The 72,089-nt window shown below is 38.4% G+C and overlaps 1 pseudogene; it reads left to right on the top strand.

Annotated features, from left to right (window-relative positions):
• Positions 1–12,995: 12,995 nt before the first annotated feature.
• Positions 12,996–56,131, top strand: LOC100462593 (ribosome-binding protein 1-like; annotated as a pseudogene).
• Positions 56,132–72,089: the final 15,958 nt, after the last annotated feature.

Raw genomic sequence — 72,089 nt, 5'->3', positions numbered from 1 at the left:
ATGTGTTCCTTCAAAGAAATGACATTAGAATGTCAAAAAGACATTTTTACTCCCAAGCTAATTGTAGCATTATTCACAATAGCTGAAATACAAAATCAATGTAAGTGTTCATCAAAGGATAAATGGACAAAAATGTGGTATACATACACAATGGAATACTATTCAGCCTTTAAAAAGAATAAAATCCTGTCATTTGCCACAACGTGAATGATCCTGGAAGACATTATGTTTAATGAAATAACACAGACATAGAAAGACAAATACCACATCCTCTCACTTAGATGTGGAAGGTAAAAAATGTCACACTCGTAGAAGCAGAGAGTAGAATGGTCATTACCAGCGGTTGAAGGTGTGGGTAACTGGCAAGGTTTTGGTCAAAGGATACAAAATCTGAGTTACATAGAAGTAAGTTCAAGAGATTGATTGTACAACATGGTGTCTATAGTATTGCATTCTTGAAGTTGCCAAGTGAGTAGATATTAAGTGTTCCCACTACAACAAAAAGAAAGAAAATTTAAAAAGGAAAAGGTTTTCAAGATATTGGCCCTAAACTAGAGAATAAAATGAGATGCAAATCACAAGGGTTGGCACTAGCTTTAGATAGAAGAGGAAAGGGTTTACGAGTTGTAATCAAAGGGAAAGAAAAAGAAAAAGTACACATAAAAACAAATAACTATATTGAATAAAAAGGTATGAAGTAAGAGGTACGACGTTGTTGATACGAGTAATGATGAGGACATGATTTGGTAATTTCAAAAGCGTGAAAACCATTTGAAAAAGTCATTTTGACATCTGGCTTCCAGTCCAAAATGTGAAGAGCTTGGAAGTCATGTCCTTTGATTCTCGCAACACTAAAAATGCTGAAATTCAATTCTCTTGAGATCCATCGGCTAATTGAGGTCTCATCACACTCTGCAGTCTCTAAAAAAAGCTGGAAAGACAGGAGGATAAGGAAAGTCACAGCTCATCAGGAGCACCAACCAGTCAGAAGCGCTGATGGAGCCAGCCCTGGGTGAGAATGCTGACAGGGTAATGGACAAATTGCTGAACTGGGGTGGGCTAGCTTGGGAGATTAAAATCTCTGGAGGCCCAGGCTAAATAAACATTAGAATTTTAGAGTTTTACCTCTAGGTGCCCTATCTTGTTCTCATTGTGAATCTTATAGAAAAATTCCCTTACATTTATGGCAGGGGAAGGAGAAAAATAGGCATTTTAAAATTAGACTGGAACATTATGTGTTCCTATAGAAAGGACTGCACTCAGTGGGAACTGTTTTAAGAATTAACTGATACTGGAGAGGGAATTATCCAACTCAAGGTTTCAAATATGGGGGCCTTCCCATTTCCATCCTTCCCATTTCACCTGAAAGTTGAAATAAACAAAACAAAACAAAATAAAAAACTCAGAAGTGCTTCTGAAGGTTGCAGTCCAGGGACATAAGTTCAATAAAATATTGAGACCTAATTACAATACTATAGAACACTTTTTCTACCCACCACGTTTTACTACTACGTGGATGGGCCCTATATAGTAATAGAGATTAGAGGAGAAAAAATCTGCAAAGCTTGGCCTCCTACTTCAAATGAAGCTCAAAGGAAACCAAAAACAGCAGGGGAGACAGCAGTAAGACTCCAGAGGGAATTTTAGTCTCTGACACTGATGGGTGCAGCAAACAGTCAACACAGCCTAACATCTAACCAGATAAAAATAAAAGAGTACTCGGAACACCTATTGAACTCAGCTCCCTTTACCAGATATATCATGTCTGTCAATTGACAAAAATTTACAAGGCACGTAAAAGGCAAAATACACAGTGTGAGAAGATGTAGACAAATCCACTACTATACTTGGAGACCTCAATACCCCTTTTGTATTAATTGACAGACCCAGCAGGCAGAAATTCAGTAAAGTTAGAGTGCAACTGACCAGAAACATCAATTAACTGGATATAATTTGCATTTATAGAATACTTCATCCAACAACAACTGAAAACAAACTCCTCCCAAGTTCACATGGAACATCCACCAAGAATCTCGGTCACAAGACACATCTTAACAATATAAAACAAGAGAAATCATGTAAAGAATGCTCTCAGCCGGGTGCAGTGGCTCATGCCTATAATCCTAGCACTTTGGGAGGTTGAGGCGGGCAGATCACCTGAGGTCAGGGCTTGGAGACCAGCCTGGCCAACATGATGAAACCCTGTCTCAACTAAAATACAAAAATTAGCCAGGCGTGGAGGTGGGCACCTGTAATCCCAGCTACTCACTAGGCTGAGGCAGGGAGAATCACTTGAACCTGGGAGGCAGAGGTTGCAGTGAGCCAAGATTGCACCACTGTACTCAAGCCTGGGTGACAAAGTGAGACTCCCTCTCAAAAAAAAAAGAAAAAAAAAAAAAAGAATGCTCTCAGACCACAGTGAAATTAAACTAGGTATCAATACATGAAAGATACCTAGAAAATGCCCAAATATTTGTCAATTAAACAATAGACTTCTACATAACACACGGATGAAAACTGACACAAGAGATTATACAAATATGTATTGAACTCAAGAAATAAATATACAACCTATAAAAGTATACAAGCTATAAATAATAAAATAAAAATAAGTATGCAATTTATAACAATTTGTGAGATGCAGTGAAGGCAGAGCTTAGCAGGAAATTGATAACATTGAATGCATATATGAGAAAACATTAATGTAAATATTCTGAGCTTTCACCTTAAAACATTAGAAAAAGAAGAGCAAAGTAAATTCCAAATAAGCAAAAGACAAGAAATAATAAAAATTTGGAACAGAAATCAATGAGGTAAAAAACAGCAAATTAACAGAAAAACAGAGAAATCAAAGTAATTGTAACCAAGAGCTCTTTCTTAGAAAAGATTAATAATATTGATAAATCTCTAGCCAGGAAAATTTAAGGGGGGAGGGAAAAAAAGGAAAGATGGAGATCTCTAATTTCAGAAATGAATGAAGAGCCATTCGAACTGATCTCATGGACTTTAAAAAATAATAAAGAAATACTATTAACAACTTGATACCTATAAATTTGATAACTGGAATGAAATAGACCAGTTACTTGAAGACTCAATATACTAAAACTCACACCAGGAGAACAGATAATCTAAATGGGTCTACATCCGTTAAAGAAATTATGTTAACAATCATTAACCTTCCAAAACAGAAAACAGTCACATAGATGGTTTCTTTTGTAAATTCTATAAAACGTTTAAGGAAGAAATTGTACTAATTCTGTATAATCTTTTCTAGGAAACAAAGAGGACACTTTCTAACTCATTCTGAGACCAGCATCACCATAATACCAAAACCAGAAAATAACACTACTAGGAAAGGGAATTATAGCTGATTACAGATCTGAGAGATTATCTCTCATGAATATAGAGGCAAAATACTCAACAAAATTTTAGCAAATCAAATCAATTCATGGATTAATAAATTAATGGATGAATGGGTTATTGTGGGAGTGGAACTGGTGGCTAAGAAGAGGAAGAGAGACCTGAGCAGTCACGCTCAGCCCCCTCGCCATGTGATACCCCATGTGTCTTCGAGACACTGCAGTCCCCACCAGTGAGAAGGCTCTCATCAGATGTGCCCCCTCAATGATGGACTTCCTAGTGTCTTAAGAAATAAATTCATTTTCTTTATAAATTACCCAGTTTCAAGTTTTCTGTTGTAAGCAACAGAAAAAGAAAAACAAACAAACAAAAAACTAAGACACACAAAATATCTAACTGGGATTTACTCGGGTATGTAAGCCTGGGTCAACACTTGAAGATTAATTAATTCATCACATCATCAGGCTAAAGAAGAAAATCATATGATCAGATTACATCAATCAGTGCAGAAAAATTATGTGACAAAATCTAGCACCTATTCATGATAAAAAAAAAAATTAGAATTAGAGGTGAACACCCACAACTTCATAAAGAACATCTACAAAAACCTCTAGCTAACATTATTCATAATAGTGAAAAACCATATTTGTTTCACTGTGAACCAAAAGCAAGCAAGAATGTCCCCTCTCACCAACCAGTCGTATTCGATTATTAAAAATACAAGCTAATACAATAAGTTAAAAAAGGAAATAAAAGATATGCAGATTGGAAAGGGAAAAATAAAATTATATCACAGAGGATATAATTGTATTAATTTAGAAAATACCAAAAGATGATCAAAAAGCCCTCCTGGAAATAAAAAGCAATTATAACAAGGTCATAGAATATAATGTTAATATGTAATATTTAATTGCTTTCCCATATACCAGAAATAGATTTTTAAAATAACACGATTTACATTAGCATAGAAAACATATAAGCCTAACATCATATCAATAGGATCCATATTCATAAAACTGCATAACTCTGATGAAAGAAATCAAGTGAGATCTAAATAAATGGATGTTTTATCATGTTCTTGGATAGATTTATTGGATTTATTATACAAAATGTCAATTCTCCTCTAATTGATCTATAAATTCAAGCTAATACTATTCAAAATCCTAGCAAGTTATTTTGTCAATATTAACAAATTGATCCTAAAGTTTATAAGGAAAGGTAAAAGACCCAGAATAGCCAACATAATACTTCAGAACAAAGTTGAGGAACTACCACCTTCAAGACTTACTATAAAGTTACAGCGATCAAAACAGTGTGTTGTTATCTAAGTACTAGACAAATTGTTCAATGGACAGAAGAGCAAGCTCAGAAATAAACCCACACAAATACAGTCAATGAATGTTTGACAAAAGAATACGTGATTCAGTGGAAAAAAAGAACATTCTTTTCAATATTTGGTGCTAGAACAATTGTACATCCACATGAATCTATAAACAGCTCTTACATTTTTCACAAAAATGGATCATAGACCTAAATGTAAAATGCCAAATTAGACAACTTCTAGAAGATATCATAAAAGAAAGTCTAGATGACATAGGGTTGGGTGATGACTTTTTAGATACAGCACCAAAAACATGATCTGTGGAAAAAAGGTTGATCATATGGATTTCATTAAAATTAAAAACTTATGCTCTTCAAAAGACACTGTAAAAATAATGAAAAGACAAATCACAGACTGAAATAAAATCTTTGCAAAAATATATACCTAATAAAAGATTGGTATAAAAGTACACAAAAACTATTTTAAATTAAGCAACAAAAAACAACACAATTACCAAATGGGCAAAAGATCTGAACAGACATCACATCAAAGAAGTTATATAGATGGCAAAGAAGCATATGAAAAGATGCACATAGCGTATGTCATCAGGGAATTGTAAACTCAAGTAACAGTGAGATGCCAGTACACTTATTAGAATGACTAAAATCCCAAACACTGACAACATCAAATGCTGATGAGGACAGAAAGCAATGGCAACTCCCATTTATGTTTCTAGGTATTTATTAAATGAAACGAAAGCTTAGGACCACAAAAAAGCCTGCTGACAATTTTTTTATAGCACTTCATTAATAACTGCCAAGAATTAGGTGCAAACAAGCTGCCCATCAATAGGTAAACTGATAAACAAACTGAAGTACATTTATACAATTGATTATCATTCAGTGATAAAGAGGAATACACTATCAAGCTACAAAATGACATAGAGAAATCTTAAATGCATTTTGCTAGGTGAAAAAAGCCAGCCCAAAAAGACTAAATGAGTGATTCTAACTACAGTTTATGCTTGAACAATATGGGTTTGAACAGGTTTGAAAAATACACGTATCTTTTACAAACAAACTTGGATGTAAAACACATTATTGTGAAATGCAAAACCCACATATACGGGAGCCAGCTTTTCATATACACAGGTTTGAAGGGGCTGACTGTGAGACCTGAGTATGCTTGGATTTTGTTATATACCAGGGTCCTGGAACCAATCTCTTGCATATACCAAGGGATGACTGTATATGACTTCTGAAAAAGGCACAACTCTGAAGGCAATAAAAAGATCAATCCATGCCAGAAGTTTAGGGAGAGGGATAAAAAAATGTGAATAGGTGAAGTACAGGGACTATTTTGGACACTGAAACTATTTTGTATAACACTGTTATGGTGAATACATGATAATATGCATTTGGCAAACCCATAGAACTGTACAACACTCTGTAAGCTATGGACCTTTGTTAATAATAATACATCAATATTCGTTCATCAATTGTAGCAAATTTACCACAGTAATGCAAGAAAGCAATAATAGAAATTCTGTGAGAGATGAAAGGGGAGATGATATGTGAAGTCTTCACATTTTTTATACAAGTTATTGTAAGCCTAAAATTTCTCTAAAAATACGTCTATTTGTTTTAAAATAGTGATTGCTTGGGTCAAATTAGAGTAACTTAGTAGGATTATTCACAAATTTTGACAGTCCATTTTTGTTTGGTAATAATTTGTGGCATTTTTCAGTATCTTCTTATATAATTCTTAATTTATTTGCTGTGAGTGAGGTTTAACACAATGAAAGAAGATAGAAATCATTTAGGCCTGTGACTATAACAGATAGAGGTAACACAAAAGATATATAGTAAGAGGAATTGAGATGCTTGTAAAAATTTAGTGAAGTAATGGACCATAGAATCTAAGCCAGAAAAGGGAGACAGCTTATAGATTAAAGACAAAAGTAAAAGATTCAACGGATTGGAAGGATCCATTATATTAAAGAATGGCAGTATTTGGCATAGTTAAAAATGTAGCTAAGAGGGTTATAGCCCTAAGTGTAAAAAATAATACATGGGTTTATAATGTCTATAATTTTATAAAAACATACATCATACACACATACATACAGAAATGGGGGAGTATAGACTAAAATTTCTTGCAAAAAATTTTAAATAATATGCAAAATACTCTACCCTACTAGAGGTGCTGCTGAATTTCACACCCGCTAAATGTGGACTGAATTTAGTTACTTAATCCCAAAGAATACAGTATGGGAAGGGAAAGACAATAACTTTGCAGTGCAGACAAATACTACTTTATGACCTTATGCCTGTAATAATTATTACCTTCACCAGTATTGTCATGTGGATGCCATGTACCTCCAGACATAATGTGGGAGAAGGGCATTTCAGCTCTACAATATTCTTTGCAGAATTCCACAAAACTTGTCTAATCATAAGAAAAATGTTTATACAACTCAAATGATGGAACATTCTACAAAATTCCTGGGTAGCACTCAAAATTGCTAAGATCATGAACAACAACAACAAAAATGAAAAACAAACAAAAAGACTGAAACAGTGTCACAGTCTCCTGGAGACTAAGGAAATGATGAGTAAATGCAATATGGTAAGTGGATTGCATCCTAGAACAGAAGATGGACATTAATGAAAAACTGGTGGAATCCAAAGATTGGAATTTAATTACTAACAAAGTGCCAGTGTGGGTTTCTTAGTTTTGACAGATTATCACAACGTCTTAAGATAATAACATTATATAAACCAAAATTGAGCGTAGCATATATGGAAATTTTCTGTAATACCTTTACCACATTTTTGTAAATGTAAAATTACCCCAAAATAAAAACTAGTTTGTATATTTTTAAATAAGAGCAAATGGGGAGAATACTGGCTGATTTTGGAATTCTGACTTGTAATGTGAATCGGTTGCTTAAGTAAAATGGATTCACTCATTTGGAGACAAGAAAGTTAAAGTAGTGAGAAGGGAGAAGATTGCTGTCTTCAGACAAAATGGTAGTAGGGCTGATGTGGAATGAAAGGCTGTATTGCAGATGACAGAAATTGATGAAAGATGGGGTGTGACTGACATGTCAGTTGATGACAAGAGCTAGAATAGCTTTGTTCTTTTTGTAAGGACATGAGAGAGGTAGGTGTCTGGAAGCAGAAATGAAGAGCAGGGACTTGTACCTACTAATCAACTTTGTAATTGGTGCAAGTTTTGAAAAAGGAATTAAAAATGGACTGGGAGTGGTGTCACCATTTGGAAAGGTTGCAATGGAGGTAATGGCTGTGGAAGAAATCAGGAAAGTTGGAGAAGTAATGGAAACATCTGGAAAACATGACTCAAATTATGGTTCCCAGATTCACAATAGCTCTGCAATTCTTGCCTGTTGGTATTCATGACTTTTTATGTAGTCTTCTCCCACAATAACTAGTGCTGACTTGTGTCACTGTAAAAGAAAACTAAATTTCTGGGCCCTCTAAATGTATTCAGAGGGAAGTTAACCTTGGCCACTGAGTCAGTAGCATATCTGCAATTTTGCTTCTCAAATTATAGCTTCACTCTCCTGCTCATTGCTCTAGCTCTGTGACTAGATGAAACCAGATACCAGACTTCCTTGCTTCCAATCACTGATCTTTGTTACAGACTAGCTGCCTCCTTTAATTGTCTTATACCGAACTAAGATGAGATGGCGCAAAATACCCCATGACAGTTACAACTTCAATGTGGAATTGAGACAGAGCAGGGACTCCCGTTTTTAGGGGCCTGCAGCCCCCAAGCATGAGAAATCCTGAGTTCCTTCAAGAGAAATTCTAGGCACCTAGCTAGTCCTGAAAAGTAACTAACCAACTTGTTAAATAAGAAATAGTAGCCTACAACAATTGTTAAATAAGTTAGAATCCCGGAGTTGTTTGCTTTCCCCTTAGAAACTAAAGATAACATCTTAATCTATGCCACTGAATTATCTGTCAGAAGCTCAGACCACCACTGAGGACCCCCTGAATCAATCCACTGGCACACAGACCCTGGATAAGGTGGAAATTAGGACTAAATTTTAAATATTGCCCTTTGTTCTGTTTCTTCCTAAGGAGCTTGGAGAAAGCCACCCCCCCCTAGAAGTTCACATTTTTCTACTGATCCCCAAATTTTTAAATAAAGCTTCTCTTCCTCAATCAATTGCAAATCAGATGATTTTTAAATCTGTCTACAACCTGTAAGCTCCCGTTTCAAGGATTGAGAGGAGGGACCAGCTGGGCTTCCTGGGTCGAGTAAGGGCTCAGAAAGCTGTGAAACTCACTCATTTCCTGCATCAGGACTTAGTTCGGTCCTGGATGAATAATATTGAAGATACATGCTTAAAATATTCGTACCACCAGGATTTGTGCATGTGTTTTCTTTCCCAAGGAAGCTATCAACAGAGAAAATTTTGCTGTAAGTTTTCCTGTGTTTTTGTCTCCCTCTCTCCCTTCCCCCTCCCCTGAAACTAAAGTAAAAGGAATGTTAACTGCCTGTTTTTCTGTAACCAGCGGAACTTATCTATACTCCCAATTCCAGTTCCTTGTAAACATATTTTGTAAAATCCTGTGAGCTCCTGTCTCCTTTGCCATGCAGCCTAAGTTGCAATTCCGGTTTTCCTCAAGATCTAAGACATGTCACAAACAGCTAATTGTCTTTGTTTCTCCCTCTGGTAACATCTTCCCGCAGCACGTATTTCCCGCCTTAAAGAGTTTAAAAGGCAATCGTGTAATCTAACTCTGTCTACCCATTCGGGACCCTTTCCAAGCTGTGGAAGCTTTGTACTTTCACTCTGCTCAATAAAGCCTACAGCTTTTTCTCACCCTCGGTCCACGTCTCTATCACTCGCCGTGGTCAGCTGCCACACCAATTCTTTGGCGTGGCTAGTCAAGAACCTTAGGCGTTACAGTATCCCATTCTTTTAGGCCAAAACCAACGTATTACTTCCATGTATCGATTTAAGATTTTACCTATAGCTTCCGCTTTGTGAAATTTACCCCACCTTTAAAAACCCTTCCTCGCAAGGCATCGGGGAGGTCAGGTTTTAGGCACAAGCTGCCCAACTCTTCTTGCTTGGCGCCCTGCAATAAATGCCTTTTTTTCTATTGTTGCAAAAACTCATTGTGGGTATCTGGTTTTACTATGCTGGGTGAACAGACCCCCGTTCGCCTTTATAACAGAATGTTAATTACATCTTTCCTGAAAGAAAAAGACTACCTCGACTAATAAGATTTTTGTACCTATCCATGAAGTCCTGCATAGAAAAATTCTGAAATTCTGTTAAACTTCCTTAAGCTTTGTCTGGATAAGCAATCCCAAGCCTCTACACTTTGTAATACTGATTTCCTTTCTTTGGAATCTGTGCTTCCTGGGTGGCTTGTCCTCGAAATTTGTGCTTAAATAACTCTCTTTAAACTAGATTCTGACCTTTTTGATTATTTTAGGTTCACAGTCACCAGTAAAGTATTATAGAAAAAATGTGTGACTTCTGCTAGGCCTAAAAGATTATGGCTTCTACCTCACTCTAGCTTGGGTCACTCACGACTGAGGCAGCCAGCTGACGGGCCAAGGGCCCTGTGGAAAGGCACCGTGGAGGAGTTGCTACTCCCTTCAGCAGCCACCACTGCTTCCTGGAATCAAAAGGAGCCACTGGGAAGCAGAGTCTGCACCTGGCCCAGCCTTCAGAGAACTGTAGCCTCCTGCAACTCACCCAGGGAAGCTGCTCCCTTAGTAACTGTGATGTACTAAATGATTATTCTTTATACAAGCCACTACATTTTCTGTGTAATACATGAAGATTCGCTGAAAAATTGACTGGCAAAAGGCAGTGAATAGGAGAAAAGATATGAAAATTTTTTAACTACCATAGTGCGGTCATAGAGTGACTACCCCATAACCCAATGGAAGTTTATACACCCCTTTTCATAAGGAAGTGGAGAGATGAAGAGTGTAGGCAACTTTTTGGAGGGGCAGGAGATGACTGATTGTTAGGGAGAATGAACGGGCCAGGGCGACAGAAATCAGCTTGTAATGATTCTCTCTGGAATTTCAATGAGCCCAAGAGGCAGACATTATCTTATGAAACAGTCCATTCAAGTTGGTTGTATTCTGGGTATAGACAAAAGGATTTCAGAGAGGAGATGAATGATGACTGGTGTTTTGGGGAAGATTTCTTGATCACCTCAGGAAATTCCAGAGAGAGTCCCTCCTGCTGGTGCTTTGAGAAAGAGGATCTGAGAGATAGGGAGGTGGGGAAACTTCAGAGACAGACCTTGGTTCCGAGGCTTATTTCTGAGACCTTCCCATTTTCAAAGCACTCAGCATGCTAAAGCCCGTAATTTGGGGCATTGTTTTCTGCACCCTAATAGTGCTATGTAGGCATAGAGAGCTCATGGCCAGTGTAAGGAATGCGTTTGTTATGGACTCAGGGCACAGTTGGAAGATTCCAGAGGTGGGGAGAGTTTGGAAATGGAGTTTCTTGAACTACAAAGTAAGGTGATTGTTTCAGTAACTTGAAATATTCCTTTCCACTCTAACACTTTGTGATTCGATTTGCTTTTATTCATGGGAAATGCACTCCCTCTGGGGTTTACTGTACAGAGAGTCGGCCTTTGATGCTGCAGGTTGATGCGATGACTGATGATAAAAGAGTCTTTGACTTAAGCTTTTGTTGTCAACAAACCTCATGGAATGTTTTTGTTTTTTTCCTTTTATTTAGGCCCCATTGTAATTTAAATCAGCTACTCATTCTGCGCTGCAGAAACATTGTTATATTGTATTTTTTGTGTGTCAGAACTAAACTTTGGTTTCATTGTACTGATAAGACCTACAAGTGTTATGAATATGTAACTCCCAGGCAGAATCTGGATGAGGTTCAGTGAGGGCAGAAAGATTAGGCCAGAAAGGCTTTTACAACTATGTGGTTAGAAAAACTATAAAATCAATAGTTTACTTTCTGACTTATTTTAATGCTAATAGCAAATAGAATCACAAGATTTTTAGGAGGTTGAGAGATCCTTTGTTCCATTTAGTTTTCCTTCTTCCAGCAAATTGGTGAGAATCTGACCTGTTTAAAAGCACCTTAAGTGGAAACCCTATCTGAGTTTAAGAACTGAAAAATATTACTGGACTGGCCAAGCTCGGGTCAGGCTCCTGAACCTTCTCCTAGGCCTATATGTGGACTTCCTTAAGAATTTAGTTTCAGCAAAGAACTTTGTGAGCCGATTCTTCCGGACAGAGGAATTGCAATAGAGAAAATTTAATACACATACAGCCAGCTAAATGGGAGACTGGAGTTTTATTACTCAAATCAGCTTCCCAAAAAGTATGAGAGTAGGGTTTTTTAAAGACAGTTAGGTGGGTACAGCCTAGGAAATGGGAATGCTGATTGGTTGGAGATAAAAATCATAGGGAGTTGAAGCTGTCCTCTTGCATTGAGTCATTTCCTGGGTGGGGGCCACAGGACCAGATGAGCCAGTTTACCAGTCTGGATGGTGACAGCTGATCCATTAGAAAGCAGGGTCTGAAAAATACCTAAAACACCAATCTTAGGTTGTATAACAGTGATGTTATCCATAGGAGCAACTGGGGAGATTTGTGATCTTGTGGCCTCTGGCTGCATGATTCCTAAACCATAATTTCTAATCTTGCGACTAACTCGTTAGTTTTACAAGGGAGGTCTGCTCCCCTCCTTGGGGCAAGGAGGGTGTTTGTTTCAGGAAAGGCTATTATAATTTTTGTTTTGAAATTAAACTATAACTAAATTCCTCCTACAATCAGCTCAGCCTATGCCCAGGAATGAAGGAGGGCAATTTGGAGGTTAAAGGCAAGATGGAGTCAGTTAGGTCAAATCTCTTTCACTGTCATAATTTTCTCACTGTTATAACTTTTGCAAAGGCAGTTTCAACACTGCTAAGTCAATTTGGCAAGAAGCCCTCACACTCAATATCTGATTACTCCCTTGAATATTTGATGGGCTTCCTCATCCTCCCCCAGGTGATGACTGATCACCCTGGCCTGCCTTCAGCAAGAGTCCTGCTAGGTCAGATAAGTAGAATCCTCCTTATCCCTTGTTCTGTATGGTGAAAACAAGGAGATGGTGAAAGTATGATTTCAAGAGACACAGTTTCTTTTCATCCAAAGAGAATTTTTCTTAGGTTTACAATGATTAAAGAGGGGGAGTAAAGCATGAACAAACTTCACAGGGAATACCTTTAGAGATGAGGTTCATTAACCACATAGGGAGTGAACTTCAAAGTCATTAAAATACAGTTGCTCAATGACGACACAAGCAGGTCTTTGTGCAAAGATTCCTGATGATGCGGAAGGCCCCTCATGCAAGACAGAGGTGCTGGTGCTGGCAGGCAGGCTCCCAGGCCTGCTGCTGTCTAAAGTCTGGGTATTCTGGAGGCAGCTGACAAAGGACAGCCTGCCTTACCTAAGCTCTCAGAGTGGCTGTCACTCTCTTAAGTTTATGTATATTTTTAAAATTTTGGATTGTATAAATTTATGGGGTACAAACGTAATTTTGCCACATGAATACATTGCATAGTGGTAAAGTTAGGGCTGTTAGTGTATTCATCACTAGAATAATGAGCATGGTACCCAGTAATTAACTTATCATCCCCCACCCCCATCCCCACCCCTCTGAGTCTCCAGCATCTGTAATCCCACACTATTTGCATGGGTACACATTATTTAGCTCCCACTTATGAGTTAGAACATGCAGCATTTGTCTTTCTGTGTCTGACTTGTTTTATTTAAGATAATGGTCTCCAGTTCCATCCATGTTGCTGCAACAAAAACCCATAATTTTATTCTTTTTTATAGTTGAATAGCATTCCATGGTGTGTGTGTGTGTGTGTATATATATATACTGCATTTTCTTTATCCGATCATCTGTTTATGAACACTTAGGTGCTGCTAAGTATATTTATAGTGCTGCTATAAATATACGAGTGCATATATCTTTTTGATACAACGATTTCTTTTCCTTTGAGTAGGTACCCAGTAGTGGAATGCTGAATCAATTGGTAGTTCTATTTTGGAGTCCAGTAGTTGAGGTCAGTATTTCACAAATAGAGTCTGATAAGGGGTGACATAACCTTCCTGAGGGAAGGGAGGGTTTGCTCGAAGTTCTTGCATACGGAATCTGATAAGACATCACATTCTCCAAGGGAGAGGGAATAAGTTCCAAGAACTTACTATAATAAGACATGTCATTCATGTAGCAAACTATGTGTCTGGAACTATTTCAAAGCTACGTAACACCCTGGCTGTTTCTTCTTAGTATTTTTCTGTCTATTGAGCCCACATCATGCTCCTTGGCTATGAATTTCCACTTGCCCTTGCTGCATTGTGAGTTGAACCCAATCCATTTCCCCTACTGCAAAACCCCACTGCACTGTCGCTGTACCTATTGCAATAGTCCTGAATAAAGCCTCCTCTATTGTACATAACCAGTATCATTGAATAATATTTTTCTTTAACAGAACCAACCCTGTCATGACCTGATAGCATAGGTTAGAGTGTAACTGTAAAATTAATTTTATTAATAATGTGCAACTAGGAGAGATTAAAAATAGTTGTATACTATTTTTAGTAGGAGCCTTTACAAATGTATAGTTTATGTAACACTTTTGTTAGTATTATTATTGTCAACATTACACCTCAACAGTCCTAGAGATAAATTTGATATTTTCAGTACCAGTTTATGAAGGAGGGACCTGAGGTTTGGAGAATTGAAGTAGAGATTATTTAAATAAGAAGAAATGAAAAATTCTCCCTTCAAATGCAGCACTTGCCTGTGTCAATCTGTAGGTATTTCTGGGTCCACAAAGTGACAACAACTGTTCAATCCACTGGCAATGCAAAGACATACAAGGCATGTCCTCTGCCCTCTAAGAATGTTGGGGAGATCCACCCACAATAAAAGCATAGAATTCTGAGTGAGAGGCACTTGCAAAGGGAGCACGTGAAAGCACTTAAGGAATCTCTCAATCAAAAATCTCCAATAAGAGGTAGTATTGGAGCTGAAGTTTGAAGGCTGTGTGTTAGTTACATAAATATAAAAGCAAGTTCATTTGGGGCAAGAGTATGCACATAGACACTCTGATTTAGGCTTATGTGCAGAGGCACAGATGTCTACATAGCATAGCATGCTCACAATTCACAAAGAAGAAAGTAAAGTGGCAGTTATAGAGTAAGGCTCAAGCCATCCAAGAGGGCAAATGCCAATTCATGAAAAGCTTTATGAGCCAAAACATGGACTTGGAATTTTACCCTAGAAGCTCTGAGAACCCAGTGAAGCATTTAAAAGTGGAGAATAAGCTGTCATGTAATGCCTCCTTGGAAGCAGTACAGAGGATAGATTTAGTGAGAATCATACTAGAGGTTTTGGAAAATAATTCCAGTGTCGGGATAAGAATTCAGGCCAGAGAAGAGACTGTGGGACTGAAAGGTCACAAACACTGAGTGCCAGTAGATGTGTTTGAAGCCATCAGTTCCCTGTGGGCAGTACTTCTCCCCCTGCGTTCCTCACAGACTCCACCTACGTCCAACTTGAGCTGGGTACATTGGAGGACTTAGACTTGTCAAGTGAAAAATCCCACAATTTATAAATTTGCAAAGGAGATTTTTATTTCCTAGAAAGGTGTACAGCCTGCAGGGAGGACATCCTGACAGGCTGAGAGGCTTAGCCTGTGGCACGGTGTGTTAGCAGGTGCTTCAAGGGAGGGGAGGGCAGAACAGGAATTTATGCTGAACTGGTTGCAAAACATACATATTCAACAGATGACAGGAGGAGCCATGAATACTCATGGAGGTGGCCCTGATACATGCATATTGAACAAACATGCATGCAATATGTGATTCATGTTCACCTGGCTGTGCAGGCTTAGTGTTTAAATGTATTGCAATCAGGCCCCATACATCAAAAGGGAAAGCGGGGACATGAAGGCACCCAATGTGCAGCCTCTGTAAACCATCCAGAACCAGTCCATGGTCAGTGGTCTCTTACCAAGAGAAAGTTACTTAAATCAGTTTTTTATCCAATCAAAGCTGTGGTAAGCCTGTGGAACAAGGGCTTGAAGTCAGTCAGTCAGTCAGCAGCTGGCAGTGGATGAACTGCAATTGTTTAAATAGCACTTATTTCAAGGCCACTGCTTGTTGTTTGGTTCCACAAGAAAAACAAAAACCTTGTGGCAGTTAGAACAGGGTTTATTCTTTTAAATGTAGAGGTGAGTGACTTAACCCTTGCCTGGCATGATCTTAGCTTCTGTTTATAATTTGGTATCTTATTGCCACAAAGAGTCTATCCTGTCAGCCTTATGACCTCTATTTTAACTCTAATGCTGGTCAGTTGTTGTGTCTGAACAGCAAAAGGGAAGCGGGTAGAATGAGGCGTATTCAACCTCCTGTCCTGTCATGGCTGGGAACTCAGTCTTTGATGTTTTTCTGGGATCTCCTGTGCCAAGTTAGGGTCCATTCAGTTGGTTGAGAGGCTTAGGATTTTGCTTTTCCTTCTCAGACTCTTACTCTAAATCTATGACAGGTCGTCCTTGACTGGGCAGTTGAGTGTTTCAAGAGATGCTCATGAATGGGGCTGTGTACTTCTATTCAGCAAGAGGTGTTTTCACAAGAGCTTGCACCAGCTCTTCCCGCAGGCCTGGGACCCACTGCCCTATTCTTGAGAGCTGCTGTTTGGCTCCCCTCGCTTGGTCCTTGTGAATGGAGAATTGCCTGGGATGCCCTCAGGATCAATTTGCACTCATTAAACTCAAACTTTCCCACACGATCTAATTTGCATGTAATTAGAGAAATTCAATTTAAGCTTTCTCTTTCCTCTTCTCTTCCTTATAGGATTATCTGAATTCGTTAATGATACTGTGGTGGACACTAGTGTCCTGTGGAATGTGTTCTCCTGTCTCCCACCTCAGAATCCCTGGCTGTGTCTACTTTCAAAACATGGTTCATTTATAAGGGGAAAATGTGGAATAACCTGCCAAGTTCAGGTGTCAGTCCTCTGAGATTCACCAGTAGAGTTAGAAAATAATGAGTGGATATACACTAAAAAACAGTGACAACAGGTAGGGCGTGGTGGCTCACGCTTGTAGTCCCAGCACTTTGGGAGGCCTAGGAGGGCAGATCACGAGGTCAGGGGATCGAGACCATCCTGGCAAATATGGTGAAACCCCCACTCTACTAAAAATACAAAAATTAGCTGGGAGTGGTAGTGGGCGCCTGTAGTCTCAGCTACCCCAGAGGCTGAGGCAGGAGAATCGCTTGAACCCAGGAGGTGGCAGTTGCAATGAGCCGAGATCACGCCACTACACTCCAACCTGGTGACAGAGCGAGACTCTGTCTCAAAACAAAAACAAACAAACAAACAAACAACAACAAAATAAAACAGTAATAGCAGACTGAATTTCAAGAATAAGAACAGAATGACCCGATACTGCAGTCAATAAAAATCAGTCAAGTCCACTGTGGTAGATAGAATAATGTCCCCCAGTGATGTCCACGTCCTACTTCTCAGAGCCTACAAATGTGTTATGTGGCAAGTGGGAATTAATGTTGTGACTTACCTAATCAGCCAACCTTAAGATAAGGCGAGGCCGCTGGACTTTCTCAGTAGGCCCAGTAAAATCACCAGCATCCTTAAATGAGGAAGGAGGTCCGAATCAGAGAAGGCCTCCTCTGGCCACTGCTGGCCTCCAAGATGGAAGAAGACCACAAGCCAAGGAATGCAGGCAGCCTCTCAGGGCTGGAAGAGGCAAGGCAAGGATCCTCCCAAGGCTCCACGAGGAGGGCAGCTCTGGCCAGTGGGGCCCGTGTCACACTTCTCACTTCCAGGATTGTAGGAAAGGAAATTGGTGTTGTCTTAAGCTAAGTTTGTGGTAATTTGGTAGCCATAGGAAACATGTTGGATTCTCTACTGATGTATTTGCTCATGTTCATTTATTTATTCATGTTGGGCACGAGAGATTACACATTTACTTGAGATTCAGAAATCACAGGATACAAATAATTTTTTCCCTGATAGTTATAAGGTTCAACAAATCCCAAAGCACAATATATTTTAGGTGATAGGATCTGTTGGGATTTAGGACATGCTACCCCAAAATATGGCACCCTGGCATTTGGGAAAACAGTAGGAGCAGGAGGCGACTTTCTTCTTTCCCTTGTCCTTCTCCCATGAAGTAGACCATACAACCCTCATTTGAGAGGTGCCCCCATCCCCGAAAGAAAGGGACTTCTTTATCTCTGAAGACACAGGGACACAGAGAAGAATATGAACATACAAGCCTTGCTGCCCCCTCCATATATCACCATTAGATCAGACCCTTTGTCCTGTAATTATATATCTCCAGGACTGTTCACTCTTCATCAAACCTGAGCATAATAATGTAAAAGTTTGCTGGTTTCTTTGGGTCTTCTTCACTCCTGAAGGCTCCCGTTTAACATAAAACTTTTAACTTCTGTTAAATAATTGTGTATGCTTTTCTCTTGTCAGTTTGTCTTTTGTTTTAGGGGCTTCAGCTCTGAACTTGGTGATGGGTGAAGAGAGAAGGTTTCTCCTTCCCTGTGCTCTTCAATCCCTAAACTTTCTTTCCCTATATTCCTATAATCCCATTCTTCTGGATTCTCTCATTTCTTTCTTGAGTGTCTCTTCATCTCACCTCCTCCCACAACAAAAACCTCCTACAAATACTAGCACACTCAGCATCTACTCAGGATAGCCAGATCTTTTAGAATACTCTGAGTAGTTCAGAATCAGATATTTTCTCAGTTCCTGAACTTGCTGCCATATTTGTTGAAAGCCACTTTTCCAGCTTATACAATATTCTTTTCTCTCTCTCTTTTTCTTTTCCTTCCTTACTTCCTTCCTTCCTCTCTCTCTTTCTTTCTGCCTTCCATTCTTTCTCTTCTCTTTTTTCTTTCTTTTTCTCTTTCTTTCTTTCTTTCTTTCTTTCTTTTTCTCTCTCTCTCCCCCTCCCTCCTTCCCTTCCTTCCTTCCTTCTTTCCTTTTTTCTTTCTTTCTTTCTTTTTTTTTTTGGACAGAGTCTAGATCTGTCACCCAGGCTGGAGTGCAGTAACCTGATCACAACTTGCTGCAGCCTCAACTTCCCTGGCCCAAGGAATCCTCCCATCTCAGCCTCCAGAGTAGCTGGGATTACAGGCTCACACCACCACTACCAGCTAATTTTTTAAAAATTACTTTTAGTAGAGGGAAGATCTTGCTACATTGCCCAGATTGGCCTCAAACTCCTGAGCTCAAGCAACGCTCCCACTTCAGTCTCCCAAAGTGCTCACATTGAAGATGTGAGCCACTCCACCCAGCCTATCTGAAAGACTTAATGATATTTCATCATTGCAATAATTCCATCTTATAGTAGAATCTCATAGAAAAAAACAGAGGTAATTTTAATGCAGGTATTACATTTTAGTATTATTTTAAAAATATTGTTTGTTTTCTCTTAGTGAGTTATAAATTCTTCCTTTGACACTGTTAGCTGCTCAGAAGAAATGAGCTAGAAATTGCTTGTATTAAAAAATACTTTAATATTTGCATAATAAATGAGTCAACAGTAATTGGTCCTGCAAATTCATTTTTGTCAGACCCTGTAAATGTTACAAATACCCACACATACATTGTAAGTTCTGTTATTGAACAATAATACTCGGCTGCTCATTATTCACTTTACTGATACAATAAAGCAACTGGATGTGAGACCTGAATGGAAACACATATAAAGAGAAAATAAGCAAGGTTGTTTAATGCCTGATTGTCCAGGGCAAGGAGATTCAGCAGAGACGGCAGAGAACAAGGAGAGAACAAGGACTGAAAAATGTCTCCTCAGGGACAGGGTGTGGCAGCTGATGCCTGTAATCCCAGCACTTTGGGAGGCCAAGGGTGGCGGATTAGTTGAGGTCAGGAGTTCAAGACCAGCCTGGCCAACGTGGAGAAACTCTGCCTCTACTAAAACTACAAAAATTAGCTGGGTGTGATGGTGGGCAGCTGTAGTACCAGCTACTTGGGAGGCTGAGGCAGGAGAATAGTGTGAACCGGGAGGCAGAGGCTGCAGTGAGCTGAGATCACTGTACTGCACTCCAGCCTGGGTGATAAGACTTCATCTCAAAAAACAAAAAAAAAAACATGCTCCACAAATGTGTCCTGCTCTACTTTATGGTGGCAGAGTTTAAGGGGGAAAAAAAGGTTTGTTAAGAGTATAAACTAACAGTTTTAGATAAAGTGTGTTTGAGTTTAAGTGATGTAACTTGCTATGAATGCTAGAAATATTGTTGTAAATGTGGAGCTAGAATACAGAAGGTAAGGGATGGATATATTTCAGAATTAAGAAAGGTCAACATCATTTTCTACAAAGAAAACAACAGGAAAGCAGGAAGAGAGAGTGTAAAAAGAAGCGACAAATGAAGGAATGGCAACATCTTCTAGAAAAAAAAATCTTTACCTTCCTCTTATAAAATTTATCTATGACCTTCTATCAAACACCCTCCCCCGCCACACACACACGCATCTGTATGTATGTATGTGTGAGTTGGCTAGGGTGGCCATCCCAAAATAACAGACTGGGGAGCTTAAGCGACAGAGATTTATTTTTATCTCAGACCTGGAGGCGGGAAGTTCAAGTCCAAGATGTCAGCAGGCTGAGTTCTTGTGTGCCTCTCTCCGTGGCTTGCCAACGCCGCCCTTCCCTGTATCCCCACATGGCCTTTCCTCCTTGCACGCATCACCCCAGCTTCTGCCTGGATAAGGATGACTAGTTCAGAATCAAATATGTGACTTATGGAGAGTCCATTGATTTCTTAGCCTAATTTTTCTGTCTACATTTTCAATTGAGACATAGAAGATAGGTACTTGGAGAAGATACTTGCTATTTCTATTTGACTTTGCCAGCTGAGGCTCTTATGATTTGAAGGGTGTTTGGGGCTTTGAGTGTTGATGAGCATGTTTGTGCAGAGATGCAGGGGAATGGCACAGAGAAACAGTGAAAACTGGCAGAATGAGCAGCTGTGTTACTTTTCAATTGTTCTTCAGGTCCTAGAAGACAAAGCCTTTCCCAGGGAACTTCAAGTGTAGCAAATGCTTTAAAATATTTTCTTACAGCTAGATGCAGTGGCTCACGTCTGTAATCCTAACACTTTGGAAGGTCAAGGCAGGCAGATCACTTGAGATCAGGAGTTCAAAACCAGCCTGGCCAACATGGCGAACCCCATTGCTACCAAAAATACAAAATTAGCCAGGTGTGGTGGTGGGTGCCTGTAATTCCAGCTACTGGGGAGGCTGAGGCAGAAGAATCACTTGAACCTGGGAGGTGGAGGCTGCAGAGAGCTAAGATCGCACCACTGTACTCCAGCCTGTGCCACAGAGCGAGACTCTCAATAAAAAAAAAATAAGTAAAAATAAAATATTTCTTCTTTTGCTTAAAGTCACTCCTGGGCGTTAGTTAATGTCAACCAACATAAATTTAGGTAAAAAATCAAGGATGGGAGAGGGAGGGAATATACACTTCTGGGGAAAGCACAGCAGAGTTTTCAGTTTCTCTTTCCTTCAATGGAAGAAACCTTTTTCTGCATACAATACCATCTTAGGTCACACAATATACATTTCTCTTCAGACACTAGGCATTGGCAGATTGCTGAAGATGCGATACCTATTTATTCATTATCTATTTTAATTACTTCATTCTCTCTATTTTCACTGGGAATAAAGACTAGGAAAGTGAACTAGGCAAACAAAATTCACTTTTAATATTCTTTAAACATTACTAATAGAGTAAAAAATTAGTTCATGGGGAAAATAAACTCAGTTTTCCACCTATTCTTCAAACCTATATAAGCCTTCAAAAAGCAACTAAGAAATTATATATATAAATATGTTTTTGTATATATATGTGTGTATATATGTGTTTTATATATACGTGTGTATATATGTGTTTTATATATATATGTGTGTATATATACACACACACCCACACACAGATGTTCTATACAGACAATGAAAAGTTAAAAACCAACCACCTAAAGTAAAAGTTCTTTAAAGTCTGTCATTCTTTAGGGAAAAGAAATGATGGACAACCTTGTTCAGTGGATTTGAATTAGGTACAATCACACCATTTATGAACACAGAACTGGCAGAGAAGAGGCGTATAAAATGCACAAGCTTGGACATTAGAAGATCCTCACTCTGACTCTGTACATGCTATGACCTTCATGCTTAGGGAAGACTTTCTGTCATGTAAGGATAATCAGTATTACTTCCTCACTGTGTCTGGAACATTAAGAATGCATTCCCCCTAAATGGTGGATACTATCATAACTATTGTATCATGTCTCTTAGTTTGATTGGAGACCCCTGCCAGATCCCCTCTACCCCAACTGGACATTTCAATGCTTATGTCCTGAAGTTTCTGCTCACTTAGGCTTTGGACAAAGAGCTAGACCCCGTGCATCCTAAGAAAACTCCTCTCTTCTATCACAAAGGGTGTAGACAACTCTTTGCTTGCTGCATCTGGTGTCCAGTGATAGATACATTTTTCTGGGTTTCCTGAATGTGATCTTAGATGCAGGACCCTGAATTAGAGTTGAAAATGGGGGCAGGAAAAGTGTCACAGTGAAGTTGAGACATCCTTAGGCTGATTCCAGCAGAATTGAAAGAATAAGCCAGAATAAAATGTACATTTCAATTAGCAAAGTTACACCATCAGTGAAACACAATCTTATGGGCTGCAGTGGGGAACTACAATAAATGCAGTATTGGGGAGCCTGGAGAAAAAGAGAAAGTAGGCCAAAGCAACTGAAGTTGGAGAGGTAAGCGGAGGTTTGATTACTTACGTCTTTGTACAAATTTGAAGAAGCTCTGACTACTCTGTAATTCTTACTATTTGGTGTTTTGTTTCCTCATTTGATAACCAGGCTATTTTTGAGCTAGGGAGAGGGTCTCCATGCAGGGTAACATATTTTCTCAAAGCAAAATATTACTTTTTTTTGTTGCAAACAAGGCACATATAATGGGAAATATTGGAGGTCAAAGCAAAGGTTGTATTATCCATTGAGAAAAGCCACTTGACTCTTTGTTTTAATTAAAATGTTTAAAATTTCTATCTCATTTGCAAATGTGTGACAAGCAATCTGCGCTGAAGGTTTACAGATCTCAGATGCATCTCTGAGCTGGGGGAGTATCCTATAGAATGACAAAGTGCCAAGTTTTTTCTATAAGGGAGTAAATTATCTTCTGATAATTGGGCTAATTGCCTAAAGTTAATTATTTTCTCTCTTGTTCCTATGGTCATTCAAGTATTGATCAAAGTTGTAAGTAAATCATAATATAGAATATTAGCTGGCCGGCACGGTGGCTTACACTTGTAATCCCAGCACTTTGGGAGACCAAGGCTGGTGGATTACCTGAGGTCAGGAGTTTGAGACCAGCCTGACCAACATGGCGAAACCCCATGTCTACCAAAAATACAAAAATTAGCCCGGCGTGGTGGCGGGTGCCTGTAATTCCAGTAACTTAGGAGGCTGAGACCGGAGAAAGGCTTGAACCCTGGAAGCGGAGGTTGCAGTGAGTCAAGACAGAGCCACCTCACTCCAGCCTGGGTGACAGCAAGACTCCGTTTCAAAAAAAAAAAAAAAAGAATGTTAGCTAATAGAATGATAGAATGCTCTATTTTATTTCTCCTGGAATTGGATTTTATGTGCTTGGACACAGTGTGACCTTTTGCTTCACATTGTGAAGATATAAACGTGCTTTTAGATGTTATTCTTGCTGGCTGAGTTCAGCTAGCACCATCGTTCTTTGTGGTTCTTGTTGAGGGAAGTGCTCACTGCAGAGTGTTATCAGCATAGACTCTCATTGACTGCACTCTAAACAGGGAACTTAGTCATCGTGGTCATTTGTCCCTGTTTCTGTGTTCACATCTCTCTTCACTTTCCACTTTAAAATAGTTTCCTAATGTTTCTTATTTACTTATTTATTTATTTAGAGTCAGGGTCTCACACTGTCACCCAGGTTGGAGTGCAGTGGTGCGATCTCTGCTCACTGCAACCTCCGCCTCATGGGGTTCAAGCGATTCTCCCGCCTCAGCCCGCCAAGTAGCTGGGACTACAGGGGCCCACCACCACGCCTGGCTAATTTTTGTATTTTCAGTAGAGACGGGGTTTTCACCATGTTGGCCAGGCTTGTCTCGAACTCCTGACCTCAGGTGATCCTCCTGCCTCGGCCTCCCAAAGTTCTGGGATTACAGGCATGAACCACCATGCCTGGCCCCATAATATTTCTAATAAACAAAACATCTGTTGAGTCTTTAAATTTTGTATTATCTTTTCAATTAGTCATTTGAAAACATGAGTATTCTGAATGAAAATAATGAGATTATTTTTGTCACTAATAAAGTTACAAAACCTATTGAAATATGGATGATGATACAGCATCCTGCCTAGCATATTCTTTTGAAATGTCTTAATAATAAAATATAAGTAGAAATATCAGTTCACTAAATGAGACAACAGAGTAATTCCCTTGGTATAATAAGGCTTTAATACACTAATTACATAGTTTACTCTTTAGTATAATATGCTACTTTTCATATTTAGATGGGTAATATTTTCTGTGAACACTAGATTCATTAATAATTATAAATTGCTGTAGCTTAGGATAACAAAAGGTCTTTGGCTCCAAAATAATACTCTAATTGTCAGTGTGATTATTTCATTTGCAGTGATTAATGGTGTTGGCATTTGGTTCATAATATAATTGTATTACTTTGTATTTCTACAGCATTCTTTTTCTAAGAACTTCAAAGTATTTCTCTTTTCTTATACCTTCAAGAAGTAGTGTAGTGTACAAGTACTGTATAATAATTTTAGTTTTATAATGGTAAAGTCACTAGCTATTTTTATAATATTTATTATTTTAAATAATTCAAAATAAAAAAGTAACACTTTTATATTTTTTTAGCCCAAAGCAAATAACTCAGAACTTTTTGTATGTTGACAGTTGATTTTGTAATGCCTCCACTTATATTTAAGTAACTCTATTTGTTCTGTTTATGTGTGAACTTTATTAAATTGCAAACTGAAATTATTCTTTTAATGAAAGATACTAATATTTGTCCCAGGAAGCTTAGAGATAAAATTCTAGCTATTTTATATCAAGTCTATGTAATACATTTCTGCATTAAATACACACCTGGCATTTGGTGAATTTTTATAATTTTAAGTTCCCTCAGCATTCATTTTGAATATAAATGACTTTTTTCATATGAGAAGCGGGCTCAGTCACCCTTGACACAGTTTCTAATTCAACATCGCCCTGCCCCCAGGTCCTCGGTGGGGTTGATGCAGCTGTCTGCCTTATACAACTGCCCTCTGGTGAACACCATCCTATGGGAGATGCAGCCTGCTTAACTCGCCCACCGACCCTCACACCCGACATGGCCTGTAGCGATATGACACAGACTGCCTCTCCATCATGGGGTGACCTCCTAAACTTGAGCCTGTGTGCTTGAAACCCACCAATTAAAATCCCTGTGGGAAACCTTCTTGGATACAGCCCTAGATCCAATAAGGACCTTGGCTCACTGGTCCCTTTCTCTTTCTCCCTGTCTGCACTCCTTAACCTCCATGTGTGTGGTTTCCAGATATGCCAGGTACCCCCAGACCTGGAAGTCCTGGAAGTCATAAAATATTTATTTACATTTTGTGCCTTTCCTAAGATCCTAAATTAAACATGGCAAAATTTTATATTCATACTTGAAAAACAAGCAAATGACTATTTCTTTGTCAATACTGTGATTTTACATTCACAGTACATCATATAAACAAGCACAACTAATCTTTTACAAATGTTGAATGTGTAATATATAAATTAAAAAATAAACACATTTTTCAGAACCATTTCCAGATGTGTTAGCAGCAAAATAAAGAAAAAAATAATTCCTAGCTACCTACAAATGAATGAAGCTATTTGACAGAAGAGTAATGATATAACAGTAGCAATTAGAACTAAAAGAAAGGCATCCAATGGTGTATACAACATGTAAAAGTGTTACAAGAGAGTATTATATTAGTTAAGCCAAGAATATGGTTGGAGATTCCTGGATACTGGCATAATAGGTAGTCAATCAATATGAAGTGAATTCATTGACGAAAAATTGTTGAAGAGTAGGGAGACTTTACTTACGGACTACAAAAGATCCAGGAGAGATATTTAAAAGGATTGTCAGAATAAGCAGCAGGAAACTAAAATTCAAGTAGAATTATGGGAAGGGATGGAAGAGAATGCATTTCAGACATTAAGAGTGACAGATATAGAAGTGTGAGGAAGTGTTTTGAATGCATCTCTGCCCAGCAGTTTACATAATCTTTTTCAGTTTTTCCCACCTTCAAGCATCAAAAGAACAAAGAATGGATATTTATTGATGTTTTCTGGAAAAGGAACACACAAAATTTATCAATAGTAGTATTAATGGTTTCTTATCTCATTTCTCACTCCTGATGCCAAAGTAGGTTGCGATTATAATCCGGTCAGTTTTTGGAAGATGAACTTTGGTGGTGAAATTATGTGCTGTTAGTTCTAGATCTTGGAATGTAACTTGCCTGCTTCTGGCCCTGAACTGTATTGCCTGGCTTATGAGATGAGGTAAGCTGAGTGTCCACATGATCATCATGAAAGGCTAGGTGTGTGTGGTGGCAGACCTGCTGTCTGTGCCTTCCACTCCCAACTCCAGGCTATATTCATGGAGCAAAGCTAAACTCTCACAAGCACTTCCACCCCGTATGTCTTAACCCCAAATAACTTTGAAATGGGCCCACAGAGAACATGGTGTCAGGGGTTACAGGCAGTAGAGAGAAGAATAGGGTGTTCGTCTTTAGTTGACTCACCTACATTATTATTTCTCTGGGAACATTCTAATAGGTAATAAAAAACTATCTCTGGAATATTGCACAATTTAAAATTATATTTTGCTAAATTTCTTTTTTTTTGAGATGGAGTTTCACTCTTGTTTCCCAGTCTAGAGTGTAATGGCATGATCTCAGCTCAACACAACCTCTGCCTCCCGAGTTCAAGCAATTCTCCTGCCTCAGCCTCCCGAGTAGCTGGGATTACAGGCATGTGCCACAATGTCCAGCTAATTTTGTATTTTTAGTAGAGACAGGGTTTCACCGTGTTGGTTGGGCTGGTCTCGAACTCCTGACCTCAGGAGATCTGCCCACCTTGGCCTCCCAAAGTGCTGGGATTACAGGTGAGAGCCACTGCACCCGGTCCAAACAATAATTATTAGTGGTTCCTGCACATTAATTTTTCCCCAAAGTCAGAGAAAATATAGCAATTTTTTAAGGAAAAAAATGCAAATCTGACAATTCACTTATTATTCTTTTCTAAACTTAAGCTATTAAATCACATTCTAGTAATTATATTCTTCATAAAACTGAGTGGCTTCCAGATCCCAGAAAGATATGAGACTTAAGGTATCAGAGCATTCAATATGCTGAGAATCTGTCCCCTGCCTTTGTTGTCTCACTCTAGTGAAGACATTCGTCTAGTGAGGACTTTGTCTCAGAATTCTGCTGGATTGTTGCATGGAAAGAGTGTAGGATCCCTCTGCCAGTGAGGAGTTTTTCATATTAAAGCAGAATTCAGACCAAACACGTTGTGAAAAATTTCAGTAGCTTTGAATGAACAGACATCTTCACTAAATTATCAGATGACATGCAGTTGACATACAGTTCACTTCACACAGTTAAAATACAAGACATTAAAACATTCATGAAAAAAGATTATAGAAATTAGGAAAAATAATAATGCGAAGTGCAAGAAAAATTGATGACACACAATAGAGAATATTAAAAGTATACAGGATTTTGAAAATGAAAGTAATGCATAGTTACATATAAAATATGGGGTATTTCCCATTCAATAAAGACAGACTTCGCTTATCAAAAGGTGATATATATCATGGTTAATTACTGGAATTTGAAGATAAGTAATTATTTAGGCGTGGAAGAAGAAACTGTAATTCTCCTGCAAGGGAAAAAAATTTAGACTGGCATTAGGTTAAACAAAATGAATGCTCATGATGAAAAGATAGTGAAAGTTCTATACAATTATAAGAATTAAGTGCACTTCAAATTGTTTTTAAAATGCTGCCAAACTCAAACATTTTTTAAACAAACTCTAACCATCCAAGAGGTCAATCAGAACAAAGAGGAAGGAGTAATTTGTGAAACCAATGTCAGTAATGATAAAGGCTACATCATTTCAGATTTAGTATATATTAAGATTATGTTATGAACTAATTTACATTACTTATTTGTAAAAATATTGACTATGTTATGACCTATTGTTTGACAAGTATGACAAAATTAACCAGTATGTTAAAAAATGTAATTTATCAAAGATGTGGGAGAACCAAATTAAAAATTTGATCGTGTCACTTTTAAAGACCTTCTGAAAAATAAATTAATTAGTGATTTTTAAAGAAATGTTTATGAAGGTAATTACAGAAATATTGCTCAAACTCTTCTAGAGAATAAAGCAAAAACATTTCTCAACTCTTTTAATGAGGCCAACATATATTTGATACCAAAATCTGATGAAGACATTACCATAAAATAACATGGATACAAAATTTTTAAACATAGATGCAAAAATGCCTCCATAAAATATTCTGAAAATGAATTCACCAATATATAAAAGGACCAAATAAGATTCATTTCAGAAATGTAAAGATTATTTTATATTCTAAAATAAATTAATATCAGTAATTTATTTTATATTCTAAGATAAATTAATATATGTAATTTATTTTATATTCTAAAATAAATTAGTATCAGTAATAAATTTATCAGTAAACAAAAGAGAAGAAAAAATCTCAGAAGTTTAAAAAACACTTTTTTTACAAAATTCAACATTTTTGAATGATTGTAAAAAAGAACTGTTATTAAAAGAGCCATAAGATAACTTCTTGAGTCTTGTTTATTACAAAACCTACAGCTTACCCTATTCTCAAGAAATATTGAAACATATTTCCTGTAAGCAGGGAAAAGATAAGGATACCATTATTGAAATTAAATATATATATTTTGATATCTCAACAAATTAGGAACAAAGGGGAATTTCCTAGACTTGGTAAAAAAAATTACAAAAAACATACAGCTAACACTGCAATGCTGAGAAACTTGAAGCTTTCCTAATATGGTCAGGACGAAGGCAAAAATATATCCTTTTACCACTCCTTTTCTAGATTGTACTAAAAATCCTACCTAATCTGATGAGACAAGAAAAGGAAATAAATACAAAGACTGGGAGGAAATAAATAAATCTGTTCTGCTTGCAGATGGCATGATTAGCTATGCAGAAAACATGAAAGAATCAACAACAAAACCCTCCTGGAACTAATAAGTGACTATAGCAAAGTTGCATTTACAAGTTTAATATAATATACACAAATCAATTGCTTTCCGATATACTAGCAATCAACAAGTGGAAGTTCAGATTAAAAACACAATACCATTTACATTAGCACACAAAAAATGACATACTTAGCTATAAATCTAACGGAACATATACAAGATCAACACAAGGAAAACTATAAAAATCTGATGAAATAAATCAAAGAACTAAATAAATGAAGAGATATTCTATGCTCATGGATAGGTTCAATATTGCCAATCTGTCAGTTCTTCCCAACTTTATAGATCCAATAAAATCTCAATCAAAATCTTAGCAAGTTACTTTGTGAATACTGACAAGCTGATTCTAAAGTTTATATAGAGACACCAAAGACTCAGAATAGCCAATACAATATTGAATCAGAATAACAAAGTTGGAGAACTGAAACTACCTGACTTCAACACTTACTGCAAAGCTACAATAATTAAGATTGTGTTATTGGAAACAAACAAACAACAAGTACAAATAGATCAATGGAACAGAATAGAGAGCCCAGAAATTGACGCGAAATATAATCAACTCAGCTTTGACAAAGGAACAAAGACAACTCAACAGAGAAAGGAAAGTCTTTTTAACCAATGGTGCCAGAACAACAGAACATCCACATATTAAAAAAGAAACAAATTGAAACTAGACACAGAGCTTGCACACTCCACAAAATTTAACTCAACATAGGTTATATAACAAAACATAAAACACAAAACTATATGTATATGCCATGCCACGTATACAGCACGTGACATTTATAGAAATGGTATTATTAACTGTTACATAGAAATAGTTTATGGACTGGAATCAAATGAAAGTATTGTTTATAAAATTGGAAAATAAAAAAATTAGGAAATATTGTCAGAAAAGTATAGTTATAACTATAATAGATGATACTATATTCTGAATTATAAATAGGAAAGCCAAAAAACTAAAAAATAAAGAAATCATAAAAAGTATCATGCCCTGTCAGCTGGGCTCGGTGGCTCACGCCTGTAATCCCAGCACTTTGGGAGGCCAATGCGGGCGAATCACAAGGTCAGGATATCGAGACCCTCCTGGATAACACAGCAAAACCCCATCTCTACTAAAAATACAAAAACAAACAAACAAAAAAATTAGCCAGCCGTGGTGGCAGGCGCCTGTAGTCCCAGCTACTTGGGAGGCCGAGGCAGGAGAATGGCGTGAACCCAGGAGGCAGAGTTGCAGTGAGCAGAGATTGTGCCACTGCACTCCAGCCTGGGCAACAGAGTGAGACTCTGTCTCAAAAAATAAATAAATAAATAAATAAAAAAGTATTATGCCCTGTCAAAAGTTTTTTTGAATTCTTAGCTAATTCTTAACAGATGCAAGTACAACGAAAGAACATGAAATGATCCTTGACCTCTTGGATCCAATAAACTATTGAAAAGTGTTGTAAATGTAAATAACAGAAGCAGATGAGAGAACATCTAGTTTTTCCAGATGACAGTTTTCATGAAGAGCAGAAAAAAACTGCTCTAAGATCCAAGAAACAAGCAGCATTGTAGATGAAGTTGAAATTTTCAGCAATTAGACGAATGCATATGAAATTGCATTTAAAGTGGATTATCTTAAAAACAAAGAAGAGACTTTCAAGAAAAAGAAAATGAGTGAATGGTATTGCAAATGCTCATGTTCCTTAAATCCAATTTTACTCAATATGGAAACAATGAAAAGTAAACAGTTTGGGTAAAATTAAGAAAGCAACAACAGATGATTTGTTCACAACCTTTCCTGTTTGATATCTGAGTAGTTACTTCTTGTACATGCCATGCTGTTAAGGTCTGAAATGTAGAGGAAGCTTGTTGGATGGAAGCTCAGTGGCAGATAGAATTGATGGTCTATCCTGTTGCCATTCTTCCTCTTCCCTCCCTGGCAGATGTTGGAACTTTTCTTCTCATGTTCATCTTCTCATGTACTCATGGGCATTGGTCCCTTCCTGGCCACAAGATGTAGTTTTTGCCCAATCTAAATAAAATTATGATAATTCTCTTTATCTTGACAGAGAATGGTTTTGCCAAGGTTTGTCAATGTAATTAGCACAGTGGCCAACAAAATATATAAAGGTTGGCCAATCATAGTGGCTCACACATGTAATCCTAGCATTTTGGGAGCCCAAGGCAGGAAGATCACTGAAGATAGGAGTTCAAGACCAGCCTAGGCAACATAGTGAGACCTCATTTCTACAAAAATACAAAAATTAGCCAGGCATGTTGGCAAATGCCTGTAAACCCAGCTGCTCAGGAGACTGAAGCAGGAGGACTGCTTGAACTAGGAGTTTGAGGCTACAATGACCTATGATCATGACACAGCCTGTGTGACACAGAGACATCCTGTGTTTTAAAAATAAAAATTATACATTTATATATATATATCTTCAGGTATTTGTGTAAGAAAAATATTCTTTACCCTGATTTAAAAAAATTGTGCTTGGAGATACTGTTCTTTTTGTATTTTGACTGAGATTGTGAGAATCAGATGCCTGGAGTTGTGGAAATGATCTTTCCGTCATCAGAGGGCAAGACTGAAGACACATTTCAACTGCTGAGGACACAAAACAGAAATAGAAATGGCACTTAGGTCCTTGGTGGTGTTGGGTGGTACTTAATTAACTGATCCTAGAATCACATTTTCCAGGATGTCTTGTTGTTCGTGATGTTAAACTCTTCATTGTTTAAGACATTGAATTCTGCTTCAGGTAATCTATTACTTGCAGCCAAGGCACTCCAACTGACAGAACAACAACAATACAGTCAACATTTAATGTGCCAATAGGGTAAGATAAGGTACAAAGAAAATATTTACATTTAAATTGACATTTTATGCTTTTAATATTATGCAATAAAAAAGATAAGGCAACCCCCCAACAAGATCAACACAGAATATTCCCAATATTTCCAGACTGTTGAAAAAGGGGCCTTATAGATTCATTCTTTTATATGCAGGTTTATAAATTATGATTTTAAGAGGTGTCTTTATTTATTATTATTTATTTATTACCTCAAACTAGTTAGAAGAAAAGCAAAAATATCTATCCTAGAATCAAAAGGATTAAATATATTGTTGAAATAACATACAGTAAAGCTGCGTAGGAGGTAGCAATTTGATATAGTGAGACAGCTGGTGTCGTTCTAGACAAAATCAATAAAACCTTAGAATGTAGATATGTTCAGGAACTCCAAGACCAGCTTCAGATCCTGTGATTGTCCAGAACTCACAGGACCCAGCATACAGCATACCCATGGCTAGGATTTACTACAGCAAAAGGATGTAAAATAAATTCAACAAAGGAAAAATGTGTGGGGGGTGAATTCTGGAAGAAATCAGGCTCAGGCTTTGAATCCTATCCCAGTGGAGACACCAGGGTTGGTAGAAGTTCAAGAGGGACTTGGTGCCCAGGGTTTTTACCAGGAGCTGGTTACATAGGCATTGTCTGCCTGGCACATACCAGAATGCCAGGAATCCACGAGGAAAGTGTGTTCAGCAGAAACCATATGATTTGTTCGGTTAGGCATAGCGAGCCACTCCAATCTGTTCTGAGAGTAGCAGGAACTCCCCTGAAATCCAAGTTCCTGGACACCATCAGAGGGCCAACCTTGTAAGCAGGACATTTTAAGAATAAGCAGTTAGGCCTGGTAGGTTAACTTTTGTGATGGTTAATTTTATGTTAAGTCTACTGAGCCACAGGTGTGTAGATTAGAGTTCTTTTCTGTGTGTCTCTGTGAGGGTGTTTCCACAAGAAATTAGCATTTGAATTGGTGGACTCAGTAAATTAGATTGCCCTCCTCAATGGAGTGGGCGTCTTTCAACCAGTTCATGTCATGAATAGAACAAAAGGCAGAAGGGAGAATTCACTCCCTGTCTGCTTGCTGCTTGACTTGGAACTTCAGTCTTCTCTTGATCTTGGACTGGGATTTATATAATTGTCACCCTGGCTCTCAGGCCTTCCGATTCGGATTGGAACTACACCACCAATTTTCCTGGATCTCCAGTTTGCAGACAACAGATCATGGGACTATATATATCTTATTGGTTCTAGTTCTCGGGAGAACACTGACTAATACAATTCTTTTACATACAGTAGGGAAAGAAGTAATAGAACCTCAATAATTTGTAGGAGGCCAAACCTCAGCAGTGTCTTGATTCATTTTGGGTTTTCTATACTTAAAGAAATAATGATATCATAGAGATATTCCAGATTTGAGCATCCAAGCTATAACGTGCATTGAAAACATGATGAATGAAGAAGCCATGATGTTTTTGCAATGCGTGCTCTTTAGAAAAGAAGAAAGAAGACAAGTGTATGCTAAGGGCAAAGAAAAATATATTGAAAATTTCAAAAGGCCGGATACAGAGGCAATATAAGTAAGGCATTTACAAGGATTTGTGAGTAGCTAAAATATTCTGTTGTGATTCGTAACAAATTCTCCAGTTAATCAATTAAGCATACGTGCTAGGATCTAAATGAAATTTCTACTATCTGAGGAAGGCAGTGCTTCCATTTTCATTTATAATTCATGTCTCCAAATTTTCGAAATGCTTCTTACTGATGTCCCTTTGTGACATTTTCTCAAGCTCAAACTTTCTTTATTCCTAACATTGTGTTAGTTATATATCCCTGTAAATGAGCATGGCCAATTCGCTGGGAGACAAGGGCGTAAAGGTGCAAATCTGTTCATTTAGAAAAGCTTTAAATTTCCAATTCTGCTGAGAATTACACACGTAAGAAACAAAAACAAAAAAGTAATAGCCTTATATCATTTTGTTTTCTCAGTTTAGAAAAGCCTTTGATCTCCCACATGTATTTACAAGCATGTGAAATTAGAAACACCTTGGCTAAAATATACTGTGTGATGGATAGTTTCAGAATGCAGAACTTTGCATAGTTATTCTATAGTTGTTGCTGCTATTTTAAAATTTGGATGAAGCAACAAATTATTATCAAACAGTTATGTCTAAACTCTACATTATTTGATGAATTTTTTCAATTCAAATAAAAGTGCTTCTTATATTTCTGAGAGATGATTTCATATAATTGCATTTTAGGGGATGTTGTTTACTTTTCTCTGCTGAATGCTTAACGCGTAGACCTTTTACATTTGTTTCTCTCTAGGGCACATGCACAAAATGATAATGCATGTCCACAAGTTATTTGGCAGCTTGAGAGATAATATTTAAGTCCATTAAATGAAGAAATCATTCACCAAGACCCCGAGCCCAAATCTCACCATAAAAATAAGACTAACAGTTCATAAACTATGCTTCTGCATACAAACAATTAGATTCAAAATTTGAGGCCTTAATGCACATAATTAAATTATTATTTTTCGTTCTGCTTCACAACAGGAAGTTGTTATTGTGGGGAAAATGTGCCCGCATTAAAACTGCAAATTGATTTTCGATGAAATAAAGCTATCTGTAACCTAGAGAAAATTTGATGCCTTACTAAATACAGTGTTAAGCAGAAAATTGTAACACCTGTGATAAATACAATTAAAAAGACTGCCTTTAGAGATATAAGTTTGTTATTGTGCAATATGTGAACCTTGCATATCACTAGGGTTTTTTTTAAATGGTGAAGTAAAGACAAAATGAAAGGAATTATTCTTTAATAAAAAGCAATGTTCCTATTATAGAGTTACAGTGATGCAAATAATCCTTGAAACTTTTTGCACAAAAATCGTAGTCTCCTGGTTTCAGCTTTGACATTTAAAGAGACTGAAAGGTGACACCACATCCTCATAACATCAATCAATAAGTAAACGAACAAACAAACAAACAAATGTGAACAAGAATATAATCAACAACGCTTCTTGGGCCCATTGGGGAAATGATGTTGTAGAGCAAATCATCCTTCCACAGTCTGGGGAGAGGGATGAATCAAGAGAATCATAGCTGAGATTGCTGACCTGGAGCTGCTAGACTACAAACTCTCAGGAAGACTTGAATGATAATGAAGAATTACTGGAGCTGAACATGGAATAGTGTGGTGGAGAACAAAACTGGAGTCCAAAGTCTGAGGGAGGTCCTCACACTGTGGGTTCAACCACCAGGCATTCCATCATATTTTCACAGTAAAGCTCTAAGAAAGACACCTACTGGCTCTTGTCAGGGGAAGAGTAATCACTGTGAAATGTGCCCAGAGTTTTTTCTATAACAAAGGACTACTCTTCAGGGGAAAGGAATTTACAAGAATTCCTTTATCTCATCCGCAGGAACTCCAGCCCAACTCCTTCTCCATTAGCCTTAAGGTCTGGCATAGAGGTAAGTGGAATACACCACTGCAGGACCTTTTATGAAGGTTCGATCACTGAAAGGCTTGGATGGAATCATAAGATTACAGAGTGATAACTCTTTCCACGCCTTACTGCCACACCAATAGGGCTCAGAATAGCAATGGACTGCAGTGGAAAGAGCTGTCATTCTCAGATGCTTTATGAGGAGGAGGAGTTGGGAAAGCCCAACGTCAAAAGAGGAAACAAAAACAAAAACATGGCCAGGAGCAGTGGCTCACACCTATAATCCCAGCATTTTGGGAGGCCGAGGCAGGTGGATCACAAGGTCAGGAGATTGAGACCACCCTGGCTAACATGACGAAACCCCGTCTCTACTAAAAATACAAAAAATTAGCCAGGCATGATGGTGGGCACCTGTAGTCCCAGCTACTCAGGAGGCAGAGGCAGAAGAATGACGTGAACCTGGGAGGCAAAGCTTGCAGTGAGCTGAGATTGCACCACTGCACTCCAGCCTGGGTGACAGAGCGAGACTCTGTCTCAAAAAACAAACAAACAAACAAACAAACAAACAAAAAACACTAGAAGAATCTGAGTCCTCTGGCACATACTGCTATAGAATGTATTGAACTCAGCAAATTGACAGGAAAGATTAATATAAAAACTTGCATTAAATGCTATAGTCCATTCAACATCATAAGGCATGCAATAAAGGCAGAAGAAACTATTTGAAGAGGAAAAAAATCACTAGAACCAGGCTCAGACATAATGTGTTAGAATTATCAGACAGAGAAATTAACGTTGGTATGATTAATATATTAAGGGATCTAATGGAAAAAGAACCAATGGGTTATGAAAAGGGAACTCAAAAAATAAAACAAAAGGCAACACTAGGAATCAAACTCATTGTAACAAAGTTGGAGAATGCCTTTGATGGGTTCCTCTGAAGACTGGGCATGGACAAGGGAAAAATCAGTACACTTAAAATTTCTCAATGGAAACTTTTCAAACCAAAATGAAAAGAGTAAAAAAAAAAATTAAAAGAAAAAAACAACACAACATCCAAGAAAAGAAGAGCAACTTTAAAAAGTTTAATATACACATAATATGAATATTAGGAGAAGAAACAGAAGACAGAGCAGAAAAAAATATTTGAATCAATAGTGTTCAACAATTTTTCAAAATTAATAAGTCACACTGTCTTAGTCTGTTTTCACACTGCCATAAAGAACTGCCAGAGACTGGGTAATATATGAGGAAAATAGGTTTAATTGGTTCACAGTTCCACCTAGCTAGGAAGGCCTCAGGAAGCTTACAACCATGGCACAAGGGGAAGCAGGCATGTCTTACACTGTGTCAGGCAGGAGAGAGTGAGTGTGAAGGATGAACTGTCAAATACTTATAAAACCATCAGATCTCATGATAACTCACTCACTATCATGAGAACAGCATGTAAGAAACCATCCCCATGATCCAATCACCTGCTTCCCTTAAAACTTGAGGATCATAGGTCCCTCCCTGGACATGTGAGGATTACAACTGAGATAAAATTTGGGTGGGGACCAAGGGGGCAAACCATATGAAACACTAATATGGTTTGACTGTGTGTCCCCACCCAAATCTCATCTTGAATTCCCACATGTTGTGGGAGGGAGCCAGCAGGAAGTAACTGAATCATGAGGGCAGGTCTTTTTCATGCTGTTCTCATGATAGTGAATAAGTATCATGAGATTTAATAGTTTTATAAGGGGGAGTTTCCCTGCACAAGCTCTCTCTTTCCTGCTCCCATCCATGTAAGACATGACTTGCTTCTCTTTGTCTCCCGCCATGATTGTGAGGCTTCCCCACACAATTCCCAGCCACATGGAACTGTAAGTCCATTAAAACTTTTTTTCTATGTAAATTACTGAGTCTCATGTTTGTCTTTGTTAGTAGCATGAAAGATAACTAATATAGTAAATTGGCACCAGTACAGTGGGGCTCTGTGAAAAGATACCCAAAAATGTGGAAGCAACTTTGGAACTGGGTAATAGGCAGAGGTTAGGGCAGTTTGGAGGGCTCAGAAGACAGAAAAATGTCAAAAAGTTTGGAACTTCCTAGAGACTTGTTGAATGCCTTTGCCCAAAATGCTGATAATGATATGGACAATGAAATCCAGGCTGAGGTGGTCTCAGATGGACATAAGGAAGTTGTCGGGAACTGGAGCAAAGGTAACTCTTGTTATGTTTTAGCAAAGAAACTGGCAGCATTTAGCCCCTTCACTGGAGATGTGTGGAACTATGAACTTGAAAGAGATGATTTAGGATATCTGGCAGAAGAAATTTCTAAGCAGCAAAGCATTAAAGAGCTGACTCAGGTGCTGTTAAAGGCATTCAGTTTTAAAATGGAAACAGAGCATAAAAGTTCAGAAAAGTTGCAGCCTGACAATGCAATAGAAAGGAAAATCTCATTTCCTGAGGAGAAATTCAAGCCAGCTGCAGACATTTGCATAAGTAATGAGGAAGCAAATGTTAATTGCCCAGATGATGGGGAACATGTCTCCAGGGCATGTCAGAGATCTTTGTGGCAGCCCCTCACCTCACAGAACTGGAGATCTAGGAGGAAAAAATGGTTTTGTAGGCCCGGCCCAGGCCCCTGCCTGCTTTGTGCAGCCTAGGGACTTGGTGTCCCATGTCCCAGCCACTCTAGCCATGGCTAAAAAGAACCAATGTATAGCTTGGGACATGGCTTCAGAGAGTGCAAGTCCCAAGCCTTGGCAACTTCCATGTGGTGTTGAGCATGTAGGTGCACAGTCAAGAATTGAGGTGTGGGAACCTCTGTCTAGATTTCAGAGGATTAATGGCAATCCCTGGATGTCCAGGCAGAAGTTTGCTTCAGGGATGGAGCCCTCAAGGAGAACCTCTGCTAGGGCAATGTGGAAGGGAAAAGTGGTGTGTGAGCCCCCACATAGAATCCCCACTGGGATACGGCCTAGCAGAGCTGTAAGAAGAGGGTCACCATCCTCCAGACCGCAGAATAGTAGATCCACCAACAGCTTGCACTGTGCACCTGAAAAAGCCATAGACACTGAATGCCATCCCATGAAAGCAGCCAGGAGGGAGACTGTACCCTGCATAGCCACAGAGGTGGAGATGCCCAAGACCATGGAAACCCACCTCTTGCATCAGCATGACCCAGATGTGAGACATGGAGTCAAAGGAGATCATTTTGGAGCTTTATGATTTGACTGCCCTGCTGGATTTCAGACTTGCATGGGTCCTGTAGTCCCTTTCTTTTGGGCAAATTCTTCCATTTGGAATTGCTGTATCTATCCAATACCTGTACCCCCCATTGTATCTAGGAAGTAACTAACCTGCTTTTGATTTTACTGGCTCATAGATGAAAGGGACTTGCCTTTTCTTGGATGAGACTTTTGACTGTGGACTTTTGAGTTAATGTTGAAATGAGTGAAGACTTTGGGGGACTGCTGGGAAGTCATGGTTGGTTTTGAGATGTGAGGACATGAGATTTGGGAGCAGCCAGGAGTGGAATGTTATGGTTTGGCTGTGTCCCCACCCAAATCTCATCTTGAAGTCCCATGTGTTGTGGAAGGGACGCTGTGGGAGGTAATTGATTAATGGGGGCAGGTCTTTCCCATGTTGCTCTCATGATATTGAATAAGTCTCACAAGATCCGATGGTTTTATAAGAGGAGTTTCCCTGCACAAGCTCTCTTTTTGCCTGCTTGCATCCATGTAAGATGTGACTTCCTCTTCCTTGGCTTCTGCCATGATTGTGAGGTTTTCCCAGCCACATGGAACAGTAAGTCCATTGAAACTTTTTCCTGTATGAATTACCTCATCTTGGGTATGTCTTTATTACCAGCATGAAAATGGACTAATACAGACATCAAACCAGAGTTTAAAAGAAAAAAACTCAGAATAGACCAAGCTTGCTAAGAACAACAACAAAAATCTCTACGCCTAGAAATATTATTTTCAAACTGCAGAAAACAAAATACAGAAAAAGAGAAAATCTTGAAAGAAACCAGAAAGTTAGAGAAGCAAACACCTTAGCTATAGAAGAAAAAAGATATGAACTAGAATAAAATTATCCTCTGAAACCATTCAACCAGGAAGTGAATGAAATGAAATATTTGAAGCATTGAAAGAAAATAAAGCCACCAACATAAAAATTATATATCCACTGAAATAATCCTTCAAATATGAAGAAGAAACTTCATATTAGCTTCAAGATATAAAGAGATTAAAAGGCATCACTCCTGACCTCAAATAAGGAAAGAGCTGAGCGAACTGAAAATCGATGACTTCTCATATCCATCAGAAATCGAGGTCATAAGACAAACTGCCATTCCAAAGTCTGGAGAGACAGATGAACACAGAGAAGTATAGTGAAGATCTGCTTCCAGCAGTGAAGAAAAATATGCTAAAACCAATAAGTGATAGGAAAAAAGAATGATAATTGTGATGAATTATTGCCAACTGAATGTGGATTAGCTTGAGGTAAAAACTCTCTGAGGGTCTAGACTGAGGCCCCACAATTTCATGAGTTTTACCAAACGTAGTTCTCACAGCCTTACTCAATGAAGAATAGACAAAAATCCACTTGTGTTTTGGGCAGGAATGGGAGAAAAAAACATTCTGAAATACGCTCAGAGCATTCTCAATAACAGAAACCTTCTCTGTAGAGAAACTATTTTACCAGAACCTTATCTGAGTTGGAAGAACATCAATTAGGCAATTCCAATATCTTCTAGTATTGTATCTCACATAAGTGGAGAACAATTAAAAAAAAAACACTATAGTAAAATAAAACCTCTGTCACTTGCAGTTAGAGCAGACATTCAACTCAGACCAACTCCTAGTCCGAGGTACAGAAAGTATCACATTCAAACCCTAATGACCTGACACATTGTGTCTGGCTTTCAACACACACTGCAAAGCTGAAAGGCAAGAAAACACACAGGCTGGAGAGACAAGCAAGCATCAGAACCAGCATCAGGTATGGAAGAGACTCTGGAAATATTAGACCAGGAATTTAAAATAACTTAGAATAATATATTAAGGAGTCTAATGAAAAAGTCATCAATACACAAGAACATATGGGTAACGTGCATACAGATGGAAAATTTAAGAAACAAACAAAAGAAAATGCCAGATAACAAAAACACTGTAGTAGAGAAAAAGACTTTCTATAATGGACTCATTCTTAGACTGGACACAGCTGAGGAAAAATCACTGAGTCTGAACATATGTAATAGAAACTTCCCAAATTGAAATACAGAAACCAAAAAATTTAAAAATATACCAGAACACCCCAAACTGAGGGATAATTACAAAAGCTATAAATGCATATAATAGGAATAGTAGAAAAAGAATAAAGAAACAAAAGGAATATTTGAATTAATAATGACTGAGAATTTTTTAAAATAAATGACATACAATAAACCACAGATCCAGGAGGCACAGTGAAAACCATGCAGGGTGAAAAACCAAAAAGTCTTCATCTAGGCATATCATAGTCAAACTGCATGAAACAAAGGACAAAGAGAAAGTGTTGAAGGAAGTCACATGGGGAGAATGAGGCAGTTCCTCCATAGAAGAACAGGAATAAGAGTTATATATGACTTCCCATCTGAAACCACACAAGTCAGAAGAAAGTGAAGTGAAATACTAAAAATTGTTGAATGAGAAAAGAAAAAAACACAAAAAACCCAAGATGCCAATTTAGAATTCTCTACTGTTATTATTCTTCAAAAGTGAAGAAGAAATAAAAACTTTCTCAGAAAAGTAAAAATTCAGGGAATGTGTTATCAGTAGACATGCCTATCTCACCACATCTCTCCAACATTGTTCTCGAAGTCTCAGTGCATGCAATAAGAAAAACAGAGGGCATGAAAGTTATGCTAATTAGAAAGAAAACTTGTCTTTGTTCTCCGATGATCTAATTATGGTTATAATTATAATCATCTATCCAGAAAATCCCAAAGAATTCACAAAAAATTGCTAGAACTTATAAGTGATTATAGCAAGGTCATAGGATGCAAGGTTAATATGCAAAAGTTAATTGCTTTCAAATATAACAACAATGAATAATTGACATTTGAAATTAAAAGTACCATTTAATATAGCTCCAAAAATTAAATGCCTAGAATTAAATAAATAAAAATTTGTATAGAATCCATATGTATAAAACTACAATACTCTGATGAAAGAAAACAAAGAAATTCAGTTATGTGAGAGATACTGTTTGCTCATTGACAGGAACACTAAATATTATTAAGATGTCAACTCTTCTCAAGTTGATATATAGATTCTATGCCTTCCCACTCAGTATCTCAGCCAGTTGTTTTGTGGATATTGACACACTAATTGTTAAATTTATATGGGAAGTCACAAGACTCAGATTTGCCAATACAATACTGAAGAAGAACAAAGTTGAAAGACTGTCACCACCCTAATTCAAGACAAATTATAAAGCTACTGTAATTGAGTCATGTGGTACTGGTGAAAAATAGATTCATAAATAAATATAACAGAACACATAATACAAAAATGAAACCACACAAACCCAGTGAAGCAATCTTTGAAAAGGGAGGGAAGGTAATTTAATAGAAAAAATAATAGTCTTTTCAAAAAACAGTGTTGAAACAGCTGGATCTGTATATCCAAAATAATATAATCAGACACAAACCTTACACAACCTTACATCAAAATTAAGTCAAAAAAGACCATAGACCTAAATATATAATGCAAAACTGTAAATCTTATAGGAGAAAAAGTAAGTGAAAACATTCTACGTGACTTTGAACTAGGTGGGAGTTCTTAACAGCACAATCCAAAAAGAAAAATATAATAATAATAATATAGACTACAATACAATTAAAAACTTCTGCTCTGTGAAAATATTTAACTGTATACATTAATATACACATTTTGTGCTATGAGCACTTAGGAAATACTTGGTGTCATGAGCCCACCATTACTGGGCTCATCAAAAACTGAGAATAGTTTCATAACCCTAAAACTACCGTCATTCACTCATTCAATACTTCTCTGCCTTAGTCTCTGGAAACCACTGATCTTATTGTCTCTATAATTTTTATTTTTTCAGAATACCATATAATTGGTATATGGTACGTAGCCTTTTCAGATTTTTTTTTCACTTAATAATGTGCATTTACGATTCATCTACTAATTTTCAGGACTTGATAGCTCATTCCTTTTTATTGACGAATAATATTCCATCATATATTTGTAAGAAAATTGTTTATCCATTTCTCTCTCTCTTTTTTTTTTTAAAGACAGTGTCTTGTTCTGTCACCCAGGCTGGAGTGCAGTGGTGCAATCTTGGCTCACTGCAACCTCCACCTCTAGGGTTCAAGCAATTCTCATGCCTCATCTTCCTGAGTAGCTGGGCTTACAGACATGGGCCAGCATGCCTGGCTAATTTTTGTATTTTTTGTAGAGAGGGAGTTTTGCCATGTTGGCCAGGCTGGTCTTGAACTCTTAGCCTCAAGTGATCTGCCCATCTTGGCCTCCCAAAGTGCTGGGATTACAGGCGTGAGCCACTGTACCAGGCCCATTCATCTCTTGAAGACTATCTTGATTGCTTCGAAGTTTTGGCAATTATAAATAAAGCTACTGTAAAAATTCATATACAGGCTTGGGTGTGGAAATAGGTTTTGAAATCAGTTGGGTAAATATATGGGAGTTCAACTGCTGGATACCATGGTAAGACTATGTTTTTAATGTTTTTAGGTTTTAGGTTTAATGTTTTTAGAAACTCCCTGCCTTCCAAAGTGACTGTCCCATTCTGCATTTCCACCAGAAAAGAATTAGAGTTCCTATTGCCCTGAATTCTCCACAGCAGTTGGTAGTGTCAGTTGTTTTTTTTTTTTAGATTGTAGTCATTATAATAGATTGTAGGGGTTTCTCGTTATGGTTTTATTTTGCCTTTCCCTAATGACAAGTCATTTTAAGTTTCATCTTTATATTCATTCAGTCTATTTATAATTTTTCTTCATTATGTAATTGGGCTGTTTGATTTTAATTGTTAATATTTAAGACTTCTTGCATATTTTGATACAAATCCTTTCTCAAATGTGTGATTTGAAATTATTTTCTCCTTGTTTTTGCTTACTTTTTGATTCTCTTAATATTTTCTGGAAAAACATCTCAACAAGCATAGAAAGAAAAAACAAAACAAATAAAATCACCCTTTCTTCATTTGTAAGCTTAAATATAACTATATTGAAAAATTTCCTCTTTCTATAAAACAAAAATCTGATAAACTCATTCAAAATAAGAAACAAAAAAATGAATTTCAACTTGTTACTCTGCAAAGGTAAATTTGCATGTCAGCAGTGTCTAAAACATATTACAAATATTATTATTAAGAAAAAAATCCAATACAGAGTTGTTCCACTGAAAGAGAGCCTTCTTAGAAGCGGATCATGGGGTCAGGAGATTGAGATCATCCTGGCTAACATGGTGAAACCCCATCTCTACTAAAAAATACAAAAAATTAGCCGGGCACGGTGGCAGTCACCTGCAGTCCCAGCTACTCAGGAGGCTGAGGCAGGAAAATGGGGTGAACCCAGGAGGCAGAGCTTGCAGTGAGCTGAGATCACGCCACTGCACTCCAGCGTGGGTGACACAGCAAGACTGCATCTCAAAAAAAAAAAAGACCTAATCATACTTAACTTATGCATTGAATTAATTTATATCAAACAAATGCATATTTTACTTTCATTCTACTTGCAGGTGTCCACACATCATCATGTAAGGTAAGGGCATGGAAAATGAATAATAAAGAGGTCTTATTCACAGTGAAAAAGATATAGCTAGGTAACGTTAAAAGGACGTAGAAACCAATGGCTCTCATGACACCTGAATATTAGTACTCCTAATAAATTATGCAGGTCAAGATATCGCAGAGAAGACAAAAGCACCAAAGAAAGAAAAATCAGTTTTCAGTATGGAAATTCATGAAGGTTCACATTGCCCTATTATTAAAATCTAATAGTCAACCAGCAGAAAAATGGAGATGGCCAACCATGAATAGACAAGCAGTAGGAAGAAGACAAAGAGTTCTTAGGGAAAATTCATTGAGAGGTCTACCTGTGGCTATTATGAATTAATTAGTTGTGGGAAAATATTTCTGCTAAGACCTAAACATAATATTATATATATATATATACTAGAAGGCAGTGGGGACCTGCTGAAGCTTTTGGAGCCTTGAGGGACCAAGATCTTTGAGACCTGGGGAGAGATGAGGCTATATTTTGTAGCCATTTTCCCTGAGTATATTTTCTAATTCTGAGCATATAAATCCAGGCAAAACATATAGTTAGAGGTTCATCTTTCTGAAACAAAGAAACCAACTAAAATTTTGGCAGTCTAGGAGGCTTCACAGACAAATATAGTGATTTTGGAAGAGAAAGACAGAGAAATCAGTCCAATCATCAGTTGCTACTTGCCAAAATTTAAAACTGGATGGCATAGGATGATAAAAAGCAAAGCAGAAAAATCTAAAGAACACTGGAATTTATAGCAGTCTTGTGGTACTGGGGAAACAAATATCAGAGTTTGGGATGTACAGTAGTGGGGTTAAGGACTGGAAGCACTCCATGCTCTCAGTTGGAAAATTGAGGAAGCCACACAATAGCAGGAGTGGAGGCACAGGTGAAAAAAAGACAAAAAACAAAAACCTTTTACCAGAATTGCAGCACAACCTTAAATTAGTTCTATCTAGTCTAATCTTTCTACCAGGCAGAGGGCAAGTAAAGCATCTTTGGGGAAAGATGAGGGCCTCTTCAATTTGTAAACAATGTCTATCACTGTACAAATTGCATACAAGGGACATGACATTGTGAAAATTGTGGTTTAGCACGAGCAAAAGTCAGGATCTGGCTTGAGATACTGTAGATATGCGGAGAATTAGCCAAGGAAAGGAAGAGAGTGTCCTGAGGGAGGTAGGAATAATTTTATTGTAAAATGTTTCTAAATAGTTAAGCAGCTGTTAAATTAGTGCAAGTCAATAAAGAAGCCACAGAACTATACATAAAGTATGTCCTCATTATTCATGAATTTTATGTGTAAATCCACCCACTTGCTGAAATTGAGTTGTTACTCCAAGATCAATATTTTCAGTGCTTTTGAGGTCATTTGTGAACATGTGCAGAGGAGTGAAAAATTTGGAGCCATTCAATATGCACATTCTCAGCTGAGCCTGAACAAAGTGAACACTGTGTTCTTGTCTCAACTTTCATACTATAAACAAGCATCTATGCCAGGCGCAGCTGCTCACACCTGTAATCCCAACACTTTGGGAGGCCGAGGCAGGCAGATCATTTCAGGTCAGGAGTTTGAAACCAGCCTTGCCAACATGGTGAAACCCCGTTTCTACTAAAAAAAAAATGCAAAAAAATTAGCTGGGCATGGTGGTGGGCATCTGTAATCCCAGCTACTTGGGAGGCTGAGGCAGGAGAATTGCTTGAATCCAGGGGGTGAATGTTGCAGTGAGCCAAGACTGCGCCACTGCACTCCAGCCTGGGTGACAGAGGGAGACTCCATCTCAAAAATAAAAAATAAATAAGAATAATAAACAAACCAACAAGTGTCCGCTTCAAGTCCATTTAGTGTCACATTTTTAAATTTTTGTGCTTCTTCTTGGTCATTTTCCCATTTAAAATGTTCCTATGTATAGTGCTGAAGTGTTGTCTAATGTTCCTAAGTGCAAGAAGGCTGTGATGTGCCTTATGGAGAAAATTCCTGTGTTAGAAAACACTTCATTTAAGTATAACTCATAGGACTGTTGGCTGTAAGTCCAGTGTTAATGAATTATCAATATATATTAGATAAGGTGTCTGTAAACAGAAAAACACAAAGAGCAAGATAATATCTTGATTAGTTGATAAAAATGTAGTGACCAGAGGCTCACAGGAGCTCAATCCCAAATTTTCCCCAGGAGCATGACTGTGTTTTTGGAAGGCTGGGTTCAGTAGCAGTGAAGAGGCTGTGGGTAAGGTATGTAAGGCTGAGTAACACTCTGGAGAATTGAGTAGCCTGTGGCCCAAAGTGCAGCTGGTCCCCACATAATTTTAATTCAATGGCAACCACACTAAACCTATTTTTATCAAAATGGCTCAGAATCTACATTTGCATGTTGTCCAGGAAGATAGACCCTGTGCTCTGAATACACAGTCAATGTTTAATGACAGGAATATGTTCTAGGAAATATATCATTAAGCAATTTCATCATGGTGTGAACACCATGGAGTGTACTTACATAACCATAGATGCAAGAGCATGCAACACACGTAGGCTGTATCCTACAACCTATTGCTCCCAGGGTACAAACTAGTACAGCAATTGTAACACAATGCAAAGTAGTTGTGTGTCTAAACATACCTAATCATGGAAAAGGTACAGTAAAAGTATGTATCATAATCTTATGGGATCATCATCATGTATGTGACAAAATGTTGTCAGGCAGCACATGACTGTAATTGCTAGCAGGACTTTTAAATTTAAATGGTCACCAGGTGATGCGTTCAAAGAATAAAACATGTAGAAAGGAGAAGACAAAGGCAGTGAACAGAACGCCAGTCTATGGCTCATTCTAACAGTTGGGTGGAGGATCTCTTTAGCTAAGAACACTTGGGCTTACAGTTTGTTAAGAATAGAGAGCTTGAGGATCATGGCTGCAGAGCGTGTTTTGAACCACAAATAAGGAAAGCAATCTCACTAGAAGAGTAATGGCAGAAATGAGATTGTCATTAGTTAAAGATCAAATTAGTAATGAAAAGGGATGTACAGGGAGAGTTTAGAATTGTGGGGGCAGGGCCGGGCGCTGTAGTTCACGCCTGTAATCCCAGCACTTTGGGAGGCCGAAGCGGGCGGATCACGAGGTCAGGAGATCCAGACCACCCTGGCTAACACGGTGAAACCCCGTCTCTACTAAAAATACAAAAAAATTAGCCGGGCATGGTGGCGGGTGTCTGTAGCCCCAGCTACTCGAGAGGCTGAGGCAGGAGAATGGCGTGAACTCGGGAGGTGGAGCTTGCAGTGAGCCGAGATCGCACCACTGCAGTGTAGCCTGGGCAGCAGAGCAAGATGCCATCTCAAAAAAAGAATTGTGGGGGCAGTGCAGAGATATTTGAAAGGAAAGCATGGGAAAGATAATTTTACCTGGAAGCAGTGTTAAGAAAATACGTTTTCTCAAAATGAAAAGAAGGGAAAATATTTTTAGACAAAAAATATTAAGTAGAATGATATGGTACATTATTCCAGAGGTGGAAAAGAATTGAATTTCAAAAGCAAATTGCACTGCTATAGCAATGATTAAAGATTTTCCATTTCTACCAATGAGAAAGAGGGAAAAACGCATGCGGGATAAAAAGGAAATGGATAAAAAAAGAAAAAAAAAGATAAATGTAACAGAAATAAAAGAAATGAGATATTCTGTAAAACAATACAGAAATTTCAAGGTGGCTGTCAGTAACGTTCAGAATATTTATTTTTGAAAATATATTTGTAACAATCTACTAGGCATCTTATCATATGTTAGGCAGTGTGACTGGCTTGGAGAAAAAAGTTATTAAATGGATACTAGTCTTGGCTCTCAAGCTGCTTAAAGCACATTCGACAGAAATGTAAGAGATGTATATGTTCAAGGTGGTTTTGGAACAAAAGGGCTGGTGTTATAGTGAGCTGCCCTTAAACTAGCTTGGGGAAGGAGTCCAAAGAAGGTGAGTCTTAAAATGCATTCAGAAGAGAGAGAAATGAAGAAAAGGGCAAATAAAATTCTAGGCAGATGGTAGGCAGAGGCAAGGAAGTATGAGAAAGCAAGGATAAGTTGAGACATTGAAGAAGTTAAAAAAAAAAGTAGAATCCATGAGTGTCTAAAAAATGTCAGCTGGGAAGATAAGCTGAAGCCAGATAATGGCACTGGAGAGTGATATGATGGATTTTGTTTTTATTTTAGAAACATCATACAGATGGTAGATTGCAGAATGTCATTTATCTCCAGAATGACAAAGGAACCAGAGCCTTCACCCAAGAGTGGAGTGTGGAAGTAGGTTGGGGATATGAAGGCAGTGGAAAATATTTTGAACAGCTGCTAAAAGAAGAGTTATAATGAGTCAATCGGAGATGAGGAAAATCATTGGTATCTCTAAGACCCTGGCCAAAGTTGCTTAGCACGAAATTGTGGTGAAGCTAGTCATCACAATTATGGCAACAACAGCTTAGGCTGAGCAGCAAAATAATAAGAAAGATAAAATATTGTTAAATAATTGTGAGTGAGATATGTCTCTTGTTCTTTGTGGACAAAGAACAATGAAAGACATAAACTTAGGGCACAATTAAATTGGTAAACCTCTAATTCTATTATGGGTATGGGTGCAAAAATAAAACCTTGAGTGGACTCAGAACACAGGAGAGAAGAGAAGATGATGTGATGGGATAACTGTCTAACAAGTGCAGAATGAAATAAAAGGGAGAGAGATATGAAAGAATATATATCGGCCAGTTAAGAGAATCATAGAGTTCAAAAAACTCAGAGGTGGATTAATTCCTGGTAATAATAAGGCTTAGGGTGTAAGTCACTGATAGTCAATTAAGTATGCTGGAGTTGAAGGTCTAAAGAAATGAGTCAGAAAAGCTGGATAATTAAACTCAGAATGGGGGAGATAACTCAACAGTGCAATTATTGATTAGAACACCAGAGTGATGTCACCTATCACAAGCCCACATTGACAAATCTTTTTTCTTTTCTTTTTAAAATGAGAGGCTACTTGAAAAAGTGTTTAATGGATCAAAATTTGACTCAGTAAGAAAGTAATATGGCAGAACTTGGGGATAATTTTTGACTTTTGAGTTTTAGTAAGTTGGAGACATTGTAGATTTAGTGTGAAGTTTATTCTTTAAATTTTCTGCAGAGCAATTATTAAAAGTGTGAATGAAAGTAAAAGAAGGGCCTCCCCTCATTTTTCCCATTTGTGTGTTTTCTATTATATTAAATATTATTGGAACTATTTATAAGCTTTAAGTTTAAGGAACATCACCCATAGATTGTTGTCTGTTCAAAACTGAAATCTCATTTTCTGATGTGGACCATGGTGTACTAAATGCTCAATCAATGCTTGTGAAATAAATGAATTAGTCTTAGAATTAAACCCAGTAATATGGAATTAAATCTCTATTATTTTCTTTTCCAACCTTGTATTCATTGACAAATTGTTTATGTTATTTTCAGTTTTGATTCTTTACATGTAATATTGATTATATAATAACAAAACATAAGGCTATATTGGGAAGATAGTAAAATAAAATATTAAAGTGTCTCATAATTATAATTATTAAATAAGCTTACCTGAATTTAACACTTCTTTTGTTGTGATGTATAGTGTTAAGTAAGCTGTTTAGCGATAACTAAGATCTGATATTTTTAATGTGATAGGTTTCTCTTCCACACCAGTAATTGGTGATGCAAATCCTTTTGCAGTTTTAATCATAACCAATCTCTTTTTTGTTCATTGCCTTTAAAAAAGAAATATAATTTTCAAGTAGTAAGAGTACAAATTGTAAGCATGTGTCTCTTAAAATTTTTACATATATTTCTAGAACCATCACTGAGATTACAATATAGAACATTTTTATCTCCTCAGAAAAGTTTGCCCTGTGCTTTTCCAGCCAATGGCACCTCAGCCAGAATAGTATAACCCTGTAGTTACTTTTAATGCCTTTGAGATCCATCCCAGCTGTTAAATTTATCAGTAGTTTCTTCTTTTAAAATTGTTCTTTAGTATTATATTGTACAAATAACAGACCTTTAGGTATTCTATTGTTGATGGATATTTCAGTAGTTTCCCACAGTATTTGTTGTAAAGAATGAGCTTTCATCAGTCATTTTGTAAACATATTTACGAAGTAAGTAGAAAATATTTTAAACACAATGGTAATGAAATTAAGACAGGCTAAAAATTGAGTGTTCCATCTAAACTATGCCGAGAGTTAATTTATAGCCTTAAATGCAAATGTAAAAAAAAATCAAAGCCTAGAAGTAAATAAATACCTACCCAAAGAAACAAAAATCAACAATCAGGGCATTAAATCTACAAGAAGTAGTATTAATAGGGTTGCCAAATAAAACACAGGCTATTCTGGTCCAGTTGAATTTCAGATAAACATATATATTAGTGTAAGCAAGTGTCAAATATTGGAAGGGAATATACTGATACTAAAAAAAAAAAGGCATACCTGAATTCATATTTACCTGTGCATCCTGTTCTCTTTTGTTCCCCTGTCTTACATTCCTAAGTGGAAAACTGGTCACCATCGTAAGAATAATAATAATGAAATGAGAAACAAGTCTATAATAAAGGCATCAATAAAGATAAAAATTTGTTCTTTGAAAACACTAATAAAATTTATAACACCTGAGAATATCAGAGACAGCACACACAAAAGTACACAATATAAGACATAAAAAACAGAACATCACCATGGATATTAATGACATAGAAATTAGAAGAGAATACTATGGTCTACTTTATGCTCATAAATTCAAAATCTTAGATAAAATACGAAATTGCTAGAAAAAATTATAATAAGAAACAAAAAATATAAATGAAAAATTTGTATTTCCTTTTTTAACATAAAACATTAAAATTCAAACCATAATTAAATAACATTACTCAAAATGTAAAGCACAGATGAATCTTATTAAATATTTAAAACAGAAATAACACAAATCTTAGGCAAAACCTTTCATAAACTAGAAAAAAAAGACATTCTAATTTATTTTCTGAGGAAAAAGAGAACTTGATACTAAAATCAGACGTGAATACAAGAAAGAATATTTCTATTTCTGGCTCTTTTATGGACTTGGATAAAAACATTAAAAAAGCAAACAGAATCAATATATCAATGAAAAGAATACTGCATTATAATCAAGTTCATTTGGCTTTAGGGATTCTAGCTTAGCTGCAGGATATTAGTGTAACAAAACAAAGGGAAACAGGTGATACAAGTTTTTTGGTTTTTTTTTTAGACACAGTCTGTTGCCCAGGCTGGAGTGCAGTGGCGCCATCTAGGCTTGCTGTAACCTCCACCTCCCTGGTTCAAGGGATTCTCCTGCCTCAGCCTGCTGAGTAGCTGGGACTACAGAAGCCCGCCACCACACCCGGCTAATTTTTGTACTTTCAGAGACGGGGTTTCATCATGTTGGCCAGGCTGGTCTCCAACTCCTGACCTCACATGAGGTCTGCCTACCTCGGCCTCTCAAAGTGCTGGGATTACAGATGTGAGCCATCGCACCCCACCACAAGTGATATGGTTATCTCAATAGGTGTTAATAAAACTGTCTGCAAAACTAGGATGGTAGAAAGAAATATTTAATATACAAAAAAAAAAGAGTAAACACGTTATGTTAAAAATTTCAATATATTTCTGTTGAGAGCAAAATAATGTTCCTTACAATTATTGGACGGTCCTGAAAAATATAATAAGTCACAAAAAGTAGCACAACAGGATTGAAAATGAAACAATGGTATCCTATTACACAGAACATATATTTACCTATTGACAAAATAATCCGTACATAAATTTTAGACGAGTGACTTCATCCAATGTGCTTCCTGATGGGATTGGATAAAAACTATATAATATCACTTCATTTTTAGTGTTTCCAAATATTTTTCAGCTGCATCTAATCACAGACAAATCTAGAACATAGGGCATTCTACAGATAAACATTTCTGCATACTTTTCCAATGTCAGGAAAAAGGAAAAAAAACAGTTGGAGTAACCCATTTTAGACTTTTAAAAAAGCATAAAAATCATGGAAACCCAACGAAACGAATGAACCAATATTGAGTGTTGGCTAAAAAAAAACAGTCCTAAAACTTTTTTGGAACACATGAAGCTATATTAGGTGATGTAATTAATGCTAACATACTTAGGTGTAAAAGTCATCACGTGGCTAAGTAGGAGGAGATACTTGTTCTTAACAGTTTTTTGAGAATTCTTTCTAAACAATTTTGGCAAAAATAATTCTATCTTTCTACCTATCTACTCAGAGAACAAATATAGCAAAATATTACCTATCGATACCTTAGGAGAATTGAGCTTTTTTCCAACTTTTCTAAACATAATGTTTTAAGAACTCTTAAGAATTTTTATGTGATCATAACAAAAATAATAACAAAACATAAGGCTACATTGGGAAGATAGTAAAATATTAAAATAATTCAATGTTAAATATTAAATAATATTAAAGTAATTAAAATATGATCACATAAAAATTCTTTATGATTGTTATAGGGCATTTATGCCATAATGTTATCAAACATATGTGACCATGTTTTTTTTCCTGTGTCCTCTATTGACACAACTACCATATTAGTAGATTGACAAAAATCTATCAAGAGTTTTGTGCATAATTTAAACTAGCTCAAAAGATTTAAAATATTAGGGCCAATTTCCCAAAAGAAAAAGATTATATATAACATATAAAATATATAAGATAATATATAATAAAATATATGTAATGTTTATTATACACATATCAATTTATGTATATCAGGTCTATACATAAAAATCACATTTATATCGATATAGAAGTACAAAACAATAGAAAATATCTTAAACAATGCCATTTATAATAGTTTCAGAAACATCTTTCCAGGAACAGATATATAAAACATGGACAAGATTCCACTCAAAAAGCTATAAAAATATATGGCTAGAAACTAAATTAAACCTAATATACATATCAAATTTCATTGATTAAAAGGTTCAATATTATACACCACACCAAAGCAGATATACAGATGGAAAATAAACGTAGGAAAAGATGTTTCACATCACATCATATGGCATCAGGGATGTGGAAATTAAAGTAAAAATGAGATACCACTACGCACCTATTAGAAAGGCCGAAATCCAGAACACTGACCACACCAAGTTCTGATGAGGATATGGAGCAACAGGAACTTTCATTCAGTGCAGGTGGGAATACAAAATGGCATGACCTCTTTAGAAGACAATTTGGAAGTTTCTTATAAAACTAATGTTAACAAAAGACTATGAGGTTTGCAGAGGAAAAATAAAGAAGTGTTTTATTTTCTAATAATAATAATAAATCTGCTGATCAGAGAGATGCAGTCTCCAAAGTACAACAAAAGTGCACTCTGGAGATAAAGAGGGTGTCTGGCTTAAATAGGGAAAGTTCCTGCCCCAGCTCTCAATCAGGTTTGTATATGCAAATAAATGACTCAAATTCATTCAGTCCTGATTGGTTTGGAATTTTCCAACCCCAAACCAGAAGTCTGTTGGATGCCTTTCAGGAGGCTACTGGGAGGAGTTTTCTGCCATGTTATCTCAGCTCCAGACACAGGGTTACAGGAACCGTCTTAGCTCAGAGGTGCAAACAGGATATTCCTCTGGAGCTGCTCACTCCTGGGAATAATGGAAAAAATTAACTCATTGGCCACAGTGAGTAATCACCCTGTGCTCACTCACTGCAGCCAGTGTGTTCATTTTACTTCACACTAAACGTATTCTCACCATGCAATCCAGCAATCACACTCCTTGGTATCTACCCAAAGGAGCTGCAAACATTTATCTACACATAAACCTACACAGGATGTTTACAGCAGCTTTATTCATAATTGTCAAATGCTGGAAGCAATCAAGACGTCCTTCAGCAGACAAATGGATAAATAAACTGCAGTACATTCAAATGATAAAACGTTCCTCGGCATTTTAAAATAAGTAAGCTATCAAGCCATGAAAAGAAATGGGGGAAACTCAGATCCATGCTACTAAGTTAAAGAAGCCAATCTGAAAAGGATACATACTTTAAAATTCCAACTATATGACATTCTGGAAAAGGGAAAACTATGGAGACAGTAAAACAATCAGTGCTTGCCAGGAGTTAAGGGAAGGGAGAGATGAGTAAGTGGAGCACAGAAGAGTTTCAGGGCAGTGAAGCTACTTTGTACAATACTTTAATGATGGATATATCATTATAAGTTTGTCCAAACGTACAGAATGACTACAAGAGTGAAACCTACATAAACCATTGACTCTGCATGATAATGATGTTTCGGTGTGGATTCACATCAGCTGCAACAAATGTACCCCTCTGGTGGGGGATGTTGACGACGGGGAAAGTGTGCATATGTGGGGTCAGGAGGTATATGGGCAATTTCTTTAACTTGTCTCAATTTTGTTGTAAACCTAAAACTGCTCTTAAAAGTAAAATCTATTAAGACTCAATATTGTAAAGATGTTTGTTCTCCCAAAATTGATTTGTACATACAATGTCATTCTAAGAAAAGTCCAGTACTCTCTTTGTATGTGTAGAAACTGGAAACCGATTCTAAAATCTATCTGGAAATATAAAGGACTAAGAATAGTTAAGACATGCATGAAGAATACAGACAGAAAATTTAATCACTTGATAGTAAAACTTATTTTAAGCTGATAATTTAGTGTGCTGTTGATTCAAAAATAAACCAATAAAACCAAAGAAAGTCCAGAAATAAACGCCTCCATATAAGTATTCCATTTAGGACAAATGTGACAGTGTGGACCAGTAGTAACTAATGTGCTTTTCAATAAATTATGGTGGATTTTGGCACAACAGAATTACACTGAGTGGCTGTAGGAGCTAAAAGACAAAGGCCCCAGACTGCTGAAGCAGTCGCCAGCTCCTGCCGGCCCTCCTTGGACCCGGACTCTAAGTTGAGGGAGGCTGAGGAGACACCGAGCACGCTGCAGGCCGGGTGTGACCAGCACGGCAGCATCCTGGCGGAGATGGAGGGGATGCTGAGAGGACTGCAGAAGATCTTGGAGGAGGAGGAGCAGGTGTCGAGGGCCAAGGTGGGCACCACAGAGGAGGTACTCCAGAAGTCACTGGGCAGTGAAACATCTCAAAGAGATTGTAGAGAAGCTAAAAGGAGAACTTGAAAGTTCAGACCAGGTGAGGCAGCACATCTCGAATTTGGAGGCAGAGCTGGAGAAGCACATGGCAGCCCCCATCGCTGTGCCAGAACTATGCCATGGAAGTGGTGCTGCTGAGGCAACTTCTACTAGAATCTCAATCTCAGCTGGATGCAGCCAAGAGTGAAGCCCAGAAACAGAAGGATGTGCTCACCCTGCTCAGGCAGCAGTTGAGTGAAATGAAGAGCCATGTAGAGGATGGTGACATAGCAGGGTCCCCAGTTTCCTCCCCAGACTCACCCCCAAACCCCCTAGCCGAGCACAACCCCGTTCAGCTGAAGACGCAGCTGGAGCGGACAGAAGCCATCCTGGAGGACAAGCAAACACAGCTGCAGAAGCTCACGGCAGAGTTTGAGGCTCCTCAGGCCTCAGTGCGTTGGTTACAAGAAGAGTTGGAAAAGCTCAGTGCAGCCTGTATCCTGGAGTCTTCAGAAATGGAGGAGGCCGTGTAGCTGAAGGAGAGACTAGAAAAAGAGAAGAAGTTAACGAATGACCCGGGCCATGCCGCGACCAAACTACAGGAGCTTCTGAAAATGACCCAGGAGCAGCTGGCAGGGGAGAAGGACACAGTGAAGAAGCTGCAGGAACAGCTGGAAAAGACGGAGGACGGCAGCAGCTCAAAGGAGGGCACCTCTGTCTGAGTCTCCTCTGAGGAAAAAGAAGTTAGTGTTGGACTTACCAAAATGTGTACACATTTCTTACAAATAAACCAACCAACCTACACAGCGTTACCCAGGCCCAACTTTCAGTAACTCTAAGAGAAGCCATTAGAGACTTGAGAGTGTCTTGGAGCCACAGAAGTAGACCTTCCAGAGCTCCCATTTGTAAACGAACCTGTGTCACATTTGATAAACACGATCCTGGACACAGCCCTAGGCCACCACTGAGTGACACCAAAGCCCTCCTTGTCTCTGACAGCCCTTGCGGTGTGTGTGGGAGGCCAGGAGCTCTGGGGTCTGTCCGTTGATGCAATTGAAAGGTGACAGCGTGCAGGCAGCCCTTGCAGCCCTAGCTCGCTCTTGGTGCCTCCTCGGCCTTGGCGCCCATTCTAGATGCACTTGAGGAGCCCTTCAGCCCACCGCTGCACCGTGGGAGCCCTTCTCTGGGCTGGCTGAGGCTAGAGCCGGCTCCCTCGGCTTGCCGGGAGGTGTGGAGGGAGAGGCACAGGTGGGAACCGGGGCTGCGCAGGGCACTTGTGGGCCAGCTGGAGTTCCGGGTGGGCATAGGCTTGGTGGCCCTGCACTTAGAATGACCGGCCAGCCATGGGGCCCCAGGCAGTGAGGGGCTTAGCACCCGGGCCAGAAGCTGTGGAGGGTGCACCAGGTCCCCCAGCAGTGCTGACCCACTGGCACTGTGCTCGATTTCTTGCCAGGCTTTAGCTGCCTCCCCACGGGGCAGGGCTCAGGACCTGCAGCCCACCATGCCTGAGTCTCCCCCCACCACCATGGGCTCCTGCATGGCCTGAGCCTCCCTGATGAGTGCTGCCTCCTGTTCCACGGCTCTGGGTCCCATCAACTGCCCAAGGGCTGAGGAATGCAGGTGGAGGGCAGGGGACTGGCAGGCAGCTCCACCTGTGGCCCCCATGCAGGATCCAGTGGGTGAAGCCAGCTGGGCTCCTGAGTCTGGTGGGGACTTGGAAAACCTTTATGTCTAGCTAGGGGATTGTAAATACACCAATCAGCACTCTGTATCTAGCTCAAGGTTTGTAAACACACCAATCAGCACCCTGTGTCTAGCTCAGGGTTTGTGGATGCACCAATAGTCACTCTGTGTCTAGCTAATCTGGTGGGGACTTGGAGAATCTTTATGTCTAGCTAAGGGATTGTGAATACACCAGTCAGCTCTCTGTGTCTAGCTCAAGGTTTGTAAATGCACCAATCAGTGCTCTGTGTCTAGCTGATCTGGTGGGGACTTGGAGAACCTTTATGTCTAGCTAAGGGATTGTGAATACACCAATCAGCACTCTGTATCTAGCTCAAGGTTTGTAAATGCACCAATCAGCACTCTGTATCTAGCTAATCTAGCGGGGACATGGAGAACTTTTGTGTCTAGCTCAGGGATTGTAAACACACCAATCAGCACCCTATCAAAAAGGACCAATCAGCTCTCTGTAAAACAGACCAATCAGCTCTCTGTAAGATGGACCAATCAGCAGGATGTGGGTGTGGCCAGATAAGAGAATAAAAGCAGGCTGCCTGAGCCAGTAGTGGCAACCCGCTGTGGTCCCCTTCCAAGCTGTGGAAGCTTTGTTCTGTTGCTCTTTGCAATAAATCTTGCTGTTGCTCACTCTTTGGGTCCACACTGCCTTTGTGAGCTGTAACGCTCACCACGAAGGTCTGCAGTTTCACTTCTGAAGCCAGTGAGCCCACAAAACCACTGGAAGGAATGAATAACTCCAGACTTGCCACCTTAATAGCTGTAACGCTCACGGCGAAGGTCTGCAGCTTCACTCCTGAGCCAGTGAGACCATGAACCCACCAGAAGGAACAAACTCTGGACACGCTGCCTTTAAGAACTGTAACACTCACGGTGAGGGTAAGTGGCTTCATTCTTGAAGTCAGTGAGACCAAGAACCCACCAATTCTGGACACACAATTATTTTGTCTTTTTTCAGTGGGGTGGCATGGGAGGTGGGCGGGATAGGGCAGCAAGTTCTGGAAGGCTGTGGGGCTGACTGGAGGCCACAGCCCCTTACCCCTAGATATTGCCAACCAGAACTGACCTGCGATCTCCTGAGTGTTGATGCCATTAAAACCAACGTTGGTGACCCTGGAGGGAGGAGTACAATAGCAATACAGAAAAAAAAAAAAATGACAGTTGATCCCTTACGTAATATTTAACACAAAAATCAATTAAACCTGAATTAATAATCTAAATGTGAAAGATAAAACAATAAGAAACATAATATTGGAGTGTACCATCATAATTTTATTAAGTAAGGAGTTTTTTAACAGAGTTAAGCATAACAAAATAACCCACCAATTACAAAGAAAAGGAGTAATAAATAAGATTACATTATAATTAGAAACTTCTGTTAATCAAAATTCACCTTCTAGAGAGTGAAAAGGAGAATTATGGACTGAAAAAAATAGTGAACGTGAAACTAACAAAAAATTATATTCAGGGTTTAGAAATGGGCAAGAAATGTGAACAGAAACTTTGCAAAAATAACATACAAATGGTCAATGCCCAGTATCCTCATGCTTACTAAAAATATTAAAAATACAAATTAAAACCATAACTTAATGTCACTTTATATGCATCAGAATGTCAAAATGATCGACAGTACCAAATAGGCCAAGAATAGGAAGCAGCTGGAAGCCCATATATTGCTGGTGACTGTATAAATTGATATAAAACCACTTAGAAAAATCATTTGGCATTATTAATCGAAGTTGACTATAACACAGCAATTTCACTTATTTGTCTTAATTTTTTGAAAAAAACATTATGTATGTGTATTTCAAGAGATACATACAGAAATACTCACAGCTGCTTTAGTTCTAATAGTCCCAAGTGAAAATAATCTAAATGCCATCACCAATAAAATGTATCAATAAGCTGTGGAATATTCATTCAAAATTGTATACAGTATTTAAAAGGAACAGATTATTGCCATATGAAATGCCACAAATGAAAGGTACAAAAATAATATGAAGCAAAATAAAGTGGACAGAAATGAGTACATAGTGTATGATTTTATTTATGTAAAAATCCAAAAGAGCAATTATTAATGTGTTAGAATGATGCTCACATTGTGGAGAGGCCGGGGTAATGATCATCTCTGTGAATCTGCAGAAGAGCTAGTATGTTTTATTTCTCTACTAAGATGATAATCACATGTTGTTTTCACTTTGTAATCATTCACCTGTTTTCAGTTTGTACACTGTCCTTTATGAACATTTTAGTAGGGGATGAGAGGTCATTTCAAAAATGCTTTGATACTGCCTGAAATGTCATGCTATGTGTTAATAACTCAGAACATACACCCAGCAACTCTATGAGCTTTCCCAGTTAGTGTTTATTTATCACAAGCACACAGTGGTACAAATTTCTAAAAAAATCTGTCTAGATCATTATTATAAAAATGTATACGTTTTCTAATGAAATCTGCATGCCTTGATTATTTGATATCTGGGAGTTACAACAATGAGCCAGTGTTGAAAGGGAGCAAGCTGCCTGCAAAATTGATGAAATGATTAAGATACATGATTTAAAGGGTCTGGGACACCTTCATCATGTTATCAAAACACAAGGGGTTCTGTCTAGGTCCTGCTGCCTGCCGCACAGAAACCTAATCACTGAGAAGTTGAGTATTGCCAAGAAAGAAGGCTTTAATTGGGTGCTGCAGCCAAGGAGATGGGAGCTCAAGTCACAAATCCATCTCCTTGACCAACTAAATCTAGAGGTTTATATATCAGGCAAGAAATGTAACAACGTGTGAGAAAACAGAAACTCGGGAGGGCCAAGTAAGCAACCATGGTGAGTGAGGGCTCTGGCATCTGGTGTGGTGATCTGGTTTCAGTTCTTTGATACTTTTTAGGAGAGGCCTGAAGTTCATTACCTGAGGAAGGAATTCAGATAAAACAAATGTAAGTTTCAAGCTTTAACAGCCAAAAGGTCTCTGTGCAGGATGTATAGGTTTGTTACATAGGTAAACATGTGCCATGGTGGTCATGGCAGTGGTGACCTAGTTGGAATAGCCACTGCCATGATGCTGGCTGCAGTGGAGGATCTGTGGCACGGGCTATGTGCTCCATGGAGCCAGAGGAAGCAGAGAACAGGTGGCAGCCAAACCCCTTTCTGAATTGATGAGTTGGGAGCCCCAGCCTCTCAGGTGCAACAGCAGCTTCCTAGCTGTGGCTGTGACCCGGGAATCTCTGCACTCTTGGAGACCCGGGAAGCCCTCCTGCCCCACAGGCTCAGAAGTGCCTGCTCCTGCTGCCTGACCTCTCCCCGCTCCTGGTGCCTACTCCAATTTTGGAGCAAAGTTGAGGCCTAGCACAGGTACTGTCATGATCTGGCCAGGTGTGCACACTCTTGGGGCAGTGCTGACATGCCAGACCCCTGCTCCCTCTGTCCCCCTCCAGACTTTGGACACTGACAAGCGTGGGAGGGAGGTTGAAGTGGGGCTGAGGTCAGCTTGGCATGAGCCTGAAGGCACCTCTCAGCACGAAGAGCCTGGGCGCCATGGACGGCAGCTTGATGGCGGCAGAAGGCAGACAGGGTCCTGGGTGAAAAGAGGCAGGTAACCGATGAAGCCCAAACCTTTAAGGCAGGGATGGCCTGTAGGTAGCCTGGGGGCTGGGCTGCCAAGTCTGCAGACTGAAGTGAGAACTTACTGTGTTTTTTCTGGGCCTGCCTATGACCACCTATGGACCAATCAGCGTGCACCTGATCCCCTCTGAAGCCCATAAAAAATCTGGACTGAGCCAGAATCCTGTATACAACAGGACAAACTGCTTGCAGGTAGGAGCTACCCACTCTGGGTCTCCTCTCTGCTGAGGGTTGCAGAAACTTTGGGGCCACCTGCCTGCAGAAGGAAGCAACCTGCTGTGGGTCTCCTCATAACTATTCTGCTGCTTAATGAAGCTCTTCTCTGCTGTGTTCACCCTTCTTCTGTGTACCTCATTTTCCTGGATGTGGGACAATAACTCCAGACCAACCAAAGGGCAGGACTAAAAGAGCTGTAACAGAACAGGAGTGAAATAAGTCCCCAACACTTGCCACATTGTGGGCGACAAGGAGAGAAGAGTTGTGGCCCTTTGGGGAGCCCAGACCTAGAGGCTCCCTGAGCCAGGGCTGTTACATTCTCTTTGGGTTTCTGCAGTTCCTGATGTCTCCAAGCCTCTGGGAGCCACTGCATTCTCCTCGTCCAAATGTGGGTGCCCACAGCAGATGCTACATGTAGTACATCTGGTCCATCTGCAGCTTTACATGGAGCTAGCATGTGTGCTGGCACCTGGATCTGCCTGCCCCACTGCAGCAGCAAGTGTGCCTGGCTGTGTGCAGTGGCTGCACCCCAAGCTTGGTTACTCACACACCCCTCACTACTCTGCACCTGGCTCATGCTTGGCAGGGGTGAGATCTGGGCCAGTAGTGCAAGCCAAACACAGCATGTCAGGCCAAGTAGGTGGAATGGGACCAGGAGGCATGAGCAATACTCAGGCAGAAGGTGCCATTGGCCACAGTAGTTTCCAGCTGGTGAAGTGACACCCCAAGGACCCTGTGACAGTAGTTTGCTGCACCTATCCACCCATCACCCAGGTATTAAGCCAAGCATGTACTTGCTATTTTTCCTGATGCTCTTCCTTCCCCTGCCCCCTGACAGGACTCAGTGTATGTTGTTCACCCCCCTGTGTTTTTGTGTTCTCACTGTTCAGCTACCACTTGTAAGTGAGAACATGTGGTGTTTGGTTTTTTACTCCTGCATTAGTTTGGTGAAGATAATGGCTTCCAGCTCCATCCATCTCACTGCAAAGGACATGATCTCATTCCTTGTTTTGGCTGCATAGTATTCCATGGAATATATATACCACAATTTCTTTATCCAGTCCACCACTGATGGGCACCTAGGTTCATTCCATGTCTTTGCAATTGTGTATAGTGCTGCAATGAACATGTATGTGCATGTATCTTTATAATAGAAAGATTTATATTCCTTTGGGTTTATACCCAGTAATGGGATTGCTGGGTCAAATGGTATTTCTAGTTCCAGATCTTTGAGGAATCGCCACACTGTCTTTCACAATGGTTGAACTAATTTACATTCCCACCAACAATGTAAAAGCATTCATCTGTTATTTCTTGACTTTTTAATAATCTCCATTCTGACTAGCATGAGATGGAATGTTGTTGTGGTTTTGATTTGCATTTCTCTAATGATCAGTGATGCTGAGCTTTTTTTCATGTTTTTTGGACACATCTTCAGAAGTGTCTGTTCATGTCCTTTGTCTACTTCTTAACGGGGTTATTTGTTTTTTTCTTATAAATTTATTTATGTTCCTTGTATATTTTTGACATTAGACATTTGTCAGATGGATAAATTGCAAACATTTTCTCCCATTCTTTAGGTTGCCTGTTCACTCTGATGATAATTTCTTTTGCTGTGTAAAAGCTCTTTAGTTTAATCAGATTCCACTTGTTAATTTTTGGTTTTGTTGCAATTGCTTTTGACATTTTCATCATTAAATCTTTACCCATGCCTATGTCCTGAGTGGTATTGCCCAGATATTTTATAGGGTTTTTATACTTTTGGGTTTTACATTTAAGTCTTTATTCCATCTTGAGTTAATTTTTATATAAGGTATAAGAAAGTAGTCCAGTTTCAATTTTCTGCATATGGCTAGCTGGTTTTCCCAGCACCATTTATTCATAGGAAATCCTTTCCCCATTGCTTATTTTTGTCAGGTTTGTCAAAGATCAGATGGTTGTAGATGCATGGTCATATTTCTGAGTTATCTATTCTGTTCCATTGGTCTGTGTGTCTGTTTTTGTACCAGGCTATTTTGGTTACTGTAGCCTTGTATTATAGTTTGAAGTCAGGTAGTGTAATACCTCTTACATTTGCTGAGGAGTGTTATGCTTCCAATTATGTGATCAATTTTAGAGTAAATGCCATGTGGCAATGAGAATAATGTATATTCTGTTGTTGGGTGGAGAGTTCTGCAGTTATCTATCAGATCCACTTGATCCAGAGCTGAGTTCAAGTCCTGAATATATTTGTTAATTTTCTGTCTTAATGATCCATCTAATTCTCTGAGAGTGGGTTGTTAAAATCTCCCACTATTATTGTATGTGAGTCTATGTCTCTTTACAGGTCTCTAAGAATTTGTTTATGAATCTGGGTGTTCCTGTATTGGTGTAAACATACTTAGGATAGTTAGCTCTTCCTGTTGAATTGAACCCTTCACCATTATATAATGCCTTACTTTGTCTTTTTTTATCTTTGTTGGTTTATAGTCTGTCAGAAACTAGGATTGCAACCACTGCTTTTTTTTCTATTTTACATTTGCTTGGTAAAGTTTCCTCTATCCCTTTATTTTGAGCCTGCCTGTGTTTGCACATGAGATGGGTCTCTTGAATACAGCACACTGACGGGTCTTGAGTCTTTATCCAGTTTGCCATTCTGTGTATTTTAAGTGGGGTATTTAGCGCATTAGCATTTAAGGTTAACATTGTTATGTATGAAATTGATCCTGTCATCATGATGCTAGCTGGTTATTTTGCAGACTTGTTGATGTAGTTGATTAATAGCATTGTTAGTCTGTGTACTTCAGTGTGTCTTTGTAGTGTCTAGTAATGGTTTTTCCTTTCCATATTTAGTGATTCCTTCAGGAGTTCTTGCAAGGAAGGCCTGGTAATGACAAATTCTCTCTGCATTTGCTTGCCTGAAAAGGATCTTATTTCTCCTTCGCATATGAAGCTTAGTTTGGCTGCATATGAAATTCTGAAATGGAAATTCTTTTCTTTAAGAATGTTGAATATTGGCCCCCAATCTCTCTGGGCTGCTAGGATTTCTGCTGAGAGATCCACTGTTAATCTAATGGGCTTCCCTTTGTAGCTGACCTGGCATTTCTCTCTGGCTGCCCTTAGCCTTATTTCCTTCATTTTTACCTTGGAGAATCTCATGATTAGGTGTCATGGGGTTGATCTTCCTTCTCATGGAATATCTTATTGAGATTCTTTGTGTGCCCTGAATTTGAATGTTGGCCTGTCTTGCTAGGTTGGAGAAGTTGTCCTGGCTTATATCCTGAAGTGTGTTTTCCAACTTGGTTCCATTCTCACCGTCTCTTTTAGGTACTCCAGTCAGTTACAGGTTTGATCTTTTTATGCAATCCCATAGTTCTCAAAGGTTTTGTTTGTTTCTTTTCATTCTTTTAAAATCTAATCTTGTCTGCTTGTCTTATTTTGGCATGATACTCTTCAAGCTCTGACATTCTTTCCTCTGCTTGGTCTATTCGGCTATTGATACTTGGGGTTGAATTGTGAAGTTCTTGTGTTTTTGGGCTCCATCAGGTCATTTATGATTTGCTCTAAACTGGTTATCCTGGTTACCAGTTCCTGCATTGATTTATCATGGTTCTTAGCTTCTTTGCATTGGGTTAGAACATGCTGCTTCAGCTCAGCGAAGTTTGTTATTACACACTTTTGGAAGCCTACTTTTGTCAGTTCATCCATCTCAGCCTCAGTCCAGTTCTCTGCCCTTGCTGGAGAGGTGCTGCAATCATTTGGAGGAGAAGAGGCCCTCTGGGTTTTTGAGTTTTCAGCATTTATGTGTTGATTCTTTCTCATCTTTGTGGGTTTATCCACCTTTGATCTTTGAGTCTGCTGACCTTTGGATGACATTTTTTCTCAGGTCTTTTTTGTTGATGATGTTGTTGTTGTTGCTTTTTGTTTGTTTTTCTTTTAACAGTCAGGCCCCTCTTCTGTAGGGCTTCTCTGGTTTGCTGTGGATCCACTCCAGACCCTGTTCACCTGGGTCTCTCCTACACCTGGAGGTATCACCAGTGGAGGCTGCAAAATGGCAAAGATGGCTGCCTACTCCTTCCTCCTGGAGCTCCATCCTAGAGGGGCACAGACATGATGCCAGCTGGAACTCTCCTGTATAATGTGTCTGGCAACCCCTGTTGGGAGGTCTTACATAGTCAGGAGGCAAGGGATCAGGGACCCACTTAAAGGAGTCTGGCTGCCCCTTGGCAGAGCAGGTGTGCTGCAATGGGGGGAATCCCCCTTGTCTAGACTGCCCAGACTCTTCAGAGCCAGTAGGAAGGAAAGACTAAGTCCACTGATCCACAGGAACCACAGCTGCCCTTCCCTCTAGGGGCTCTGTTCCAGCCCCTGTTTGTAAACCCCTGGCTGGAGTTGATGAAATTCCCTCAGGCAGGCACCACCCAGTGAGAAGGGATAGATCTGGGTCTTACCTGATGAAGCAGTCTGGCCATGATCTGCCACAGCCACTGCACTGCTCTGTGGGGAATTCCTCTTGGGCCCTATAATTTAAAAAATGAATAAAACATGGACCCTGAGCATGCTAGCCAGTGAGAAGGGAAAAAATAGTATAAGATCCAGTAGGAGAAAAAGAGTATTGTAGCATCTGCCCTGGTTCTCAGGCCATGGCTATGAAAGCAGAACTCATAGGGAACCCTGGGCAATTGAGTGATAGAGAAAAAAATTTAAAACAAATAAAATAATTTTTAAAAAATTCGGGAAAGAAACACTTTATTTTTTTCTAAAATTTACATAGCATTTTTTTCAGAATATGTCTATATAAATTTTAACCCTATTACTTTTCTTAGACCTAACCAATTAGTGGTAACTTACTCCTGCTGAACGTGTGCCCGTGTGTATGGGGCGGTGGGGAGCAGGGGACATTGAGGAGTTGAAAATTTCCTCTCTATAGAAAGTAACCAGATGCAATCAAGTTTAAACTGAAACAGTTCCTGTTTAGTAAGCAAAAATATCTCCACATAAGGCAAATAACCCAAACCAGTTGGGAGATAGAACCATTTCATGTTTGTTCTATCTGGTTTGAGAAAGATTCCATTAGGTGGCTGAAAATTTAGGATAAGATTTATTTCACAGAGAAAATAGACAATAAAGACATTGGGAGTCAGGGCTTGAGAAAAGCAAATATATGTTCCAGCATCACAAGCTATGAGGTTATGTGCTTTCAATATGATTTGTATCTTGTTCAGAAATGGTATAGGAACCGTAGTTGCTTTTTGTTTTGCTTCTTTTGTTTTTTGTATTTTTTTTTTTTGAGTTAATGAACTCTGTGTACCTTTACAGGTTGCCTCGTTTTGTATTTTAATCTTAAAAGACCTTTTGTACTATGCATCCCTGATCATTAAATATGTTTACTGATTTATTATTTTCTCAGAATTTCATTAATCTGTCACTGACTCAGTTCATTAATGAAGATGTGAAATTAGATTTGAATATACTCTTTTCCTGGCAGCAGCTCTGTGTAGAGCAATGTGTGATGACTTGGTAATAACATTTAATTTTTTGCCCCTATTACAGTTTGTGTATCTAAATCAATTTAAATTAATGTCATAATATTAATATTTCATGAAATAATGTATTAAACTGTGTACTCAGATGCCTAAATACTGCATCTCCTGCTGTTGAATCATGCATTAATTTGGGCAATTCCACTTCCAAATATCAATTTGCAAATGTGTGGTATTTCCTTAAGAACCGGCCATGGATAAGTTCTTACTTCTTTGATCTTTACTGGTTTTGAATATAATGTAAATTCCATGCATTCCAGTCAGTAGGTGGACCTTTATTAAGGGCTTCAGAAGCAGATCACTAAAACCAATGCCTTTCTCAGATCTTTCTTAGACAGCCTTCTGTGCCAATCAGAACACATCCTATTGCCTGGCATGGATTTTATTATCAATGGCCCTCTCCTTGTCCCATCCAGCAAGGTTCAAAATCCACTTAAAAAGATTGATACCATTGTCTTTGTTTATCATTGCTATGTTGTTGGTTTTTTTTAAAGGAATCATAACTTTCTTATAGCTTAAGATAGTTCATTTTATTAAGGTAAAATTTTCACTTAGTGACATTTGCAGTTTAACAAGTGCTTTCTCTTCAATGTTTTTGTTTGGCCTAACAGTGAACATCAAAGCCATGTGCAAACTGTGGAAAATTTAATGCAGATGTCGTTTAAGATTGGTGTTATCCCCACTTAATTATAAAATCTAAATTTACATGAAATTACATATTTCATGACTCTTAAAACATGAAATAATGACAGGGGATACCATTTGATTCTGAAATCTCTGACCATGTCCCATAATTCTTTCATGCTTGGAACATTGAATCAAATTCCAAACATCTTGGTCTCATTGCTGACATAAACAGAATCCTGGAGCAAAACTTAATCCTTCCTTGATACTTGCAGCTTGCTTGCTTGCTTGCTTTCTTTTCTTTCTTTCTTTCTTTCTTTCTTTCTTTCTTTCTTTCTTTCTTTCTTTCTTTCTTTCTTTCTTTCTTTCTTTCCTTCTTTCCTTCTTTCCTTCTTTCCTTCTTTCCTTCTTTCCTTCTTTCTTTCTTTCTTTCTTTCTTTCTTTCTTTCTTTCTTTCTTTCTTTTTCTTTCTTTCTTTCTTTTTCTTTCTTTCTTTCTTTCTGTCTCTCTCTCTCTCTCTCTTTCTTTTCTTTCTTTCTTTGATTCATTCTCCCTCTGTCACCAGGCTGGAGTGCAGTGGTATGATCTTGGCTCACTGCAGTCTCCGCCTCCTGGGTTCCAGCAATTCTCCTGCCTCAGCCTCCCAAGTAGCTGGGACTACAGGCACGCACCACCATGCCCAGCTAATTTTTTTGTATTTTTAGTAGAGATGGGGTTTCACCATGTTGGCCAGGTTGGTCTCGAACTCCTGACCTCATTATCTGCCCACCTCGACCTCGCAAAGTGCTGGGATTACAGGTGTGAGCCACCATGCCTCGCCACCTTTCATTATTTTGTATGTCCCCTATTTAAGTAAAAAAAAATTATAACTTATCCAACTGACCTAAGCCAAGAATGTAAGCATTCTCTTTGACTATTTCATCTCTTATCTCTTTCTCCATCCTATGCAATCTACTATAAGGTTAAGCTTATCTCTTTTTTTTCTTTTTTCTAACTTTTAGGTTCAAGAGGTACATGTGAAAGTTAATGACATGGGTAAATCGTGTGTTGTAGCAGTTAGCTTATCTTTTAAGTCAAGTCACTTAACACCATCCCCACCATTATCTGCACAATTTATTTGGTTGTAGCAGTGAGAGTTCTCCAGAGAAACAGTACCACTAGTATGTGTAAATGTATAGAAATAAATTTACAGAATTGGTTCATGTGATTATGGCAGGTAGCAAGTGCAGAATCTTCAGGATGGGCCAACCAGTTAGAGACTGAGGAAGAGCCCATGTTGCAGCTCAAAGCAAAAGGCAATCTGATGGCAACGTTTCCTTTACTGGAGTATGTCAATCTTTCGTTCTATTCAGGCCTTCACCTGATTGGTTAAGGCCCACCCATATCGTAGAGGGCAATTTGCTTTACCCAGTCTACCAATTTAAATGTTAATCTCATCCAAAAGCACCTTCAGAGAAACATCCAGAAGAATCTTTGACCACAGAGCTGGGCACTGTGTCCCAGCCAAATCAGCACATAAAATTAATCATCACATTGGTCATGATCTTACTGGAATAGTTTCATTTCAATAATTCAAATAACCTCACTAAATATTCTCTCCCCTGTCTTTATTTAAAATTTTGTTAATTCAAAACCACCTTAATTGTCATTTCCTTCAAGAAATCTCTGAACCACTTAAGAGGCGATATTATCACACGTGTTTCCATAGCAATTTGATTGTTCCCTTTAAAGCCATAAATTTTTCTCCCATGTAATTTCTAATTTCCTTGTCTTGCTCTCTCATGATAATTAATACCCAGGAAGGCAGTGTGTTCTCTAATGCATCATTGTAGGCATCGCCAATTACTAAGCCTGGATCACAATTTCCATTTGTTCATAAAATTCATTTTTGAATGAAAGAATGAATGACATTCTAAATAATAGTTGGGTTAGAGTTCAAGCATAACACTTAGGACTCTAAAATTAGTGATGTTTACAAATATACCATATTGCCTCTATTTTATTCTATAAAACAAATGAATTAAGGATATCTAGAGCAGAGGTATACTATATATGTTTGAAAACAAGATATATTTTATAAGCTGGAGTACATATTCAAACACATATGACCATCTGAAAAAGTATACCTCTGATCAGAAGCAACTTGCACTATTAAGCTATAAAGAGTGGTATGGGCATTTTTAACTTTTTTCTTTTCTATTGGTTGTCTGAAATTACTTTTAAATTCCTCACGTGTCGTGTCAGAAAATGTGATCTTAGCCAATCTTAGCTTTATTTTTTCTCCAGTCATTTCTGATTTAAACTCAGACAGTCGTTTTATCTAGCATGTCCCCCACTCTCCCAAGCCACCCTATATAGTCTTAGGTCTTGGGTAAAATCATGCAATTGGGAGAGAAATTAGGTTTTCAGTTCTAGACAATTGTCAACTCTCATCCAATGAAATTCAACTAATTCCAACTGACAGCTGGTCCTCAACAAGTCTGCTCACTGTCACTCACTCAGCTCTCCTTAATGTCATCACCAGTTCTGGAGCATGGTTGTTGGTCACTTTTTAAATTTGTATTATTCTCATCCCAACTAGTTTTTATTGGTCCACAGGACCCCTCTCACAAATACAATGTATCTAACTTTATATACAAAGTGAACTTTTTTTTTTTTTTTGAGAAGGAGTCTCACTCTGCCACCCAGACTGGAGTGCAGTGGCGCAATCTTGGCTCACTGCAAGCTCCGCCTCCTAGGTTCACGCCATTCTCCTGCCTCAGCCTCCCAAGTAGCTGAGACTACAGGCACCAGCCACCACGCCCAGCTAATTTTTTGTATTTTTAGTAGAGATGGGGTTTCATCCGTTAGCCAGGATGGTCTCCATCTCCTGATCTCGTGATCCACCCACCTTGGCCTCCCAAAGCGCTAGGATTACAAAGTGAAAATCTGAAAAATCAGTGACAAAAGGCAAATTGAGTACAAAAAAATAAATCACTTCAATGGGGTCAGCAATCTGCTGCCTGTTTTTGTGAACAAGATTTTATTGGCTGGTTGCTTTTGTGCTACAAAGGCAGATTTGGGTAGTTGGTGGAAGAAACCATTAGGCCTGCAAAACCTAAAATATTTACTATTTGTGTCTTTATGAGAGGTGAAGCCGGCTGGACTTCTGGGTCTGGTGGGGACTTGGAAAACTTTTCTGTCTAGCTAAAGGATTGTAAATGCACCAATCAGCGCTCTGTGTCTTCCTAAAGGTTTGTAAATGCACCAGTCAGCACTCTGTCAAAACGGACCAATCAGCATTCTGTAAAATGGACCAATCAGTACTCTGTGAAATGGATCCATCATCTCTCTGTAAAATGGACCAATCAGCAGGATGTGGGTGGGGCCAAATAAGGAATAAAAGCAGGCCACCTGCACTACCATCTGTAGCGCACTGGGGTCCCCTTCCCTGTTGTGGAGCTTTTATTCTTTTGCTCTTTGCAATAAGTCTTGCTGCTGCTCAGTGTTTGGGTATGTGCTTCCTTTATGAAGGTCTGTAGCTTCACTTCTGAAGCCCTGGAGACCACGAACCCATGGGGAGGGAGGAACAACTCCAGACATGCTGCCTTTGTGAACTGTAACACTCAGTGTGAAGGTCTGTAACTTCACTCCTGAAGTCAGCGAGACCGCGAACCCACCAGAAGGAAGAAACTCTGGACACATCTGAAGGAACAAAAGAACTAACACCGCGAGGGTCCGTGGCCTCATTCTTGAAGTCAGCGAGACCAAGAACCCACCAATTCCGGACACATTTACACAAAATTTGCTGACCCCTAAATTAGACTGACAGAGTACTCCTCAAGAGAGTAGTAGCAGAAGAAATGGAGGAAAGATTTTTTTTGTTTGTTTTTTTGAGACAGAGTCTGACTGTCGCCCAGGCTGGAGTGCAGTGGTGTGATCTCGGCTCACTGCAACCTCTGCCTCCCGGGTTCAAGCGATTCTCCTGCCTCACCCTCCTAAGTAGCTGGGACTACAGGCATGTGCCGCTACACCCAGCTATTTTTTTTGTTTGTTTTTATTTTTAGTAGACGGGGTTTCACCATGTTGGCCAGGCTGGTCTGGAACTCCTGACCTCAGGCGATCTGCTCACCTTGGCCACCCAAAGTGCTGGGATTACAGGTGTGAGCCACTGTCCTTGGCCAGAGGAAAAAATTTAAGTGTTCAAGGGAAATAATGCTGTTTGATAAATTTATAACTGCATAAATTACCATTGATTAGTGCAAGTATTATAAAAGCGTTTTTAGAAAACAAACAGTAAGAGAGTTCATCACACACATATGCTTGCTAAAATAACAAGAAAAGGATTTACCTAAGAAAACAGAAAACCCAGACTGGAGTGAGCTGAAATAAGCAATGAACTATTAAATTGTAAAAACTATAAGTAAAATTAAGAATTTACTGCATAAGTAACAATAATGATTGATTTTTGGTTTGCAAGTATAGTATAAAGAAAGAAAATACTTGGCAAAAATAGCATGTAAAGTGGATGGTAAAGTACTAGTTTTATTCTGGAAAAAGACTAGAAATGTTGGTTTGCTTAATATTTGTTTTTCTGGTCAAGTAATGTTTAAATTTAAGATTTATCTTGGACAAAGAAAAGTATATATAAAATACTTAAGAACAAGGGGACAAATATAATTTTTATTAAAAAAGATGAAAGTAGAAAGTATAAATGATATAAATAAATACAAATATATTATCAATAAAAGGTGCAAATAAATCAATGAATCAGAATAGAAAGCTCAGATATAGAGACACAGAGTAAATTTATCATTAGGAAAGGCAACTCAGAAAGGACAGTCATTTCAACAAGTAATGCTGGAACAAGTGGTATCCACTTCCAAGAATGTAAATTTAACACAAAAATTTCTAACAGAAAAATTAACACACTATCTCAAAATCAACAAATTTACAAAAAGTATTAACAAAATTACAAAAATTAAAAAAAAATTGGATCATATAACTAAAAGGCACAAAA

The sequence above is a fragment of the Pongo abelii genome, chromosome 6 (assembly GCF_028885655.2).
Source record: "Pongo abelii isolate AG06213 chromosome 6, NHGRI_mPonAbe1-v2.0_pri, whole genome shotgun sequence".
Lineage (NCBI taxonomy): Eukaryota > Metazoa > Chordata > Mammalia > Primates > Hominidae > Pongo > Pongo abelii.
Note: the sequence above shows the minus strand (reverse complement) of the source record. Positions and strands in the feature narration are given on the sequence as shown.